At 26.8% G+C, this 72,089-nt stretch overlaps 4 protein-coding genes across 4 annotated transcripts; 2 read left to right on the top strand and 2 right to left on the bottom strand.

The window, feature by feature from the left end:
• Positions 1 to 30,954: 30,954 nt before the first annotated feature.
• Positions 30,955 to 32,208, top strand: CCM_09623 (uncharacterized protein; the record flags this gene model as incomplete). The annotated part of the gene is made up of 1 exon (XM_006674756.1): positions 30,955 to 32,208. The coding sequence occupies one exon, from the start codon at positions 30,955 to 30,957 to the stop codon at positions 32,206 to 32,208; it is 1,254 nt and encodes a 417-aa protein (XP_006674819.1).
• Positions 32,209 to 33,806: 1,598 nt separating this feature from the next.
• CCM_09622 (uncharacterized protein) lies at positions 33,807 to 34,847 on the top strand (the record flags this gene model as incomplete). The annotated part of the gene is made up of 1 exon (XM_006674755.1): positions 33,807 to 34,847. One exon carries the CDS (start codon positions 33,807 to 33,809, stop codon positions 34,845 to 34,847), a length of 1,041 nt encoding a protein of 346 aa, XP_006674818.1.
• Positions 34,848 to 35,391: 544 nt separating this feature from the next.
• On the bottom strand, positions 35,392 to 36,209 carry CCM_09621 (uncharacterized protein; the record flags this gene model as incomplete). The annotated part of the gene is made up of 4 exons (XM_006674754.1): positions 35,392 to 35,552; positions 35,604 to 35,672; positions 35,764 to 36,131; positions 36,178 to 36,209. 4 exons carry the CDS (start codon positions 36,207 to 36,209, stop codon positions 35,392 to 35,394), a joined length of 630 nt encoding a protein of 209 aa, XP_006674817.1.
• Positions 36,210 to 36,870: 661 nt separating this feature from the next.
• CCM_09620 (uncharacterized protein) lies at positions 36,871 to 38,059 on the bottom strand (the record flags this gene model as incomplete). Its single annotated transcript, XM_006674753.1, has 3 exons — positions 36,871 to 37,040; positions 37,264 to 37,723; positions 37,757 to 38,059. 3 exons carry the CDS (start codon positions 38,057 to 38,059, stop codon positions 36,871 to 36,873), a joined length of 933 nt encoding a protein of 310 aa, XP_006674816.1.
• Positions 38,060 to 72,089: the final 34,030 nt, after the last annotated feature.

The following is a 72,089-nucleotide window of genomic DNA, read 5'->3' as shown; positions in this document are numbered from 1 at the left end:
GTGCGAGACTTTTCGTACGCAGCAGTCGCTGCACTCCCCTATAGGTAATGCACCGTGTATCTAAATACAACGTACTGAGTGGCTGTCCATGCTTGGTACCGCTGCATGCTATTTTACCGCCTCTCTGGTTGCCGTCTTAATACTCCAGCACTCTTGTGCCCCGTGTAATTCTCACTACTGGAAATAGGGTAGCTTGAGGTTGGTCGGCTGCCATCAGCAAAAAGGCTCTAGCCCCGGGCGATCTACTGGTAGGTGCTAGCCCCCACCCAACCCATGTCTCTGCAAATCCGTCGTCGCTCAAGGTTAATAATCTTACTATGGATTAAAGCTGATGGCCAGCCGACGGCGGGGCTGCCATCCGACCTTCTAGAAGCAGTACCCTCCGCTACAAATCACCCGATCGCCATCCCTGTGCCTGTGCCTCGGGCCGCCCACCCGTCGAAGTTATCCCCGCGTAGCGCACTAATACTCACCCAATGCCCTGGCATACGCTGGAACAGCTATGATTGGCTGGAGAACTCTTGCTACTTTAGCATCGTGCCAATCGGGGTTAGTTCATATGGAGAGGTCTGAGGGCCGCACTCTACTTAATTTGAGCTACATTTTAAACCTTACTCATAGACACCAGGTACAGAGAAAGGCGAAACGAATGTCCCTTTTTTGGTTAACTAAGAATAATAGTTGACAGCCATTTTAGGCTGCCGCGAAGCGCTGCTAAGTACCTACTTGGTATCTAAGACTTCAAGCAGTGGAAATAGGCAGTTGAATTTATCTGTCACTTCTTACACATCTACACCAATTGTTACTCCCCTGTGAAAAAAAAAAATGCTTCTGGCTATGCAGGAGAAAGAGGCTTCCATAATGGAAAATCGTTTTCCGGAATCAGCCATTTGCTCCGATTCTGCCTTCATTTTTTAGTTTTGCTCGGAATTATTACGCTAGTACATAGGACCTGATAACTCCATCGGCGAAAAGGTGGCCTACCCACTTTCCTAATAAGTTAACTAACTAAAAAGGGACATTTATTTCGCCTTCTAGTGTATAATTAGGTCAGGGAGCAAATGTACGTACATCACTTGCCGTTTGGACCCTGTTGCAAGCTGCGGAGCTTGGTTTCTTTCGCTCAATTGCGCTGGGGCCTGCAACCGAACGATTGGCTAATTCGTTCCTGCTGCGAGTTAAGGTTGCCATCCAAACTTGCCATTCATATAACAAGGATAGTTAGAAAAAAGCCTAGTATATCTATTTTTAACTTCTATCTAATACACTATACTTTTAAATTAAGTTATAATAGTATATTATTTATTATAAGCATCTTTAGGCTAGGCAGCTAGTGGTAAGAACTAGAGCCACTAAGCTTAGGTGTTAATAGGGAGTGCTGCTAAAGCTACCTATACTAAGGTATTGTCCTCTAGTGGGCACCACTACGGTGCCGTAATTCTAATAGGAGGACACTTTCGGATTAGTGAATTCTTCGAAATACCCTTAGCCCCCCAGTCCCGAGAATACCACTATCCCTAAGAGCTCCCCCTTAGGTAGGTACTTTGCTCGATGTACCTGAAGCACCCCACTTGCCCTTTATGATCAGGAGCCTCCAGTTGCGGACAGTGGTATCGGTGATGGTAAGCCAATGCGAGCTCCCACTATTTTTCTTTATTAACAAAAGAGGGATACTCGTTCCGCCTTTCTCTGTATTTTCGCCTTCAGTAAAAAACTAGGACAGAGTACCAGACGACTCTAGCGGCCAGATCGAGACCCATTAGTTTTTCTGGGCGGCGCAGAACATAGAGGATAGTCCGCCGCCTGCTGAGCAGCGTGAGAAGAGCAAGCTCTTGGGAACCAGGGAATGGGGGGGGCAAGGGTATTTGGAAGAATCGAGCATGCCACCAAATCTGTGGGTGTTGGAGGCAGCCTTTGCCCTGGCATAGCTGTTCCCCACCAGCTGCTCCACTATCAGTGTCTGGTAATGGCTCAATTTCAGATGAACGTTTTAAGAGTAGAAAACTGACATAAAGAATCATTCTTCAAGCTGCATTGCGCAGCCTGTACAATAATGATCAGCATGTCAACTTTTTGCGTCGCTAAAAGCGTCGCTACTTGAGCCATTACGAGGGAGCAAAACGGCAGCAAGAGGCTGACTAACTAGTGCCGTTGGCGGTGCAGGATTGAGGGGGTATCTTACCTAAGGGTACCTAAGTAAGTTCAGCTAAGGGTGGCAACCCTTAGGTAAGGTAGCCCTACTAATTCTTAATATATACTATATATCTTAGTATAATAATATTCCTATTATAAGGATATTTCCCCTATATAATACTCTATTAGATTTATAAATTATTTTAAAACTAGTTATTAATTAGTTTTAAATTTATTTATAACTAATTCTTTTCTTTTTTATAATAATAATAATAAAATACTAAAATACTATTCTATAAAGACTTTATTAGATATTATACTTATTATAATAATAGTATTTACTTATTAAATATACTAGGTTATATAATATATAATAACTAAGTAATTATTTATTTAAGTAAAATTTATTACTAATTTTAATTAATTAATTCTATATTTATTTTTATTTATATTTTATAAGTTTATAATTAAATCTATAATATTATATTTAATACTATAGTTTATAAATCTATTAACTAATTATAAAGGTATTAATAATATAATAGTAAGTTAAGGTTATTAAATAGTATAATTAATTCTTTAATATAGCTTAAGATAATTAAACTTAAGTATACTAATTAATTTAAAATTAATTTAAAATTAATTTAAAACTAATTTATTTATTATATAAAATACTAGCTAATTTATAAAGGTAATAGTAAAAAAATCTTAAGTATATAGGCTAATTAGTTCTTAATTAATTCTAAACTAGTTCTAAACTAATTTATTTATTATATAGACTACTAGCTAATTTACTAAGGCTATAATAAAGTAATTAGAATAATAGGATTTTATTATAAGTAAAAGTCCTATACCTTTTACTTTAAAAAAGTCCTAAATATAAAAAAAGAATAAAATATCTTAAAGGATCTTAATTCTATTAACTTATTTAAAATAGGTTAATAGAAAATAGTTAAAACTAATTAGTAATCTATTAAATATCTAATATAAGTATTATCTTACTAAAAAATAATACTACTTATTAATATTATATAATAAGAATTATAAAATATAATAGAAATTTAAAGAACTAATTAGTTAGTTTTTTAGTTATTCTATCTTTCTTTTATCTTAATTATTTAATTATTTATTTCTTTTATATTATTTAATATCTTTTTAATAGTTTATAGTATTATTAAAAATAGTTAAGAATTTACCTAAGAATATTTAATTAATATATAAGGTTTAGTAGTTTATTTAATTAGTTTTAAACTAATTAAAAACCTATTTAAAAAGATAATACTTAAATTCTTACTATCTAAACTCTTTATTACTAATTTAAGGTAAACTTAGTAATAATATTATAGCTTATAGTATTACTACTTATAGTATTATTACTTATAGTATTATTATTTATAGTATTATTACTTATAGTATTATTACTTATAGTATTATTAATTATAATATTATTATTTATAATATTATTATTTATAGTATTATTTATAATTATTTTAAAATAGGCTAACTATAACTAGTTAAGAACTACTTCTAAATTAGTTTATAATTTATTATAAAGAAGATTTATACTAAGTATTTTAATTATACCTAAATATCCTAGAAAAGCTAGTATATTATAATAGTATAAAGCCTATATTTTATTATCTTTATTTTTAAGTAGAATATAATTAATAACTTATATAAGCTTAAGTAATAATATAAGTTACTTAAGCTTAAGAATTATTTATATAGTATTAAAATACTATATTATAATAAATACTTTAATATTATATAGTTACTAATTATTTATTAAATAGTTAAAAACTAATTCTAAATTAGTTAAAATAAGTAAAGTTAAGTAAAATAAATACCCTTTTAAAACCTTAAATAAGCTTATATAGATACTATTCTAAATATAAGATTAATTATAACTTAATTTAATACTACTTATTATTTATAGAATATTATTCTATAAGTACTTAAGGATATTTATAAAGGTAAAGTTAAAGCCTATAGTAATAATAGGATTTACTTTATACTTTACTTAGTATTATATTAAGAAGATCCCTAAAGAAATTAGTTAATAATTAATTTCTAAGTAGTTTAAGACTTATTTATATTAAAAAGTATAAAGAATTATATAATACTTATCTTAAAATAAAGTATTTAAAATTAATATTATTTAATTATATATTAAATAGCCTTTTTTAAAATATTATTTAATTCTAGCTATAAAATAGTATTAATAAAATTAGATTATATAGGTAAAGTGCTATTCTTAAGACTAATACTCTAGGTTAAGTTTAGAAAGGATATAGGCTAATTCTATAATATAATAAGTTTAGAACTAATTCTAAACTAATTCTAAACTAATTAGGAATATACCTTAATAATAAGTAGTTTCTATATTATAAATAAAACTATAAAGACCTTTATTATAAATACTTTACTATTTTATTAAAGTATAGAAATATTATTTAAATAATATAAATACTTTAAAGTATATATATTTATAAGTAAAGGTATTATTTTTATTAAAGAAGATATAAAGTAATAATATAATTATAATATAGTTAGTAAAATAGTAAATATAATAGACTAATTTAAAATTAATTCTAAATAGGTTTACTTTAATTATAAGTTTTTAAATAAAATACCTAGGTTAGTTAGTAGTTATTACTACTAACTAGTTATTTATAATTAATATCTACCTTAATAGCTATATAATAGCTTTAAAAGATATTCTCTAGTTAGTTATAATAAAAGTATATAATAATATAATAATTATCTAAATACTTTAGGTATTAAATATACTAAAGGGAGTAAAACTAATTAGTAACTAGTTTATAATTAGTTAAAAGATATTATTAATATAAATAGTATACTTATTACTTAGTATTTATCTCTTAATAATAAAGTATAATTAAGGTAATAAAATTCTATTTAGATAGAAATTATAAAGCTTAAGACTTTTTAATAATTATAAGTAGTTTTATATTATAATATAATAAAACTAAGTAGATTAATAAAGGTATTATAGCCTAATAAGTATATATTATTTAAATATACTTATTAGAAAATAATAAAACTAAAGGAAGTAATTAGTAATTAGTTCTAAATTAGTTTTAAACTTAATAAAAAGGAAATAATACCTAAAGATATTATAGTATTCTTAAAGGTTATAGCTAGATATTAGAATTATACTATAATATCTAAAGATAGTTTTAATAAAGGAATTAGTATATAAGAATATAATCTATATAATATTAAAATAATTATATCTACTTAGGCTAATTATAGGATAAAGAATATAAAAACTACTTTATATAAAAAATAAGATAGTATACTATTACTTCTTAAGTAGTTTTAAACTAATTTATAATTAGTTAAAATATAAATAATTAAAGACTATACTTACTATAATATTAATAGTAAATTATATTTAAATAAATAAAATAGTATTACTTTTACTCTTTAATAGAATCTCTATAGAGAATTATAGAAATCTTATTTTAATATAATTAATAGTTTAAGTTATAATATATATAAAAATAAGACTCTTTAGGTAATTATTAGAAATTTAAGTAAAAGAAATACTTATAAGTATTTAATTATATAAATAACTAAGAACTAATTAATAATTAATTTAGAATAGTAATATACTAAAATACCTAGATAAGAAGTTATCTATATTATAATATATATATTAAATTAAATAGATTATATTATATTTCTTAATTAAATACTATAATAATAGAATAAGTAAAACTAAAGTATTAAGGGGTAAGAAAGATATATCTAATCGATTTAGAACTAGTTCTAAATAGGTTAGGACTTTATTTACCTTATAGTATTCTAATATACCTACTTAATTATAAAGGTATTTTATTATTACTTCTCTACTAAGTCTTTAAATAACTTAGGTAATATAAAGTAATATAAATATTCTATTTAATTATATAATAAATAGACTTTACCCCCTATATACTTAAAAATATATTATATATAAGGACTAAGTAAATAGGAAAATATTAACTTAGGTAGTTATTTATAGTAAAGGTAGTATTAAACCTAGGAATTAGTTAGTAAGTAATTAAGAACTAATTACTCTTTTTATTATATATTGATAATAGGCAGCCTAGAAGCTAGAAGAATAATCTCCTATTACCTAGTATATCTAGTACTTACCTATACTATATAACTAGATAGAAGTTATATAATATAATAACTTTACCTCTTACCCTATATATACCCTATTAGTTATAATAGGTTATAAGCCTAATAATACTTATATTATAAAAGTTACTAATAAAATAAAAGAAAGTATTAATTTCTTACTAAATTTACCTACTATCTATATAAGCTAATATTTACTATAAAACTTAAGAAATTTATAACTCCTTATATATAGAAAGAGGAAAAACCCTAAACTCTAGCTAATTTAAAATATATCTAATAAGTCTATTTACTATAAAAATTCTATATAAAGAAAAAGAAATTCTACTACTATACCTTACTTAGTAATTTATATATAGACTCTATATACTTATTTTATATATATTATAATATAAATTTACTTAATATAGTTATAATCTTTAAATAAATATATTTATTAAATTACTTATTATAATCTATAGTCTTAAATATACCTATTAAATTATTTACTATAATCTATAGTCTTAACTACTATAAAAAGTATATAGTAACTATTTACTTAATAAGAAGAATTTCTTATTACTTATTTAAATACTTTTTACCTTTAAATAAATATAAAGTACTTAATTTAAAAAGAGAGATTATATACTTAACCTATTATCTTCTTTATTATCTTAAAGTTCTACTCCCTTAGTAAGTAATACTATTAATAACTTAACTCCTATATATAAGCTAAGATCTTTTTATAACCTTATTACTTATTTTATTATTTAATACTATATTTTTAATATTAAAAGAGGTACTAAATATCCTAAAGCTTAAATCTAAAAATAACTAGGTTAAATAGAAACTAAAGATAATTAATATACTAAGACTTAATAATCTTAGTAAATTACTACTAAAAAACTAAAGAAATAGCTTTATCCTAACTAAGGCTTATAATAATAAGACTATAAAGAATCTTATTTAAAAATAAATATAGAACTAGGTCTATACTATTATTTTTATTAATATAAGCTTTAAAGAATATACTTATAGCCTTATTAAGAATAAGGTTATAGTATTAAATATAATTATAGCTTTAAAGAAGTATTTTAAACTAAAAGGTATTATTATTTTCTAAACTATAACTAATTATTTCTTAATATTAACCTTTATTTAATATAGATCTATTAAGAAACTTATTATAGTACTTATTAATACTTAGGCTAAGTAGTAATCTTTTAATAAAGACTTTAAAGTCTTTAAGGCTTTAATAATATACCTTTTTATTAAGAGTCTTAATAAAGAATTTAATTCTTATACTATTAAAATAGCCTTTTATCTTATTTTAAAGTAAACTAATAATACTATTATAACTCTTATAACTATATTTATATAGGTAATTATAGTTATAACTAACCTTATTAAGTTTAAATAATAAAATAATAAAAAGTCTAAATAGTAAGCTATTTTAATTATTATAATAGCTATTAGAAGGTATTTTTTTTATAATATAATAAAACTTAATATTACTAGGTATTTCTATTCTTCTTATAAGCTTCTAGGTTACTTTAATAAGTAATATTAAAAGTTATACCTTAAACTCTATTTAGTAAATCTACCCTTTTTATTTTAATAAAATAGAAAGTATTAATACTTAATTAAAAAATATAATAATAAATATAAATATAAGAAGATTAGCTTTAAATAGTATATAAGTCTCTTTATAGACTTTAAGCTAGCCTAATTTATTTTTACTATTTTTTAAAGTCTATAATACTTTAATTAACTTAAGGTAGATAATACTTTTATAAGTATTAAACCTAGATAAGATTTTAGTCTTTTTATAATATTATATTAAAAACTAATATTACTTAACTCTAGTATATTTAGCTATATTTTAAGCTATAAGGAACTTATAAAGGATTTATCTCTTTATTTAGGCTTTAGTATTTAAAGTCTTATTAATACTATTTTAAAACCTATTATTTATAGAATAGCTATTATTACTATAAAAAGCCTTAAGACTACTTTAAAATTATATAATAGTATTCTATAGGAAGGTACCCTAATAAGCCTACTCTTTATTAGCTACCTAATAGTAAAGAATATTATAGTAATTTTTAATAAAGAAAGAGTAATTATAATAAAAGACTAAGAAGTTATTCTTACTACCTAGTAGATTATTAAAGTCTATATAGTTAACTATATTACTTTAAGTATTAATATATTAGCCTATATAATAAATAACTTAAGGTATAAGCTATAATATAATTAACTTAGATATTTAGGGGAATAGAATATTATTAAACTTATCTTTATCTTTACTAGTATAAAGCTTATTAGCTAATATAAATATTATATTAGCTATCTTATAAAGAGATAAAAAGAAAGCCTTTATATTTATCTATTTTAAAAAGGAATATATTCTTTTAAAAGCCTTTATATTAATATTATTAATACCTTACCTACCTTTTAGAAGAAGGATTAATACTAGGTTACTATTATTAATAATTATACTAGAATATATTAGCTATTCTTTATTAAAAAGAAATCTTAACTACTTAATATAATACTAAATTTCCTAAAGATATAGGAATATTTAGAATATAAATACTACTTTATTTAGTTAGATTAAGGAAGAAAGAATATTATAACCTAGTTTAAGAACTTTTATATTTCTTTAGGTATATATCTATAGTATTCTATTACTAATTAGTATTAATAGAATAGTATTATTAAGGTTAGGAATAGGATACTATAAGATAAGCTTTTTCTTATTATATATTAATTAAAAGTACTAATTAAATTCTAGCTAGTTATAGTATAAGCCTATACTATTCTCTAATAGTATATCTTTATAATAAGGAATAATAAACTAATAACTCCTTATAAACTATAGTTTAGAGATAAACCTAACCTTAGTTATTTATAAATTATAGGTAGTTATTAATAATAAGCAGCCTAGAAGCTAGAAGAACAATCTCCTATTACCTAGTATATTTAGTACTTACCTATACTATATAACTAGATAGAAGTTATATAATATAATAACTTTACCTCTTACCCTATATATACCCTATTAGTCTTAATAGGTTATAAGCCTAGTAGTATTTATATTATAAAAGCTGCTAATAAAATAAAGGAAAGTGTTAATTTCTTACTAAATTTACCTACTATCTATATAAGCTAATATTTACTATAAAACTTAAGAAATTTATAACTCCTTATATATAGGAAGAGGAAAGACCCTAAACTCTAGCTAATCTAGAGTATATCTAATAAGTCTATTTACTATAAAAAATTCTATATAAAAAAAAAAAAAGAAATTCTACTACTATACCCTACCTAGTAATTTATATATAGACTCTATATACTTATTTTATATATATTATAATATAAATTTACCTAGTATAGTTATAACCCCTAAATAGATATACTTATTAGATTACTTACTATAATCTATAGTCTTAACTATTATAAAAGGTATATAGTAACTACTTACTTAGTAAGAAGAATTTCTTATTATTTATTTAAATACTTTTTACTTTTAAATAAATATAAGGTATTTAGTTTAAAAAGAAAAACTATATACTTAGTCTATTATCCTCCTTATTATCTTAAAGTTCTACTTTCTTAATAGGTAATACTATTAGTAACTTAACTCCTATATATAAGTTAAGATCTTTTTATAGCCTTATTACCTACTTTATTATTTAGTACTATATTTTTAATACTAAAGAAGGTACTAAATATTTTAAAGCTTAAATCTAAAAATAGCTAGGTTAAATAGAAGCTAAAGATAATTAATATATTAAGACTTAGTAATCTTAATAAATTATTATTAAAAAGCTAAAGAAATAGCTTTATCCTAATTAAGGCTTATAGTAATAAGACTATAAAAGATCTTATCTAGAAATAAATATAGAACTAAGTCTATACTATTACTCTTATTAATATAAGCCTTAAAGAATATACCTATAGCCTTATTAAGGATAAGGTTATAATATTAGATATAATTATAACTTTAAAGAAGTACTTTAAACTAAAAGGTATTATTATTTTTTAAATTATAGCTAATTATCTTTTAATATTAACCTTTACTTAATATAGATCTATTAAGAAACTTATTATAATACTTATTAATACTTAGGCTAAATAGTAATCTTTTAATAAAGACTTTAAAGTCTTTAAAGCTTTAATAATATACCTTTTTATTAATAATCTTAATAAAAAGTTTAACTTCTATACTATTAAAATAACCCCTTATCTTATTCTAAAATAAACTAATAATACTATTATAGCTTTTATAATTATACTTATATAGGTAATTATAGTTATAACTAACCTTACTAAGCTTAAATAATAAAATAATAAAAAGTCTAAATAGTAAATTACTTTAGTTATTATAATAACTATTAAAAAGTATCTTCTTTATAGTATAATAAAACCTAATACTATTAAGTACTTTTATTCTTCTTATAAGCTTCTAGGTTACTTTAATAAATAATATTAAAAGTTATACCTTAAACTCTATTTAATAAACCTACCCTCTTTATTTTAATAAAATAAAAAGTACTAATACCTAACTAAAAAATATAATAATAAGTATAAGTATATAAAGGTTAACTTTAAATAGTATATAAGTCTTTTTATAAACTTTAAGCTAACCTAACTTATTTTTACTATTTTTTAAAGCTTATAATACTTTAATTAACTTAAAGTAAATAGTACTCTTATAGGTATTAAACCTAGATAAGATTTTAATCTTTTTATAATATTATATTAAAAACTAATACTATTTAACTTTAATATATCTAACTATATCTTAAGTTATAAGGAATTTATAAAAGACTTATCTCTTTACTTAGGCCTTAGTATTTAAGGTTTTATTAATACTATTTTAAAACCTACTACTTATAGAATAGCTATTATTACTATAAAGAGCCTTAAGACTACTTTAGAATTATATAATAGTATTTTATAGAAAGGTATCCTAATAAGCCTATTCTTTATTAGCTACTTAGTAGTAAAAGATATTATAATAATCTTTAATAAAGAAAAAGTAGTTATAATAAAGGATTAAAGAGTTATTCTTATTACCTAATAAACTATTAAAGTTTATATAGTTAATTATATTACTCTAAGTATTACTATATTAGTTTATATAATAAATAACCTAAAGTATAAGTTATAATATAATTAATTTAGATATTTAAAAGAATAGAATATTATTAAACTTATCTTTATTTTTATTAATATAAAGCTTATTAGCTAATATAAATATTATATTAACTATCTTATAAAGAGATAAAAAGAAAGCCTTTATATTTATTTATTCTAAAAGGGAATATATCTTCTTAAAAGCCTTTATATTAATATTATTAATACCTTACCTACCTTTTAAAAGAAGGATTAATATTAGGTTATTATTATTAATAATTATACTAGAATATACTAGCTATTCCTTATTAAAAAGAAATCTTAGCTACCTAATATAATATTAAATTTCCTAAAGATATAGAAATATTTAGAATATAAATATTACTTTATTTAGCTAGATTAGGGGGGGGAGAATATTATAACCTAGTTTAAGAACTCTTATATTTCCTTAAGTATATACCTATAATATTCTCTTACTAATTAATATTAATAAAATAGTATTACTAAGGTTAAAAATAGGATACTATAAAATAAGCTTTTTTTTATTATATATTAATTAAAAGTACTAATTAAATTCTAGCTAGTTATAATATAGGCTTATACTACTTTCTAATAGTATACTTTTATAATAAGAAATAATAAACTAATAACTCCTTATAAACTATAGTTTAGAAATAAACTTAACCTTAGTTATTTATAAATTATAAGTAGTTATAAGTAGTAAAAAACCTCTTATTATATTCTAAGAATAGTTTTTAAAACTATTCTATATATTCTAATTAAATATAAAAGCTAAACTAACTATATTATTTTAAATATTAATAAACCTAATAAACTAGTAGTTATTAATAATATTATCTTTTAAGAATAGTTTAATTAGCTATTTAAAGATTTTAAATATAACCTTTTTTAATAGAATAACCCTACCTTAGGCTATAAAAGTAAAACTATATACTACTCTTTAGGTTAATAGGTAATTAGTAGGAGATAAGAGTATATAGAAATTACTCTAATTACTTATAACTTACCTACTAGTAAAAGCTTTATAATAAAGTATTATAGTATACTTACTACCTTAACTATAAAGCCTAAGTAAATAATACCTTTTATATTCTCTATATTAGTAGTATTAGGGATTATTAATAAAGATAATAATATTTATAACCTAGCTAATAATAATAACTTTATTAACTATTTATATATATTAAGTAATAATAAATTTAAACTAATATTATTAGATATTTAATTAATATTATATCTTATCTTTATTATTAGTATTAATAAGATACTATTAAATCTCTTTAAAATACCCTTATTCTTAGCTTTAAGTAGTATTATTAAGTAAGAAGAAAGACCTATAATATAGATTAAAATTCTAATTAGATTAGTCTTAATATTTTAAAACTACTAATATATACTTTATTTTAATCTTAATAATATAATAAACCTTACTATATTTAATAACCTTATTTATAATAAAGAACCTATAATATATAAATAAACTATTCTTTACCCTAACTTATAAAAGTAGAAAGATTTAATAGTAAATAAATATAACTCTTTAATAAAGAATTATATTATAATTATAGTTAATAGGCTTAAAAATAAGACTATCCTTCTAGGTAAGTAGGTATATAAACTTAAAAAAGATACTAATAATAAGGTTATTTACTAAAAATCCTAATATATAGTAAAAGGTTTTAATTAATATAAAAGACTTAATTACTATAAAATATTTATAAATATACTAAAAAATTTAATACTATACTTATTATTAGTAATTATAACTACTCTAGACCTTAAGGTTAAGTAAATAGATATTAAGACTACTTTTCTTTATAGTCTTATAGATATTAAAGTCTATATTAAAATACCTAAAAGATATTAAAAAGAATACCCTAGAAAAGTATAGAAGCTACTAAAGTCCCTATATAAGCTAAAGTAAGCCCTATAGATCTAGTATATAACCCTTTATAAAATACTTTAAAGTCTTAGCTTTAAGCCTATATAGTTTAATTATTCCCTATTTATTTATAAAGATAGCCTAATTATTATAGTTTATATTAATAATCTTCTTATTATTAGTAAGAATAAGGTTATTATTATAAAGATTAAGAAAGCCTTATTAAATACTTATAAGATAATAAATATAGGCTTTATTAGCTATTATTTTAGTATTAATATCTATTAGGACTAATATATAAGAACCTTTATACTCTTTTAAAGTAAATATACTAAAGCCCTTTTAAAAGAAGCTAGCTTTCTTAACTATAAACCTTATAACTTATTAATAAGTCTTACTACTAAAAATATTAAGTAATAGCTAACTATTAAGAATAGCTAATATACTAAGACCTATAAAGGCTTAATTTATCTTTCTAACTACTTTAAGCCTAATATCTACTTTACTATTAGCTATTATTATAGATTTATAATTACCTTACTAGTAGAATATATTACTAACCTAAAATAGCTTTTATAATATATTAAAGGTACTATTAACTATAAACTTATTTTTATAAAACCTAATAAAAGACCTTAAGTCTATTATAATACTAATTATATTAGTTATTAATAAATATATAAATTTATTAATAGCTTTATTATTACCTTAAAAAGTAGTATTATATTTTAGTACTTAAAGCTATAGAATATTATTATATATTTAACTACTAAAGTAGAGTATATCTTTTAATATAATATAGCCTAGGAAGCTATCTAGATTTAATAGTTTTACTATATTATTATAAAAACCTTTAAGGAAAAGCCTACTTATACTAAAACTACTATCTAGGCTAATAACTCTAATACTATTACCTAAGCTTCTAGTATCTAAGAATACCCCTATATAAAGTATATAAATATTTAATAGTATTAGTTATATAATAAGAATATACTATACTAATTAAGCTTTAGTTAAATTCTAAATACTAAGAATATTATTAATATTATAACTAAGCTATTACTAAAGCTAGCCTTTTATAAGTATAGGTATTACCTAGGATTATACTAAGTACTTTCTAAGCTATAATTTTCTAGGGGTTTATTTTAAAAGTATTATATACTCTTAAAGCCTTTAGTTTTTAAGGTATTACCTACTAGAACTATTTTATAAGTATTATAGTTAATTAGCTTTATACCTTTAAGGTATTACTTTTTATAGGTATTATAATAAACTCTTTATTAATACTATTAGTACTAGCCTTTAAAGTATTACCCTTTAAAGGCTAGCTAGCTTTTTATTAATACCTTTATTAGTATTAGCCTTTAAGGTATTACCTTTTAAAAGCTAGCTAGCTCTTTATTAATACCTTTATTAATATTAGCCTTTAAGGTATTACCTTCTAAAGGCTAGCTAGCTCTTTATTAATACCTTTATTAGTATTAGCCTTTAGAGTATTACCTTCTAAAGGTATTATAGTAAGCCTTCTATAGTTATAAGTTATAAAGCTTTATAAGTCTTATAGTTACTAAGGCTCCCTTTATAGCCTACTATTATCTTATTATTTCTAAGACTATTATAGGCTAACTAGTATTAAGCCTTTAGGGTATTACCTTTTAAAGGTATTATAGTAAGCCTTTTATAGTTATAAGTTATAAGGCTTTATAGGTTTTATAGCTATTAAGGCTTTCCTTATAGCTTACTACTATTTTATTACTTTTAGGACTATTATAAGCTAACTAATACTATACCTTTAAGGTATTACCTTTTAAAGGTATTATAATAAGCCTTTTATAGTAATAAGTTATAAGGCTTTATAGGTCTTATAGCTACTAAGGCTTCTTTATAGCTATAATCTTATAAAAGCCTAAGCCTTTATAAGTTTATTACTATTCTATTACTCTTAAGACTATTATAGTTAATTAGTATACTTAGTACTAGTATAGTATTAGTATAGTATTAGTATAGTATTAGTATAATACTAGTATAGTATACTTAGTATTAGTATAGTACTTAATATACCTTAGCTAGTAGTCTTTTATATATTCTATAGCCTTTAAGATAAGGTATTTTTATTAAATATAGTTTATAATATAACTTTTATTTTCTATAAAATTTATTTATATAGGTTTTTAAATTAAATTACCTTATAAGTAAAAAGTAGAAAATATAGTAATTATAAAGCCTTTAATATAATAGTAAGACCCTTTATATAACTATAAGCTACTCTATACCTAGTATAACTATAAGTTACTTTATACTTAGTATAACTATAAGCTACCTTATATTTAGAAGAAAAAGGTAACTTATATATACTAATAAGTACTATTATACCTATTAGTAAGTAGGAGAATTAGGCTATTATTATAGTATATTATAGTAGTTATAGTAGTTACTACTTTTCCTTATAGTTATTATTTTATTCCTTATAGTTATTATTTTATTTTATTAGTTATTTTTCTTAGTTAATATAGATTAAGTAGGAGTAATAATAAGCAGCCTAGAAGCTAGAAGAATAATCTCCTATTACCTAGTATATTTAGCACTTACTTATACTATATAACTAAATAGAAGTTATATAATATAATAACTTTACCTCTTACTCTATATATACCCTATTAGTCTTAATAGTTATAAGTAGTAAAAAACCTCTTATTATATTTTAAGAATAATTCCTAAAACTATTCTATATATCCTAATTAAATATAAAGGCTAAACTAACTATATTATCTTAAATATTAATAAACCTAATAAACTAGTAGTTACTAATAATATTATCTTTTAAGAATAGCCTAACTAGCTATTTAAAGATTTTAAATATAACCTTTTTTAATAAAATAACCTTACCTTAGGCTATAAAAGTAAAACTATATACTACTCTTTAGGTTAATAGGTAATTAGTAGGAGATAAGAGTATATAGAAATTACTCTAATTACCTATAACTTACCTACTAGTAAAAGCTCTATAGTAAAGTATTATAGTATACCTACTACCTTAACTATAAGGCCTAAGTAAATAATACTTTTTATATTCTCTATATTAATAGTATTAGGGATTATTAATAAAGATAATAATATTTATAACCTAGCTAATAATAATAACTTTATTAGCTATTTATATATATTAAGTAATAATAAATTTAAACTAATATTATTAAATATTTAATTAACCTTATATCCTATCTTTATTATTAGTATTAATAAGATACTATCTAACCTCTTTAAAATACCCTTATTCCTAACTTTAAGTAATATTATTAAGTAAGAAGAAAGACTTATAATATAGATTAAAATTCTAATTAGATTAGTCTTAGTATCTTAAAACTACTAATATATACTTTACTTTAATCTTAATAATATAATAAACCTTATTATATTTAATAACCTTAGTTATAATAAAAAACCTATAATATATAAATAAGTTATTTTTTACCTTAACTTATAAAAATAGAAAGGCTTAATAGTAAATAAGTATAACTTTTTAGTAAAGAACTATATTATAATTATAGTTAATAGGCTTAAAAATAAGACTATTCTTCTAAGTAAGTAGGTATATAAACTTAAAAAAGGTATTAATAATAAGGTTATTTACTAAAAATCTTAATATATAATAAAAGGCTTTAATTAATATAAAGAACTTAATTACTATAAAATATTTATAAGTATACTAAAAATTTTAATATTATACTTACTACTAGTAATTATAGCTACCTTAAACCTTAAGGTTAAGTAAATAGATATTAAGACTACCTTTCTTTATAGTTCTATAGATACTAAAGTCTATATTAAAATACCTAAAGAATATTAAAAAGAATACCTTAAGAAAGTATAGAAGCTATTAAAGTCCCTATATAGGCTAAAGTAAGCCTTATAGATTTAGTATATAACCTTTTATAAAATACTTTAAAGTCTTAGCTTTAAGCCTATATAGCTTAATTATTCCCTATTTATTTATAAAGATAGCCTAATTATTATAGTTTATATTAATAATCTTCTTATTATTAGTAAAAATAAGGTTATTATTATAAAGATTAAGAAAGCCCTATTAAATACTTATAAGATAATAAATATAAGCCTTATTAGCTATTATCTTAGTATTAATATTTATTAGGACTAATATATAAAAACCCTTATACTCTTTTAAAGTAAATATACTAAAGCCTTTTTAAAAGAAACTAGCCTTCTTAACTATAAACCTTATAACTACTAATAAGTCCTACTACTAAAAGTATTAAATAATAGTTAATTATTAAGAATAGCTAGTATATTAAGACTTATAAAAGCCTAATTTATCTTTCTAACTACTTTAAGCCTAATATTTACTTTATTATTAGCTATTATTATAGATTTATAGCTACCTTACTAGTAAAATATATTACTAGCCTAAAATAGCTTTTATAATATATTAAAGGTACTACTAACTATAAACTTATTTTTATAAGACTTAATAAAGAACCTTAAGTTTATTATAATACTAATTATACTAGTTATTAATAAATATATAAATCTATTAATAGCTTTATTATTACCTTAGGAAATAGTATTATATCTTAGTATTTAAAACTATAGAATATTATTATATATTTAACTACTAAAGTAGAGTATATCTCTTAATATAATATAGCCTAGGAAGCTATCTAGATTTAATAGCTTTATTATATTATTATAAAAACTCTTAAAAAAAAGCCTACCTATATTAAGACTACTATCTAGGCTAATAACTTTAATACTATTACCTAAGCTTTTAATATCTAAGAATACCTTTATATAAAGTATATAGATATTTAATACTACTAATTATATAATAAGAATATATTATATTAGTTAAGTTTTAGTTAAATTCTAAGTACTAAGAATACTATTAATATTATAATTAAGCTACTATTAAAGCTAGCTTTTTATAAGTATAGGTATTACCTAGGATTATACTAAATACCTCTTAAGCTATAATTTTCTAGGGGTTTATTCTAGAAGTATTATATACTTCTAAGGCCTTTAGTCTTTAGGGTATTACTTACTAGAACTATTCTATAAGTATTATAATTAATTAGCTCTATACCTCTAGGGTATTACCCTTTATAGGTATTATAATAAGCTCTTTATTAATACTATTAATACTAGCCTTTAAGGTATTACTCTTTAAAGGCTAGCTAGCTTTTTATTAATACCTTTATTAATATTAGCCTTTAAAGTATTACCCTTTAAAGGCTAGTTAACTCTTTATTAATACCTTTATTAGTATTAGCCTTTAGGGTATTACCCTTTAAAGGCTAGTAAGCTCTTTATTTATTACTATCTTATTATTTCTAGGACTATTATAGGCTAACTAATACTAAGCCTCTAGGGTATTACCCTTTAAAGGTATTATAATAAGCCTTTTATAGTTATAAGTTATAAGGCTTTATAGGTTTTATAGCTACTAAGGCTTCCTTATAGCTATAATCTTATAAAAGCCTAAGCCTTTATAAGTCTATTACTATTTTATTACTCTTAGGATTATTATAGTTAATTAGTATACTTAGTATTAGTATAGTATTAGTATAATACTAGTATAGTACTAGTATAGTATACTTAGTACTAGTATAATACTTAGTATACTTTAGCTAGTAGTTCCTTATATATTCTATAGCCTTTAGAATAAGGTATCTTTACTAAATATAGTTTATAGTATAACTTTTATTTTCTATAAAATTTATTTATATAGGTTTTTAAGTTAAATTACCTTATAAATAAAAAGTAAAAAATATAATAATTATAAAGCCCTTAATATAATAATAAGGCCCTCTATATAACTATAAGCTACTCTATACCTAGTATAACTATAAGCTACCCTATACCTAGTATAATTATAAGCTACCTTATACCTAGAAGAAAAAGGTAAGTTATATATACTAATAAGTACTATTATACCTATTAGTAAGTAGGAGAATTAGGCTATTATTATAGTATATTATAGTAGCTATAGTAATTACTACTTTTCTTTATAGTTATTATTTTATTCTTTATAGTTATTATTTTATTCTATTAGTTATTTTTCTTAGTTAATATAGATTAAGTAGGAGTAATAATAAGTAGCCTAGAAGCTAGAAGAATAATCTCTTATTACCTAGTATATCTAGTATTTACCTATACTATATAACTAGATAGAAGTTATATAATATAATAACTTTACTTCTTACCCTATATATATCTTGTTGGTTTTAATATATAAGGCTAGGTAGCCTTTTAATAGATACTTAAAGTTATAGTAATAATAAAAAAGGCTTAAAAGCTTTATAGATAAGCTTAGAAGATTAGAATAAAAAAAGACTAGAAGAAAGTATACTAGGTAGGCTTTAAAGGTATTATTAATAGGTAAAGAAGTATATTAAAAGTATAAGCTTTAATATAGTCTTATTACTTAAAAGAGGAAAGGACCTTTTAGTAGTTAAAATAAAATAAGAAAAGGTTAAAGTCTTAGTAAAAAAGTTCTTTCTTAACCCCTTAATAGGCTTTTATAACCCCTAACTACTAGTAGATAAGGTTCTAGACTAGAATATAAGTATAGTATTAAAGAATATTACTATAAACTAAGTAAGGTTTATATTAATAAAATATATATTATAAAATACCTTAGGCCTTAATAGGATTCTTTATAGGTTCTTTAAGATATTAAGAGAATTATTATATCTTTACTTTATAATACTTTATATAATTTATATATAGATAGGATATTTTTAAAAAGGTATTAGGTAAGGATAATAATTATTATATAGAAGTTAGGTAAGATAGAATAAGAATATAGAATAATTAGAAAATAAAGACTAATTACCTTCTTAAATACTATAAGAAAGCTTTTTAAAAAGATTATAATAGACTAGGTAGCTAAAGTAATAGAATCTTATAAGCTTCTTCTAAATAGCTAGATAGGTAATTAATAATAATAGTTAATAAAGATAGTAATTACCCTAGTAATTAAACTTATCTAAATTACCTAATACTAAGATAGCTTTACTTTAATACTTTAACTTAATATTATAGGTACTTTTAATAATATAGTTTACTTAGTAGTAATAGCTACTTCTTAGTATTTAAAGTTCCTTTCTATTATCCTTTCTTTACTAAAGACCTACCTTTAGGATAGGATAATATAGATTTACTTAAATAGATCCTTATTAAATACCCTCTAGATTTAATAAGGAGTCCTATAAAGCTCCCCTTTATTATTAATTCTATTTATTCTTTTCTTATTATTTCTATACTAAGTCTTAGCTAAGGTTTAAAGGATAATAACTATAAGGTTTATTAATAATATAAACCTTTTTAATATAATAATATCTTAAGACTAGGTTATAGCCTAGCTCTAATAAATATAGACTATTTATTCTAAGTAGTTAATAATCTATACTTTAATATTCTTTATTCTAAAATTCTAGCTTTTTTACTTTTAATAAAGTTAATCTATAGTCTTAAAAAGCCTTTAGCTTAAAGACTACTAGCTTATACTATAAGTAGTAATTTAACTCTTAGGAGTCTAGTTTATACTATTACTAGTATAAATAGTATATATAGCTAAAGTTAAAGTAAAGGTCTTTTTTACTTAATAGGCCTTTAAAGCTTTTATTAAGATAACTTAAAGCCTTTAACTAAGATATATTAAAGAACTTTACCTTTATACTATCTAACTAATTATAGCTTATAACCTTATTACTTAGTATACCTTAAGAAATAAACTAATAAGCCTAATTACTACTCTTAATACCTTTTAGGTAATATACCTTTATATAGTAATAAAAGCCTTCTAGGCTATAACTACCTACTATATTAAGGTTAAACTTAATATCCTCTTTATTTACTTTTATCTTACTACTTATAAGGCTTAAACCTTAATAAAATAGAAAGAGAATAAAGTAATAGCTTAGCTTTAATATATAATAACCTAGGTTATATTATAGATCTTAATCTTAATAGTATAATACTATAAAATCTAATAATAAAGGCTACTTTTTATATACCTTTTAAAGGGATTACTAATAAATACTAACTAGATAGTAAAAAATAATAAAAAGAAACTAAGTAAATAGCTTTAAGTTATATAGAATAACTATTAAGAGGATATAAATATATACTACTAAAAGTAAGTTAAATAGCTATAAATTTACTTAATATATTACCTATTATAAATCTAATATAAAAAGAAAAAGAATATTTTATAATTCCCTTTATATTATATTAGTTTATTAATTATATAACTCTATATAAATAATATTAAGCTAATAGCCTTCTTTTATAATAAAAAAGTCTTTAAATTCTCTTTATTAATATACTAATATAAGAAAGGACTTAAAGATCCTATTTATATTATCCTTTCCTATTTATTATTATACCTAGGCTTAGATATAACCCCTCTTTAAAACTAAAGAGATATTCTCCTAACTCTTAACTACCTAAAGTATATAATAACTATTATAATATAATTCTATAGATAATAATAGCTATAATACCTTTAAGTATAAATAGATAATAAAAAATAATAAGTTAAACTAGGTTTTAATTAGGTTTTAATAATAATATAAATAAAGGTAGGTTTAGAGTATAATATTCTATTATCTAACTAGAGTTTTTTATAAATCTTTACTTATTAATATAATAATATCTATTAAAAATTAAAAAAGAATAAAATTAAAATACTTTTTATTAAACCTAAGGATAAAGGTAATTAAGATTATCTTAACTATCTTAACCTCTTTCTTAATAATATTCTTTTTAACTACCTTCTTAATAGTTTTCTTAGGCTTTTTATTTTTATTTAGAAGGGGCCTTTTCTCTTTTCTTTTATCTTTAATACCCTTTTTAGCTAAGCCCTTTTCTTTTTTATTAATAAAGGCTTTTTTAACCCTCTTCCTTAAAATTTATTATATTAAAGATAGACTTATAATAATAGTATAATTAAAAAGAGTTTAAAATAACTTAAATAGTTTTAACTTACTATTATTAATAACCTTATTATAAATAATAAGATTAAACTTATTAAAAAGTATAAAAGTATTATATTAAAACTTAAAATAATTAATTAAAGCTATAAATAAAAAGTATATTATATATATATTACTAGTAAATCTTTTAAAAATACTTATTAGTTTACTTTAAACTATAAATATACTTAAAAATAAATATACCTTATATATTAAAACTAGGCTAAAAAGTATAATAAAAATAGCTATATTATAAATATACTTTTTAATTATACTACCTATAATATAATATTAATAAATAGCTATATTATATAATTAGGTATATTTTTTATTCTTTTTATTAAAGAAATTATTAGTTATATTAAAAAGCTAAATTAAAGCCTTTAAAATAAATTAAGTAATTAGTTAAAATTAAATAATAATAATAAACTTAATAATAAATATATAAATATAAAGATAAAAGAGCTTTTTCTTTATATACTAAAGATAAAAGTTTAAATTTAAAACTATATTAATTAGCTTTTAAATAAAAAAATAAAGTAAAAAACTTACTTTTTAATTTATAATAAACTAATTATCTTTTATTTATAAAAAGTAAATAATTTATATAAAGAATTTATATAAAACTAATATTTATAAAAGTAAAGTAATATATTCTTTTTATTAGCTTTTTTTTAGATTTTTATTTATTTTTCTTTTTTTCTTTTTAAGCTTTTAAATTAAAAAAAATAAAATAAATAATATAGTCTTTATAGTCTTTATAAAACTAATAAAAGAAAGAAAAAGAACCTTAAAAGTAATAATATAATATTAAAAGTTATAAAGAAATTAAAAAGAAAATAAAAAGTTAGTAAGAAATAAGAAAAAAAGAAGTAAAAGTAAAAAATAAAATAAAGGCTAATAAAGACTTATAAAAGAAATTAAACTATTTAAAATAGACTAAGAAAACTAGATAATAAACTAATAAGCTATAATAAAGTAAATCTAATTAAAAATACTCTTTATAAAGTATTTTAAAACTATAAACCTAGACTTATATAAAAGCTTTAATATAAAAGGAAATATAATATTTTATAAGTTCTTAACTATTAAGTAAAGTATATTAGTAAGTATAAAAAGTAAAAAAAGTAAAAAAGAATATATATAAAAGTAAATAGAAGTTATAATATTAATAACTAAAAAACTAAAAGGATTAATAAAGGAATTAAAAGCTTTTTTTTAATTAAATATAGAAGTAAGAATTATTAAATAAGATATTATAAAGTAGTTATATAGAGTTAGTTAATAAAGAATAATAAGATTTAATAAAGAAAGGCTATAAGTATAAAAGAAAAAAATATAAAAAGGGAGAAAGAGGTAGAAAAGGAAAAGGAAAAAGATATATTAATAAAAATAAAGAAGATAATATTAATAATAAAGAAGAAAGAAAAGAAAAAAGAAAAGAAAAAGAAAAAATACCTTTTATTCTTTATTAACTACTAACTAGTAGCTAATAAAACTTTAAATTACTTATTTATATAAAGTCTTATTAGTTATAAATAAAATTTAAATAATAACTTATTAGTTATATATTAGTTAATAAAAAAATAATAATAACTATAAGTATTTAAATAGAGTATAGTTAAAATTACTATTTAGCCTTTATTAAAAGCTAATAGTTATAAAGAAAATATATTTATTTATTTATTAAGTCTTATTATATAATATAAGCTAATAATAATAAGAATTAAAAATAACTTTAAAAGTATTATTATAATATTCTTTATAGAATATATCTTAAACCTATATAAATAAAGTATAAGGTATTAAAGGTAAAAGAAGATAGTAGGTAGGGATAGGAGTTAAAGACTCTTAAAAAAGAAAGAAGGTAAAAGTATTATAAAAGCTAGGAGGCTATAATAGTAATTAAGCTTAACTAGCCTAGAAACTTATAAGGCTAGATATAGCTCCTTTTAATATAAATAAAAATAAAAAAAAGGGAGAGGAATTAAAAGGTTAAAAGGTTAAGAGAATAATAGGCTTAATTAGTCTAGAAATATATAAAATTAAATATAGCCCCTTTAATATAGATAAAAACCTAAAGGGAAAGAAGGTAGTTAATAGGCTTAGCTAGCTAAAGTAGTATAGGCTAGATATAGGCTAGGATATAAATAAAAACCTAGTATATAATATTAAAAGGGGTCTTACTAGACCCCTATATACTTTAAAATAAGACTATAAAGAATCCTATAAATATAGATAAGGTTTTCCCCTAGGTACTCTAGTTTTTCCTTATTTTATAATTAATAGAGGTACTAGATAGGTTATTTAGCCTAATTAGTATATAAGAATTATTATTATTATTACTTTATACTAGAATTAGCTAAAGTTTAAAAAATAAATAAACTAAGTATAATTAGGTAGTATATTATAAGGATTTTATAAAAAAAGAAAAATATTAGTAGTAAAATAAATTTAAGTATTAAACTATTAATATATAGGTTAATAATTAATATATATCTTACTATAGTATATATATTAAGATATTTCTATTAAAAACTAAAAGTATTTTATAAAAAAGTATTATATTAAAAGGATTTCTAACTTAAGCTTATATTAATAAGCTATAAGAAAATAAGGAATATAATATATATAGAAGGTATTAGTTATATAAATATAATAAGTAATATTAGTTATCTTATTAAGAGAATTAAAAGTATTACCTTTTTTATCTATATTATCTACTTATTCTTTCTTAAAAGATTAGTTATAAGTATTTATATACTTATTATTATCTTTATTATTATCTTTAATAAGATCTTCTTTAATATTTATATCTAAATCCTTAATCTTAATAATAAAAGTAATAAGGTATAGTAGTATAAGGTACTAAATAAAGTTATAATTATTAGGAAAGATTTAATATAGTTAAATAACTATAGTATTCTCTTTACTAGAAGGTATAATAAGATAATTTATTAAAGGCTTAAATACTAAAGCCTAGAAAAAGATATTTAGGCTAGAATAACTAGCTATTTAACTATAAGTTAAAGTAAAGCCTTAAATACCTTAGTAATAATATCCTCTTTAAATACTAGAATATAGTACCTAGCTTAGACTAAAGGTATATATAGAGAATATAAAGGATTTAGTAATATTATTTTATTCTTTAATATATATAGCTTTATTTTAAAACTAAAGTATCTTTTTATCTTATTTAAGTTAATAAGCTACTATCTAAACTATACTTATTTTAAGGGCTAGACTTAAGGTTAGTAATATAAATTAAAAGCTTAAGAAATCCTAAATAAAATAAACTCTTAGTATATTAGTAAAGTTATTAAGCTAAAAGAATAAAGAATTAATAAAATCTACTAGGTAAAGCTAAATAAAGACTAAATTATAATATTAGTATAAAACTATAGTTAGATACTCTATTAATTAGTATTAAACTAATTAAGGTAGTTTACTAGATCTTTAAATTAAAGTAGTATAAAACTAGGTTATAAAGGAAATACTTATAATAAAAGAGTAGCTATAGTATTAATATAACCTAGTAGTAAAGGGAATATAGGTTAATAAGCTATCTAGATAGATAAAATAATTAGTTTAACTATAGATTCTATATAAGGACTTTATAAGGTTTAATAAGGGCTTACTAAGAGGTTAGAAAGAACTAGTAAGTATTACTATTATTTAATAATAATAACTAAGAAAGTAGCCTAATTTAAAAATACTTTATTATAAGTATACTTACTATAAGGAGTTAATATAATAAACTAAGAAGTATAAGATTAAGAAAGGTACTAATAAGAGAATATATAAGGATAATATAAGGAACCTATTTTAAAGGTAAATTTAGGGATTTTATATTATTTTATTAATTATTTATTAGCTAGTAGTTACTAGCTAATAACTATAATACCTATATAAATTAACTATATTATATTTATAAAATAATTTATTATTTAGAATATATATCTATATTTATTATAATAAAGAATAATATAGAGGTTAAATATAGTACCTAGAAAAGTACTTTTTAAAAGGGAAGGTAATTATAATACTTTAATATATATAATTTAAATTAAACCTAATTTAATACTTATAATTATAAAGAACCTTAGTAATTAAGAAACTATATACTATAAGTAAGTTAATACTATAGGTATTAGATATATAATAGTTAAGGATTTATAATAAGTATAAATTATATAAAATAACTAATTAGCTATAAGATAAAAGAATATTTAGAGTTAGCCTAAAGAAAAATTAGTTATAAGAGTAGCTTAACCTATAGGTAAGTTAAGCTTAAATTAAGACCTAAGTAGATCTAGAAGAATAGGGCTATTATATAGAAGATTTAAATAGTATTTAACTAGTATTTAAAAGGATAGGTTATCCTCTTCTTAGTTATTATAAAAGAAGAAGGGATATTCTTAAAAAGGAAAAGAGAATAAGCTTTAGTCTTAATAAGCAATATAACCTACCTTTTTCCTTCCTACCTTTCTATCTAATCTAACCTAACTATTATAAATAATTCCTAATAGTAATTAATAGTATTTAATATTCTTAGTAAATAGGTTCCTAGGCTATTACCTTAATCTATATCCCTTTATATCTTCTATTATTTATTAACTATCTAAGTATATTAATTACTTATCTTTATATATATATTTAAATAGTAGAATAGTCCTTTATTATAATACCTATTTATAAGTATATACTATAATATATATATAGTTTTTAGCCTTATTTTATTAATTAAGGGCTAAGGTAGTATAGTAGTTAGTATATATTACCTTCTAGCTTTTACTTAAGGTAACTCTATAGTTACCTTACTTATATTCCCTTATAAGTTAGTTATATAGTAGAATATACTACCTAACTTTTAGAAATATTATTTAAGGTATCTTTAGCTAGATTTAAACTAGTAATTTATATACTAACCTATATAGAACTCCCTAGTATAAAACTACTATACTATAAAGGTAAATATTTAAGATTAAATTATTTCTTATTAAATAATATTTACTTTAGATTCTAAATAGAATAGTTTTTATATTTATATATTATAATCTAAGTCTTATTATAAAATAATAATAAGGAGTTCTAAATTCTATAATACGATATTTATTATTTTATTAAGTATATATAATATAATAAAGATTAAATTATATTAAATTAAAAAAACTATTAATTATTAGTATTTTATTAAATATCTTTATTATAATAACTATATTATAATTATATAAAATATATATATATATTAAGTTTATAATATACCTTATTAACTCTTTAAGTAATTATCTTAATTTATCTTAATATATAAAATAACTACTTACTTAATACTATTTTATATTATTTAGTTATAATATTATGCTAATATTTATTTCTTTAAATAATTATTTACTACTTTAGCTTATACTTATTTTACTAACTAGGATTTAGTTTAATAGCTATTACTTTTAAGGGTATTAAGTAGTTATTCTTAAATCTAAAGAGTTTACTTTTTAATATAATAATAGCTTATTATAAAGAAGTTAGGCTTAAGCCTACTCTAGACTAGGCTTAGCCTAAGGCTACTATAGGCATGCTTTTAGTATACCTCTTTTATATACTATAGTAGATAAATAGACTAGCTTTTCCTTCTTTCTTACTTTATAAAAGAGTTAATACTATTATAATCCCTATTTATAAATACCCTAAGGCTAGTTCTTAATAACTATATATAATAATAGCTAAGTTCTTTATATTCTTTTTATATTTAGTTTTTAATAATATAAATAAAATATTTAAAAAGCTTTTTTTATAAATTAATATATTTATTATTATATAGTATTTAAGTAATTATCTTTTTATTTATAATACTAGCTAATATACTAGCTAGTAGAAAATAATAATAACTATAAGTATTTAAATAAAGTATAGCTAAAATTACTATATAGTCTTTACTAAAAGCTAATAGTTATATAAGAAAATATATTTATTTATTTACTAAGTCTTATTATATAGTATAGGCTAGTAATAGTATAAATTAGGGAATAATCCTAAGAGTACTTTTATAATACTTTCTAGAAATAATCTAAACCTAAGTAGATAAGGTATAAAGATATTAAGAATAAAAAAGTATAGTAAAAAGAAATAAAAGCTAGGATTTTTAAAAAGAAGAAAAGATAAGGATATTAAGACTATAGTAATAATTATACTTAACTAGCCTAAAGATATATAAGGCTAAATATAGTACTTCTTAATATAAATAAAAATTAGAAAGGAAGGAAAGGAATTAAGAAGTTAATAAGCTTAATAAATCTAAAAATATATAGAATTAAATATAACCCTTTTAATATAGATAAAAACCTAAAAAAGAAAAGGTAATTAATAAGCTTACTTAGTTAAAAAGGTATAAGCTAAATATAAGTTAATATATAAATAAAAACCTACTATATAATATTAAGAAAGGTTTTATTAGACTTTTATATACTTTAAAATAAGACTATAAAAAATTCTATAAAAGATAATTAAGATTCTCTTTTAAAGATTTTAGTTTCTTTTTACTTTATAATTAATAAAGGTATTAAATAGATTATTTAGCCTAATTAATATATAAAAACTATTAATATTTTTATTTATAATATACTATATAAACTAGTAATAATAATATAAAAGTATAAAGATTATAATATAGTTTAGTTTAAATTAAATATTATTATTTATAATATATTAAATATCTATATATTAAGTTAAGTTTAATTAGTTAATATATAACTTATTAACTTAGGTAGGATTAGTATTATAATCTATATTAATATAGCTTTTTAGTAATAGTAATTATTAAAATATAAATTATAATAAGCCTATTTAATTATTAATAACTATAATACTCTAATATATATAATTTAAATTAAACCTAATTTAATACTTATAATTATAAAGAACCTTAGTAATTAAGGAACTATATACTACTAATAAAGTTAGTATTATAGGTATTAGATATATAGTAGCTAAGGATTTATAGTAAGTATAAATTATATAAGATAACTAATTAGCTATAAAATAAAGGGATATTTAAAGTTAGCTTAAGGAAGAATTAATTATAAAAGTAGCTTAACCTATAAGTAAGTTAAGCTTAAATTAAAAACCTAGAGAAATAAGGTTATTATATATAAGTTTTAAATAGTATTTAACTAGTATTTAAGCTTTAATTAAAAAGATAGGTTATCTTTCTTTTAATTATTATAAAAGAAGAATAGATATTTCTAAATAGGAAAAAGAGAATAAGCTTTAGTCTTAATAAGTAATATAACCTACCTTTTTCCTTCCTACCTTTCTACCTAATCTAACCTAACTATTATAATAATTTAATATTTATAGAAATTCTTTTAAGTATGACTACCTTATTATCTTATTTTATATAAATATTATAAATTCTTTTAAGGTTTTCTATATATATTCTATTACCTTTATAATATAGTAGTTTTATATTAAGAAGTGCTATATAGGTTAGTATATAGGCGCTAGTTTAAATCTAGCTAGAGGCACCTTTTCCCTTCTTTATATTTTTTCCTTTCCTTTCCCTCTTTTCTCTCCTAAAAGTTAAGTATAGTAATTTAGGCCTATAAGCAACTTATAAGGGGGGGGGGGGGGGGGGTAAGGCTAAGGTAAGGTAAAAATCGTAAGTTAAGGTAACTATAAGAGGGTAAGGCTTACTAAGAAGTATAACTAACTACTATACTACTTAGCTATTAAAAGTATTAATATTAAATATATATAAATACTATAATAAGGATATTAGTAAGGTTAAAGGAATAATAAGTATAGAAGTATTAATTTCTATATATACTAAATATAATAATATTATTAAAAAAAGAAAAGTTTTTTCTTTTTAGCTAGTTAGGTTTTTTCTACTTTTAAAATAAATTTATAAAGATACTAGAAAGGTAAAAATAGCCTAATTAATATATTTAATTTTTATATATATATATTCTATTTATATTATTTATATTATATTATAATTTATTTTAATAACTCTTTATTAAAACTTTTATTTATTACTAAATATATAAATAAATTATATATTATTATATATAAACTTAAATTTCTATATATAATATATAATAATAAATAATAATAAACCCCTTATTTAAAATAAAGAAAGGTTTTATTAAATCTTTATATATTTTAAATTAAGACTATATATAATTTTATATATATAGTTAAGGTTTTTTTCTATACTTTAGTTTTTTTTTACTTTATTATTAATAAAAGTACTAGATAGGTTCTTTAGCCTAATTAGTATATAAGAACTATTATTATTTATATTAAACCCCCTATATATAATAATATAGTATTAGTAAAAGCGGTAGTTTTTTTGTTCTTTATATGCTTGTTAGACCTTACGCGCGTAGCTTGCTAGCAGTTTATGTAATCTGTCCTACCTGTTGCCACGCCAATTCGCTACATTCATTGCTAAGGAGAAGCAGGTCGTCCTACATAACTATCATCACAGTACTTGTTTTCTTCCTATATGCCATACTAACTGTCAGCGCTTGTGGCATGGAGTTTAATGATATTTGTGTGTGGGTTGATACAGTAGCACAATATATCCCAGTGCCTTACCCAGCCCAACCTGCGCCCCTTATCCGTCCGTCGCTCGACCCTCTCGACCAAATGTCCAGTCCGCCGAAACGTCAGCGCACGAGCGATCACGACGCCCGAATCGACCCCGATGAGACACCCACACGCGCCCGATTCCAGCGACGCCCCGACGACGACGTCTTTACCGAAGCTGTCGGTCCCGCAACGCGCTCGGTGCCACCTGCGTCTTCCTCCTTTGCTCCCGTGCTTACGAATAGGCCAGTCTTCTCCGGAGACGGGACGGAGCAATATGCCACGTCGGAGACGTCGCGTACCGGGGCCTCATCGCGTCCCTCCTCCCCGTCGAAGCGGGCCCCGAAGCGGACCCTCAAGGTGCCGAGCCTGCTCGACTTGGCGATACCCGTCAGGTTCACCAATCCGCGAGTTCTGGAGGATGTCCTCCCGAGCGACGCCCAGAGTCTCTCCCAGTCTCTATCTATTGTGGCCGGCAAAGAGTCTATCCTACCTGCCGCCTTGCAACACCACGGCGACTTTAAGTCGTCCCGATATCGACCGTTCATGTGGGCGCCACCTGTCGTTGGCGCAACCCCCGATTCATATCAGACGGCTGTAAAGAATCACGAGCAGCTGCAAGACATTACGGAGGAATCGACTACTTCGCTTGCTTTATCTCGATCAGAGGCTGCCTGGAACTGTCGTGTGCACGGCCCGTTTTTGAAGTTTGCCCTTCGTCATGCAGACGGGATCGATTTCGAACCCATCACCTCTGCGCAGGTTCTTTCCTCGTTCCGCCCAAAGTTCAAGTCAAAAGACGTCGCCACATCCACTACTAGCAGCGCGAGCGCTGCGTCTAGCCATGATTCCGCACCATTGCAAAATTGGCCCACCGCCCCGGCATCATCCGTCCACAAAATGGTCGACTTTGCCCTAGTGCTTAAGCCGGATGAGAGCTTGGAAACTCTGATTTCTGACTTTCTCCGCGGCGAGCCGTACAATACCGCCTCAATTAACCAGACGAGATACGAGCCCCTCCGCACGCGGCCAGCCCCCATCTTCATCGAAACCAAGACACTATCCGGAACTGTCGAGAGCGCCCGCGTACAAATGGGCATCTGGATTGCCGCATGGCACGAGCGTATGCGCACCATTATAGCACTAGGTGGGGAGGTAAAGCCTGGGGAGGTTAAGCCGGTTATCACTGTCCCTATCATTCAGGTCCTTGACGGTCTATGGACTGTATTCTTTGTCGTGGACAGCGGCACGGAAATAGTAAGTCTTGCCCGCCAATTTGTTACCTCCTTGCTAATCCTGTTAGCGCATACTTGATAGCAAGCTTCAGATCGGTGATACCGATAGCATCTTAGGCGTCTACCAGCTACAAGCGGCCATGTCCGTACTAGCCAGCTGGGCTAACGAGACGTTTAAGCCATGGCTTATCCAGACCTTAACCAACGCTATTATAAAGAGACCTGCTAGCCGGACCAACTTATCTTACTAGACAGACTATCTATATAACTACCTTATTATTTAAGTTTTTTTCTATAAGTCTTTCTTCTTACTATAGTAAAACGTTACTTCTTACTATTAATATATAGAATAATAGCTAGGGATGCGATTTATCTATTTACAAGTCTGGACTAGCCTGCATTAGGGCCCGGACTAAGCATTATCCACAAGTTCTATACCAAGCGTTGCACTGATGCAATTTTCGTCTGTCTTATCCTCGCCGTTCGAGACATAACAACGTTTTTGCCAGTAGACGAGCGGTATGATGGTGTTATGAGGATGACTGTTGGCTTCGACACTGAGCTGCTTAGGACACTATTTGGGCACCAAATACCGCAGCCTATCGTTTCAGGTACGCTAACACAAACCACAATAAAACCTCACTAAGAATTTGCAGAACCCTTTGCGCTGGAACGCGCGATTAAAAGTCAGATTGGCGCGGTTCTGGGCAGTACTGTGGTACACGGCGTAACGACAACCAACACATGGGCAAAGGAGATACAAGATGGGCTGGCGATCGAGACATCTTGTGTCAGTGGCAACATTTATCCTGGCTCCTGCATTATTGTCACGTTGCGCATCGGCTGGAGAGAATGTCTTCAAAGCGTGCAGGTTTTATATAGTTAATAAAAAATTTCACTTGCAAATAGCCCAGCCCCCTTTCGCCAAGACGCGTATGCCCGCTGGAACTTTGATCTGTCCACTACCGTGGGTATCCCATACAGTTATGCCATTCTCATCTTGGAATCGAATGTCCTCGCATGCCTTGCAATAGAAGTCTCTATCGTAACTTATTTGTTCGAACAAATGCACCGGCTTCTTATGTTCGTCCGCGAATTGCATCGTCGTCGAGTCCTGCCAGCTATCCCTCTGCAGCGGTTAGCTAAGGCCTATTCAACGGCGTAGGCAATATCTCACCAGATCTGCTTCCGTGATGGCCATGGCGCCAACGACCGTGCAGGCTTCTGGAAGTGCGAGCGCGGTATTATAGTTCGGCGGTTCAAATCAGTAGGAGGTTCCGAATATTTGTCGCAGGAGATACAGAGTTCTGTTCGATGAAGCTAGGTCACACTCGAGGTGAAGACGCGAGGTGGGGTTCGAGCATGTGATCCTGATCGTTCGTGGCTTCGGCGCGCGCCTTCGTTCGGTTCAGTTCTAGAAGAGTGGAAGGCATATTTATCAATACGGCTTGGCATGACGTAAGAGGGAGAGCAGTCCTACTGTGGTCTTTAGGTTCATACTGCGAAAAATGCACTACAAGAGGAGGGGAAATTGGGCATCAAGGCTACGACGAGAACGATTGTTTGTCAACGCAAAAACCCACGAAAGTGCAGACCATCCAAAGGCCGTCTCGGATTTAATAGGCGGGGCTTCTGCCCAACTCGAACGTTACTTTTTGTCCGCCCGTCACCATTGCCATGCTCGCAAGCAGGACGGTCTTTTCCGTTGCTGCAACTGAACCGCGTGCTCCCACAGAATCTTCCTACATCAGAGCGGAATCGCGCAGCAAATCTCCAACGAAACGGTTCCTAAAGACAACCGACCTGCTCGACTTGGCGAGACCTGTTCGTTTCATGAAAGAGTGTGACCTTAATAAAGCTATCCCGAGCGATGCGAAGAGGCTGTTTGAGGCTCTGTCTATTGTCGCGGCTAAGGAGCAGATCCTTCCAGCAATTTTGCGGTCCCACGCGGACTTTCAGGACGCGAGAATTCGAAGCTTCATGTGGACTTCCACCGATGCTACAAACGATCACACTAGCGCAAACGACAAGAAAACCGCTCTTCGAGAGCACGCACACCTACGACGCATCGTGGATGATTCCATTGCCTCCTCCAACCTCCATCGGTCTGAGGCTGCTTGGAATTGCCTTGTACACAGCCCCTATCTACAGCACGCAACTCGCTGCATAGAGTTTCTCGATATCGAGCCCATTACTTCGGCACAAATTCTCCCCGCCTTTCGCCCTTTGTTCAACTCGAATGAGCAAGCACCACCTACTGCCAGTCTGTCCAACGCGAGCAGTGCGTCCGGACAAACTCAGCTGAGCTCCTACACATCGTCGGTCCACAAAATGGTTGATTTTGCCTTGGTTCTTCGTCCTGAGGCGAGTTTGCAACGTCTGATTGACGAGTTTCTGGCCAAGCAGAGACATGCTACCGCCACAATCAATCAAACCAGATATGAGCCGCTCCGTACCCGACCGGCTCCCATCTTTATCGAAACCAAGATCTCATCCGGCACTATGGAGGACGCCAATGTCCAACTTGGCATATGGGTTGCTGCATGGCATCAGCGAATGCGCAGCATCATCGCCCTCGGAGAGGTAACAGACAAGATTATCACAATTCCCGTCGTCCAGGTTGTTGGTGGCGTTTGGACTCTCTTGTTTGTTGTGGACGCTGGCACGGAAATAGTAAGTTTCTCGTTCGCTTATCTGAGTTTCATTATCCGGCACTAATTCTAGTAGACTGTGCTTGACGACAACTTTCGAATAGGCGATACCGACAGTATCGTAGGCGTATACCAATTGCAAGCCGCCGTGTCTGCGGTTGCTGGCTGGGTCAAAGACACATTTCAGCCATGGTTCACTACGCTTTTGACTCGTGCAAATAAATAGCGGCCAAGTTGGCTCCCAGTGAACTTCGCATTCAATTGCACCGCTCGCCGCGCTCGCCGCCCCTCGTGCCCCTCCCAGGCGCAAGATTGTGCGCCACGCGCTGAAAACACAGAAAAGAACTAGCTAGAAAGCTGGATTGATACTCGAGGGGCGTGATGTTTTGAAAATGGCCCGAAAGTCCTATTTTCTTTTCAGTGTCTGGGCCTGGTTGTATTAATACTGTCCTGGTGTATGCCAAGTAATACGATGGAGGGTTTGCAAAACGAGACTGTTGTCCATGCCACGGCCGCTCCAGAGGCAGATAGTTGTTCATCTCGATCACATCTGTTGCAAATCATTTATAGGGAGAACGGGGACAATAGTTTGATGACGAGGGCATTCAGTTCTAAATACTCATGTCCATGGGAGCGAGCGGGTTCGGCGTCCTCGGGCAATAAATGCGGGCTAACCATTCCATCAGCCGTCGACCTGTCAGCTTGTCACATGCCGTGGTGGCAACGGTAATAAACAGATGTATCGATTGAAGATAGCCGTTCACCTCCATCTCTAAGTGTCAAAGTGCCAGGAGGGCTTATCTACTGGCAGATCTCCTATAACCTTCCTCCATACTTGCGAGCTTGGCAAGCAGAGCGGGCAACATCGTATCGTCAAGACCCTTGGGCAGCTCTAGAGTATGCTTGAAACATAACTTTCCGCAGGCCTCAGCCGCACTTTGAAGTCGCTCCTCATCGTTGCCGATCTCTGAGATAAAAAAAACTGATTTCCTTTAGGTGCCTCAAGCTCGGTGCTGCAGCTTCGGCTTGCTCGTCGCGGCTGGTATAACTATGTAATGGGAAGAAACAATCCGGTAGCCCGGCCACCCTATCCTCCCGTAGCTGAGCTTGAAACTTATCGCTAAGGGTATCAATCGATTCATCAATAGTCCAGTCAGCGGAGTTAAGTAGTGGCGATAAAGCTCGGCAGAGGTCGTAGTCGCTTAAACGTGGTTGGACCCGTAAGCCCTTGTGCTTTCGCTCGCTAATAAGCATGGCCTGGGCGAGAGCAGTGTATTTTTTGTGGGCATATTTTGGCTCGAGGTCTGCTGGATTCTGGATACGCCGAGTCGGTTCGCCCTCATGGGCGATTCTGACTAGCATTAGCCTTCCTCAGGGACAGGGCTGTGGTGACTTACAGGCCACGGTTCTGAGCAATCCGGGAAGTCATGATGACAGGCCGCGATTACGGTTCTGGGGGCAGCAGATTCGGATCCAAGGGCAACCAAGTTTTATAATTCTTTAGATGAAAGTCTCCGGAGACTACCAGTTTGCTGTACTTCTTACGTCGACCTGTCCTCCCCTGGCCGGTGTCCATTTATTTTGGCCAAAGCCATAAACAACGGTCTTGCCACCACGACTGCAGCGCAGATCCCACACTGAAAAGTAACCTTGTGGTCGATCCAGCCTTGACATTGACCAGAAAACTGCAATCATAGATGCCAAGATTGTTACTCTACTGATCTGGTGGTGCGGATCTTGCCGCTTCATGTGACTCCCTAATAGGGCTGGTTCGTGTTAAATGTATACTATTGGAGTTTCAACCGAGGGACTACCTTTTGATTTTGCAAGTAAAGAGAAAATGCCTCCCACAGAGCCGTAACGGGCAGTCAGTGCATGCGGCTATAGCAAGCACATTAACCTCGAGAGCACCGGCGCTCATAGTACACTCCGTGCAAGGATCGCCGGTGCATTTCTTTGTGACATGGTGAGCCATGGGTATAATTGAGCATAAGTGAAAACAAATGTACCGTATATTCTGAAAGCGAGTTCAATGTGATACAAAGAATTATTTGTTGAGAAAATATCCCAAGTTAGATAAACCAAGATCTTTAAACTGTCTTTGACGGGGTCAAGTTATCAGGGCGCGGCTCGCACCCCTCGCTCCTCCCAGGATCGCCAGGATCCCCCTCCGCCACTCCCGTTTCACCGTCACTCCTCCTTCGGTCCACGGAGTCTGCTATACTGGAGTTCCGCCAAGGAGAAAAATAACGGGAGAAGACTGTTCCACTTTGAGGGCGTAACAGCAAAATATATTCGAGATCTCAGTCCTGCGTTTCCCACAGTGGGCGTGGGCCCAACTTAGTAAAGTGGCAACCAATTTTGCATGTATTATTGTATCTTTCATGATAGACTATTAATAAGTTATTTATGCAGCAAAAAAACTACACAGTGCAGTTAGTTTCATGGTGGCAAACTAGACTCTGCTGTGATTGGTTATTGACCCAACTTCCGGATCGCCTCCTGCTTATTATTCGACAGAGCCGCAGCCCGCTTGCGGTCTGACCTCTCCTTCATAAATCGCATTTCTGCATATACGGGTGACTGAACAGCCTCAAACAGTGAGAAGGCGCACTGCACGCTAAAGTGCCATCTGAGCGGTCCTTTCACAAATGAGTAACAGCCCATGGCAAGGCTCGCCGTGGCGATCAAAGTACGTAGAAAAAAGCGAAGGAAATAAGAGTGAGGCGGTGCGGGGTGTGATGCATGACACTTCCGGGCGATTATTTGATAGAGCAGAATCGCCGCAAATGACCCGTGAATAATGGCCGGAAAGGCCCAGACCGCCCCGGAACGCAACTGCCAGATGCCAAAGACAAGCCACAGCGCTTGGAGAAACAGAATGCAGGCACCAGCGAGCTTTCTCTTGGGAACTTGATCTGAAACCGCAAAGAGTTTGATTGTCTGCAATCGAAGGAATTATTGAATGAGACATACTTCAGAAAGAGCGAAGCATATGGCAACAGTGAATTTCCATAGTATCCCAGGAGCAGTGTCTGGTAAGCCACGGCTGTGTGCAATGCCAATCCATGATGGGCACACAATATTACCAACAAGGAAGGTAATGGCGGGTATGAGAGCTGAAAGGAATGCCCTTTGGTGGTACCACTGTGCAGCACTGACAGGGCCAACTTTGAAGTGACGCCAGCTTTGGACAAGAGTGGCAGCATAGAAGAGGATACCAAAAGTACCAAAAATTGAATTCTCGACGACATCTCCTCGCGTTGCGAAGGAATGCATGCTAAAAAGCGGTGAGTCTTGGTGGAAAAGCTACGTTCGATCGATCGCTTTTATGCATTTCAGAGCCGATATCACGGAGCGGGCATTGCCATGACGGGGTTTGTCTCTGAACCCTTTGATCACCAAACCGCATATTGTCTTTATACTCTATATAGAGAACTGATATCTGACACACTCGTTGCAGAAACCCCGAGAAGGAGGCTGACCCCCCGGCAATCGTTGACACCGCAAGGCTTGTAAAGTGGCCACTTTCTTCCTAAGGGCGGGCTTTATTTATCATTCTATCTAATCTGCAGTTCGAGATATATCCTGAAAGTGATGGCTCGGCTCAACAGATTGACTGGGCTTACCGAAGTCTGCGTTACGCTAACCCAAAAAACGAGAAAGTCGGGTGCACACCAGACTTTTCTCGTTTTTTGGGTTAGCGTAGGAACGAGTGGCGTTCTTAGCGTATTCTAACCCCGCGGACCTCCTAATCAGAGCTGAACTTCCACAAGCAGCCTCTCATTCTTACATCCGGAGACAATTCTTCCTTCATTTATTCACAATGATGATGCGGAAAGCAGAGACGAATCTTCGACACCGGGAAAGGCGCTACGGGTCGGCGAAACTGACGATTCTGGAGCTTCGGAGCCTACTACTGCCCTATAACGACAATGAATCAGCGGATGTGGTTCTCAAAAACAACGGGAATCGCCAAATCCTCGAACGATGGTACCAGTCGCTCCACGACAACTTTAGGAAGCGAAGCATAACACCGGCTATCAATAACGCTATGGCAATCAAGTCAATCGAACGTCCACAGTTGAAGGTCGACGATTCAATTTCTAGTCAATTTTGCCTATGGGATAATAATCCAGAGACCTTTTGGTGGCCAAAGCCGGACGAGTCTCCTGTCGGGTTATTGAACTCAACTGACGCATACCGCAAGTTCTTCACTATCTCCGCGATTCACGTCTATAAGAAATTTTCGACCTATAAAGTCTTATGGAGGTTCACAACGGTTGCTGTATACTTGCATTTCCGACGTTGGAAGCCTGAAATAGATTCAATTCGGAAGAGCCATGTCCAGGGCTTCTTACGTTTTCTGATATGTGATGCTTCTAACGACGCGACTACAGCTTGTCTCTTTATCATCAAAGCTGGGAAACGCCGAGTCTCGTTCTGTCATCTTCTAGCACGCTCCAATAACCAACAATGGTGCGACAACGATGTAACCAATACGGTCGCAAACGAGGATGAACTATTCAGAAGCGCATTAGGGATATTCTTTTATGATATTATACTAGATTCAATGTATGTATCTATTTGTCGGATGCGAGCGTATACTAATCATTATAGATGGGACACCGGCCACGGCCTTGTTCAGAAAGATTACGGTACCGTCGTACAGCACCTCCATTCGATCAAAATCATGACCCCTCCGAAGCAATATGACACTTTTCGCTTGGCAAATAAATTGTTGGACTATCAGAGCTCGATGTTCTGGCCCAACGAAAGTGAAAGGCAAATCTCTCTCGAACAATGTCAAACACAAACACAAATGACTGCTACGGAAGCGGCTGGAATGTTGAGTTCTCTCGCTACCTCAGAAACAACAGGCTATCACGCAATGCAGAGGCAACCTGCTTGTGAGCTGCCTCGTGCCGGCAACTTTCCTTATACGGGGTTTTTGCCAACCGCAAATCATACTCAGAATGCAGAGGCCGCCGGATTTAATGGACCGCCTTTCGCGAATACGATCACTCCCGTCGAGCACCACGCCGGCTTTACCGTTGATCCTGACTCTTCAAGCGGTCTTCAGGACAACTATCAGGGCAATTACGACGCTACTTACCTGAATATTTATCCCAACTCTCTCTCCAGTCTCACACAAAATGCGTATCTGACTACTTATGGGGCTCCTTGCCAGACTGCTCACGAGGTTGATATCCCCATCAATCCCGAGTCTTTTACCTTCTAAGGCCATCAGTCTAGGAATAGCACTACAAGGATATAGATCCTAAGCATTCTACTAGATTCGTGCCGCCACATAGCAACCATAATGAGAAGACTTTACTAGATATTAACTATCCAAAGTAGAGTTAATATACAGTTATCTTCAACTCGTATAGCGACTTCTTTTAAAATTCGTCCTTTCTCCTCAAGTGCAAGCTGAACATGATTATTTCCTTCAATTAGCGAGTATCGCTCGCCCGAAATCGGTATCAGAGCGCCAACACTAAACCTATACAGTAGGTTCCTAGAGCTGCCAGAGATACGCATAAGAAAGCCCTTTTTATCCTTTAAGAACTGTCAGATCCTATTACCTCGGGTAACTTCGATATACGTACTGTTTCAATGATAGGTTTAACGATGGGATGAACGTCTTTGTGGGAGTACTCATGCATCCCGTTGTATTCCGTCGGGCGCCATCCGTCTGGGTGTCGCTCAGTATAATTCAACAAGTCGCGCAAGCACTCTTTCTCTTCCGCATCTAGCTGGCGGATCTCAAGTGCTGAACTCATCAGGATAGGTTGACTGCGTTTTAGCCCTCCCTATATCCCTTCGGTGATAGATGCATTAAGACTGCACACGACTTGTAATGATATTTTTTTTTTGTCTCGTTTCTTCGCGGGGACACTTGGTGAGGGGCGGGATGCTGGCGGTGGAGCTGATTATGTGCTAACCAATCACGTGATTAGTCAGACCAAAGGTCGTCGTGCGACTCTTTTAGTGGTCCACGTGCCCTCATCGCCCATCTAGGAGGCACCCGCGTTAAATCTCGCGCTGCTAAAATTTGCACCCGAATGGCTAACAACTACATTATTTGCCTATGCCTGCATATCGTGCACAGTTTCATCATGTGGATCTCACTAGCACGCTAGTGCCGATACCATGTAGAAAATTCGATGCTTATCAAGCTCTTTTCCTAGCAACGCTGCAAAAACTCGTAACTGGCCACGGGTCTATAAGCCTACGCAGGAGTGGGCTATGAAGCTGAATGTCGCAAATCATCATCTGATAGACTGAGAGTTCCTTCGCACTTTAATCTGCTCGAACGCTTATATTATATTAGAAGCTTCTGCCGTGAAAATCGTTACTAGATCGCGGAAGTGCTTGGCGCCCTTCAGAAACCCTGCCTTATACATGCGTACTATGCGCATAGGTGACAGGCTCCTCGGTTGGCTGTCTAGTGCCGTGGGTGGCATCCTGGCCTGGCCCGTATGCAAAAGAAATGAGAAAAAGCCAATATTTGTTCGTGTTTTGGCGCCGTGGCTTGGGCTTTATTGATTCTTGCCAACATCGAGAGAGGGGTGCTACGTTAATTGCGCGAATTGGGATAATAACGCCAACCAGCACGTTTCCTTAATCGTGCAAGATAAACAAAAACATGCTAAAGTTCTACTAGTAGAACTTCTTTTAATGGAATATGTTGGAGATATAGGATCTTTTGATCCGCTTATGAATTTGCAACCCCTAAAGCACCTTAAGGAAGTTAGCTAATATCAGGATATCAGCAGTAAGCTAGAAGAAGGAGAGTAGAGAGATAGTAAAGATATTATAGTATAATAGCTAGTAGTTCCTAATATAACTTTATTAATTACTAAAGAAAGAAAGTCCTCTTTAATAGCTTTTTATTATACTATTACTCTTTTATAGCTATTTCTTTATATATAACTATATATAGGTTATAATAGGCTATTTTTTCTTTTTTATCTCTTCTTTATAATAGTAAAAGCTCTTTTTATTCTTTTTAAAGTATAGTTTATTTTTCTTTATTAGGGGTATAGCCTTTATAAAAGTAATTAATACTAGTTCTAAATAGGGTACTAAATAGGAGTTTATATAGGTTTATAGTATTTTTACTTAATTTATATAACTATCTTATAAATTATACCTAAGTATAAAAAGGCTTTATAACTAGAAAGTAATTTTTTATTCTTTTTATAATAGTTAGTATTTTATTATTATTATTATAACCTTTTTTTTATAAAGCCTTTTTTTTTTCTTTTTTAACCTTTATTAATTTTTATAAGTTATTCTTTTTAGTCTTTTTATAGCTTTTATATTATATTTCTATTACTATTCTTATATATTAATATTAATAATATATTCTAAAGACTAATTTTAAACTCTATATATTTTTTATAAGTCTTTACCCTTTTTTTATTAGTTTTTTATTATATTTTTATTAATATATTATATTAAAATCTAAATAATAAAAAATTTCTTTTTAAAAAAAATATATAAATCCCTTCTTAATTCTATTCTTTATAATTTCTTAGCTAACTTATAGTAAGGTCTAAGCCTATCCTTACTAGTACTTACTAGTTAATACTCTTCTTTCTTTAAAAGAAAGCCTATATTATTAAGTTTATAGCTATAATAAGTATATTATAAGTTATCTTAATTTTATAGTAAGTTTACTATTAATTTTATTATAAGTAGGTAGTTCTTTATAAAGAATATTTAAAAAGGTAGGTAGGTATAAGTCCTTTAAACTTAATAATCTCTTATAATACCCTTTATATATTACTATTTTTTTACTATATTTCTATCTTAAGTTTAATATTTTTCTTTTTAATTATAAATAATATAATAGCTTATACTACCTATTTTAAAGTTTATATAATTCCTCTTTATAGTTCTAGTAAGTTTATAGCTAATTTAATAAAGAATTATAAGTCCCTCTATACTCTTATACTTATAAAGGTATATACTACTACCTTAGCCTTATAGGGTTATTTTTACTATTAACTATTAAGTATAATAAGATAAGTAGTTTCTTATAATATTCTTATAAGTTTACTACTTATTTTTTTTTCTTATAAGCTATTATTACTACTATTTAGATAGTATATATCTAAGCCTTTAAGAAGGCTAAGAATAATAAGTAAAATACTTATAATATTACTATAAATAAACTTAAAGCTTATTAGTATAATATTACCTATACTATTATATTATAGGTATAATATACTTAGGTATATACTTACCTACTACTCCTTACCTAGAAAGTAAGTCTTTTTATAATTCCCTTATAATTTTACTACTTACTTATAGTAAGGGCTTAATAAAAAGGATTAGAAGAAGAAGGTAGCCTAGCTAGTTAGCCTTCTAGGTAAAATGCCTAAATTTAAGATAAAGTAGTAATAGTATTACTATATTTTTTTACTCTTTTTTTTTTTCTTAAAGGGTTTTTTTTTTAAAAGAAAAAGAAAAATAATACTTATTTCTATTATATTTTTACTAGGGGGGTATAGGCGCCTTACTTATTTCTATCTTTTTTTTTTCCTTTATTATTTTTTTTTATAAATCTTTTTTATTAAATTAACTTACCTATTGTTACTATAAAGCTATTACCTTTTTATTAATAAATTATTATAATATTTTCTTTTTTTCTTTTTCTTTTTACTCTACCTAGGCCTTAATATCCTTATTATAATAAGTTACTATTACTAGATTTATAAAGTTACTATATTATAGCTAGGAATTCTTATATTATAATAGCTTTACTGCTTAACCTAATAAAGTTATTACTTATAATTCTATTTATATTTAATAATATATTCTATTTTATATATTTCCTTTAATATAAACTTATTCTTTAATAGTATTATTATTATACTTTTATAGTAATTATAAGGTTTTATACTTATAATATTAAAAATATTATAGATTTTTATAAATATAGAAAGTTATAACTTAAAAGCTAGCCTACTTATACCTACCTACTACTTAATAAAGAATAGTCTAATAAATTTTACTATAAGTTTCTAGCTAGGTTATTATAATTTTAGGTTCTTTATTAATAGTATTACTTATTATCTTAGGTAGAAATTATATACTTTATACTTCTTATTTTACCCTTTTTTCTATACTTTATAGCTATATTATAATTATTCTATAGTAAATTTATAGGCTTTATAGAGTTTTATTACTTATATTTCTATATATATTAGTTATTAATAAATAGCCTAGGTTATTTAGTAATTCTAAATACTCTTTTTATAATAAAAATACTAAGGCTTTATTAATAGATTTATATATTAATATATTATATATAAGTTATATTATTAGCAATTTTTCTACCTAGTTATTCTATTCTTTATTATAAAAGGTATAAAGGTAGTATTTAAGGACCTAGTTCTACCTCTTTATTTATTTATTTATCTATAGATAATATATAATACTTAATTACTACTTATATACTAATAAGTAGTAAAGACTTTACTAAAAACCTAAAATAAAAATATTATTATAGTTTAAGATAATACCTTAAAGTATATTATAATATAATATAATTTTATATACTATAATATTAGCTAGCCTATTACTTATTAGTTATATTATAACTAGAATATAGTAGCTATACTTAGTATATTAGTTTATAATAATTAAGATTATATTATAATTTTACCTTTATCTTAGCTACTATAGTAAGCTTATAATTATATTTATAGTTATTTCTTTATATAGGCAATTTACTAATAATAGTAAAGTAAGATAGCTATACAGGTAGTATATTTATCTTTTTATATATTAATAGCTATTATATAAGGTAATATAATACTTTATAATATAGCTTATTTCTAGTTAGAAGTAGTATAATTAAATATAGTTTATTATATATTAAAGCCCTTAATATCTTACTATAAGGTTATTATAGTATAGTTATAATATTTCTATATATATTCCTTATAATATAAAAATATAATTATAGAAATATTAGAATCTATTTAATTTATATTTTTAGTCTATTATAATAATACTACCTTATTACTTTTATTCTATCTTAAGCCTTAGTAGGGATTCTTTTTCTTATACTTCTTTTAATACCTTTATTAAACTTAGAATATTATTAAGTATAGTACCTAATATTATATAATTTACTTACTATAATATTATAAGCTAGGTATTATAGACTATTATAATATCTACTTTATTCTACTTATTCTTTAGCTACTTATTAGAACTCTTTATTTATTATTAGTCTATACTTTATATTACTCTATAATATACTATATACTAATAATATTATATAAGTTAGTATATTATAACTATATATTAATAATATTATATAAGTTAGTTAATATATTTTTAAATTACTATAAAAATACTAGTAAATAGCTAATTCTACTTTATAATTCTATAATATCCTACTTATAATCTACTCTATATAGTAATATATTTATAAGATTCTCTTTACTTAGCCTATACCTAATTATAAAATTAAATAGTATAAGTTTATTAAATACTATAGCCTATTTACCTAATAGCTTTATTTTTATAGTTAAGTAGCTATAGTTTAAGTAGTTTATTAGTACTTTTACTATATATATTAGGTATATAAGGTAATATCTTTACTAGTAAAACGCTTTTATAATTATAAGTATCTCTATATTTAGTATTTAATAATTTAATTCTAGCCTAATTAGTTTTTATAATAGGTATATAATAAGGTATTAATAATCTTATTATAACTATATAAGGATTATACTAATTATAAAATCTAATATATTTACTTTAACTTTAATATAGGCTATTAGGTTAAATTATACTAGTATTAAGCCTTTCTAAAAAGCTAGTTTTAGCTACTTAAATACTATAATTTAGTTATTATCTAGTATAATACCTCTATATTTACTATTATAGCTAATATCTATAAATAGCTTTACTATCTTATTAAATACCTTAATAAATCTATAATAAAAATTAATAAAGCTAATATATACCTAAACCTTTTTTATACTATAAGGTAGTAGCTATTTTACTATAACTTTAATATAGCTATATTCTATATTAATACTATTTAAAGAGATAATAAAGCCTAGGAATAATATTACTATTATTCTAAATTTATACTTTTTAAGTTTTATATATAGCCTTATATTTAGTAGTTATTAAAGGACCTTATAAATATATTATATATACTCTATAGAATTACTATTATATATTAAGATATTATTAAGGTATATAATATAGGTATAATTTATTAAGCCTTATAATATCTTATTAATATATTTTTATAATATTATTAATATATTTATAAGGCTAAAAAGTATAATAATATACTTAAAGTAGTTATATTTATATTAGAAGGCTATTATCTATTTATTACCTTTTTAAATTTAAATTTAGTACTATATATCTTTTAGGTTAATTTTTATAAATACCTTTACCCCTTATAGTTAATTTAATATCTTATTTATAAGTAATAATACTATATAATTATAATAAGTTATAATATTAATCCCTTTATAGTTAATATATAAATATAGCTTACCCTCCTTTTTTAAGATAAATAATACTAATATTCTTATTAGACTTATAAAGTATTATATCTATTCTCTTTATATTACTTTATTTAAGAATTTATAAAGTTTCTATAGCTTTTTCTTTATAAGTATATAGATAAGTCTTTATAGTAGTATTAATCATTTATTTAACTTAATTATATATATAGGTCCCTTTATTAAAGGTAATACTATAGTTACCTTTAGTAAGAAAACTTTTATTAGATCCTAATATTCTAGGGGAATAATTATTATCTCTTTATTACTACTATTCTATAGCTTTTTCTCTATATTCCTATTTTCTTTTAAGGTTATTACCTTTATAGTATACTATATAGCTAAGTTAGCTTTTAGTATATTATTTTCTATTTTAAGTAAGGATATCTTTAAGATAAGTAGGTATTATATCTTAATAAAAGTACTATAAAATCTTTATATTCCCTTTATTATTATAAAGTCTTTTACTATTAAGTAATAGTTAATATAGTTATATTACTATAAAGTATATAAGTTTACCTTTTTTAACTAAAAGAACCTAAAAAGTATATTATTTAACTTAATATTAATAATAATAAAGTAAATTTACTACTATTTTATATAGCCTTAGTTATTTTTTAATTTTATTATCTATATAATCTACTTTTAAAATATATATACTATATTATTAAAAGCGTTTTATAGTAATTTTACTAGCTTTAGTATTTTATTCTTTATTAGCTAATAATAAATTAAATTTTCTTAAGTTTTTAAATTAATAACTACTTTTATTATAAAGTTATAGTTTTTTTACTATACTATTATTACTTATACTAGCTTATTATTTACTTTAAAGGACTTTATACTCTATTAAGCTATTTATATACTTTATAATAATACTATATTTAGCTTTATAGTAAGTTTATTACTTTATCTTTATATACTTATAGTATTTATTTAATTATTTCTATAATATATAGTAATATACCTTATAGTTTTATATTTATAGTAATCTAATTCTATATAATTAGCCTTATAATAAGGTCCCCTATATTTCTAATAAAGAATATTACCTTATTCTCTTAATAATATTACTATATTTTTATAGTTCTATACTAGTTCTAGAAACCTAACTCTTTAAGGTATATAATTAAAAATACTATTATTAAAAAAGCTATTATAAGGTATATTAATATTTCCTTTATTATTTATTATTTCCTTATAATAGTTATATCTTTATATTTATTAGGTTATTAAGAACTAGCCCTAGGGTATCTATAGGTAGGTATTATAATAGTATTAACTCTTTTATAAAGTAAGAAAGAAGGAAAAGCTAGTCTATCTATCTACTCTAGTATATAAAGGGGGTATACTAGGGGTATACCTATAGTAGCCTTAGGCTAAGCCTAGTCTAGAGTAGGCCTAAGCCTAACTCCTTTATATACCCCCCTTTCCCCTTTATTACCCTAGTTATATATATTATACTTACCTAAGCTAATATAAGCCTATTATACCTTACTTACCTAAGCTAGTATATATTAATATATATATAATACTTATACTAAGCTATTACCTAGGGCCTATACTTATTAGCCTATATATATATTATTAAAGAGTATTTTTATAATAATCCTAGTTTATTTACTTTTTATTATAACCTCTATACTTAGAAAATTCTTTTAAATAGCCTATATATTATAATTACTCCTACTTTAGGCCTAGCTACTTAAGTAGCTAGTACTTATTAGCCTTACTCTTAACCTATTTATAACTAATTATATTATATTCTAATATTTTAATACTATTAATTATTATTTAATAATAGTAAATTATTAACTTATTATTATTAGGTAAGGTATATTATATATATATTATATTATTAATATATTTAAAGTAAGGTATATTTTCTTATTTAGTTAGTTTTCCCTTTTATAAATAAATTCCTTACTTTTTTTACTAATTAGCTTTATTTTTCTATACTTTATAACTTCTTTATTACTTTATACCTTTAAAATATACTCTTTTAAACCTTAAATAACTTTATAATAACCTATAATTATAATAATAATAACCTATAATATTAGCTACTACTACTATACTATTCTTACTATTACTACCTAGTAATAATACTAGCCTAAAGGAGTATAAAAAAAGCTATTAAATAATTTATAACTATACCTTATAAAAAGACTTTAATAATAAAAAGTACTAGTTTAATAATAAGCTAGACTTTCCCTATATTATATATTTCCTATACTTATACTAAATAATAGTACTTAAATATATTATAAATACTAATAATAAGTATACTATTTATATTATAAGCTATTAGTTCTATATTTAAAAGTCTATCTTATTTATAAATAGTCCTAACCTATATTATTATATATATACTTTAGTATTATTTATTAATAATAATAAAGCTATTATAATACTAATAACTAATATTATATATACTAAAAAGTATAAATATATAGTTTTAATAATTATATAGGTATATATATAAGACTACTTTACTAATACTTTAGTTAATATATATATAAACCTAACTAGTATATTATCCCTACCTAATACCTTAGGTACTATATTAGTTATTACTTTAATTACTAATATTATAATAGTAATAGTTCTTTAAGGCTATAATACTACTAGTAGTTTTAATAGTCTTACCTATATAGTATATAGTTAGATTAATTAAAACTTTATTATACTTATAATAAGTATATATTCCTTTCTTTTTAGTTTACTACTTATATCTTAATAGGGAATAATATAGGCCTAGGTTATATACTAGAAGGCTATTAATAATACTATCTTAATAATATTATAATACCTAACTACCTTTTAAATACCTAACTATTAGGTAATTAAGTACTATAAGTTAGATTATAGCTTTTCTTTATATTACTAGTTTAATAGCTATTATTACTATTATTATAATAATTTATACTATTCTTATTTATAGTATTATTACTTTTACTTTTATTTATACTTATATTATTATTACTTTCCTTTTTATTATAACTTTTAAATACCTAATAATTACTTAATATTACCTATCTAGGTATACCTACCCCTTTCTTTATTATTACCTTATAACCTAGCTAGTAGTAATACTATCTTTACCTTTTCTAATCTAGTAGTTATTATTAAAGATATTAATAATAATAATAAAAAGCTTTAAGAATTTCTATTATAAGTATAAATATATTATATTATCTTTTTTTCTTTACTTTATTATTATATAGTTATACTTTTAAAATAATATAATATTAGTATATCTTTAGTTTTATATTTTTATATTTTTTTTTTTTATATTATACTTAGTTAATATACTATAGCCTTAATATAATATTAATATATTTATAATTTATATTTTTAATATTACTTTTTATTTTTATTAATAACCTTTAATAGCTTAAGTTATATATACTAAAAAGCCTAATAAGGACCTAATAAAGCTATAAGTATAAAGGTATACTTTCTTTAGAATAAAAGGATTATTACTCTTTATTATCTTATAAATCCCTACTATCCTTAGTATAATACCTAACTTTATTTATATAAAGTATTATACTTTAATATTATACTTATTATAGCCTTAATTATTAGTTAATAAATTATATTTATTTAGTTTTATAAAAGTAAGTTATATATAGTTTATTATTATTTTAAATATTATTTTATTATTCTTTAAACCTTATAAATATAGTATTATCTTATAATATCTTTAGTAGTTCTTAGATTAAGTTCTAATACCTTACTTATTTAATAAGTACCTTTCTTTTATAGCCTTATTCTAGTAGGTAGTATATATATAGGATTTCTTTAATAGTATATTCTTAGGTTAGCTTTAGGCTTAGCCTATTTTTAACTAATATTAGCTTAAAGGCTTAGTTATTTTATATTTAGAATAAAAAGGGATTATTTATAGTCTATTTAATAAGATTAATATAGAATATTTTATAAAGGTTTTTAAGTATATTAAAGGTTATTATTAATAGTATTAAAACTACTATTATTATATATTTTACTTAAACCTAGTTAAGTTTCTTATTTAACTATACTATTATAATATTATATAAAAAAAGTTATACTTTATTCTCTTTTTAGAAGTATTCTATAGGGTATTAAGAGTTATTTATAGTCTTTTTAACTTATTATTAAGTATATATAATTATAGCCTAGGCTAGCTCTAAGCCCTTTTTAATATATTTAAAGAATACCTTTACTTTCTTTATAAAAGACTTAAAAGGTATTAATAGCCTTATTATAAACTATATAGCTAGCTTATAATAGCTATATAGTAGGAAGTTTAGACTAAAGCTTATAATAAATAAGTCTTAATTATTAAGTATAAACTAGGCTATTAGTAATTAGGTAGGCTAGTTATACTAAGAGTATATAATTAATACTTAAAGTATTACCTATACTTTTTAGTTTACTTACTCTATCTTACTATCTATCTAAAGGTAAAAGGTTATTAATAGAAGCTATTTAGTATTAGTTAGATAATATAGTATTCTTTAGAACTTACTAACCTAGTCTAAACCTTTATTACTTATAAGCTAATTAAAGAATCTATAGAAATACTATTAATATAAAAGGAACTATATTATATAGTTCTTTATTATTATAAAGTTTATTACCTTAAACTAAATATACTTTAATAGTTAATTAATAATTACTATTAGGAAATATAGCTAGCCTTCTTTTTAAACTAATAGGTTTATTATAAAGTTAATTAAGATTTATTACTAATATTACTTTTTAATAGGAATTAGCTATAAAAGTCTTTAATATAGTTTTCTTAACTTATATACTTTAAAATACTTATAATTCTAAATATAATATACTATATTTTAGAATATTCTAAACTAATAATAATCTTATATAAGTAATAAGAATATAGTATTCTTCCCTAGGTATATTATTATAAGTAAAAAGTATACCCTCTTTATTAAGATAGTTATTAATAGTTCTTAGCTTAGAATCTATAGGTAGCCTTTAAACTAAAGCTTTTAGTAAGTAGAAATAGTATAGTTTATAACTTATTTATAGGTTTTAGCCTTCTCTAGAAAGGACTAGGCACCTTAGTATATAGCTATTAACTTAATAGAGTAGCTTAGGTTTATTACTACTCTATCTTCTTATAATACTAAAAGCTCTAGATCTATAAATAGTAATAGGTATTATTTACTTATATTTACTATTATAAATATTATAATATTAATTAGCCTTATAATCTTCTTTAAAGGCTTCTTTAGATTATTTCTATATACTTCTTATTAGCTAAAGGTATTTAGCTATTATACTAGTAGTCTAGGTTAATAGTATAGCTAGAATTAAAATTAGAAAAGGAACTTTATTTACCTAGTTTACTATTCTAATAGTAAATATAGCTTTATAAAATACTTAAGGTTCTTATAATTAATTAGGATTATAAAGAGGTTTTCTTATCTTTAAAGCTTAGGCTTTTATACTTTAAGGTAAGTAATAACTATTAAGAGCTCTTTATTATAAATTATATAATTCTATTTTATAGTTAATAGCTTAATAGAGTAATAGGCTATTAATTAAAAGATCTTATTCTTATTAACCTATAATAGGTAGCTACCTAGTTCTATATTAAAAATATCTAGCTTTATTAATATCTCCCTTATTAGGTCTTAAAGGCTTAGGTATAAGCTTAATAGGAATAATAATTTTAATATCTTAAATATAGTTACCTTCTTTTTATTCTATATAAATAATATACCTTTCTTTATTAGCTAGGTAAGTAGCTTCTATATAATTAAGAAGTTTAAAATAAAGTTATAATAAAAGTTTATAAATCTATTAAAGCTTTAAACCCTTTTTACTAAAATAAATACCTTTTAATTATAGATTATATATATTTTTTTTAAGTCTAGCTTTAGTAAAACCCCTATTTATATAATAAATCCTAGGTATTTTACTATTTTTATAAAGAAGTTATATTTTACTAAGTCTATATAAAGACTAGTATCCTTAAGGTAGCTTAAAATTACTTATACTTTTTCTTTATAGTCTTATAAAGACCTTAAGATATAAATTAAGATATTATTAAAGTAGGCTATTATATAGTTATTAAGGAAATTATTTAGTATATAGTTAATATACTATTAGAATATTATTAGTACTTTAAAAAGACTAAAAAGGTATATAAGCTACTTAAAGAGGCTAAACTAAGTCTAGAAAGTTATAAACTTTTTAGACTTTATCTTTATCTATAGTCTATAGAATACTAAATAGATATTAAGCTTTATATACTACTTTACTATTAAAAGGGCTTATAGTATCTTTTTAATAAGTAAAAGTAAGTATTTATTCTTTTTTAAGATTATATTAAGCCCTTTATAGTCTATATAGAAATACTACTTTTTATTTAACTTCTTTATTAAGAATACTAGTATTATAACTAGGAATAAACTTACTTTTATTTAGCCTTTATCTAGTAAGGATATTAGCTACTTTTATAGTTCTAATAACTAGTCTTAAAGTATATAGTAAAAGTAGCTATATAATAGCTATTCTAGTATATTATCTAGCTTAGCTTTAATCTTAATCTTATAATTAAACCCTTTTTAATGCCTCTGTGGCGTAGTGGTTCTACGCTAGGGAGTTCTGTGTGGGTTAGCATACGGATTACTAGTTTGAATCTAGCCGGAGGCACCCTAAACGATTTTTCTAAAAGTTAAGCAGCGTAGCCTAGCCCTATAAGTAACTCGTAAGGGAACATAGGCAAGGTAACCACTATAGGCTAGGGCAAAAGCTAAGGTAACACACACTAACTACTATACTATCCTTAGCCCTTAATATATAGAATAAGGCTAAAAACTATATAAATACTATAGTATATAACCTTATAGAAGGTATTAATAATAGGGGACTATTCTACTACTTAGATATATATATAAAGGTAAGTAAAATTAATATACCTAGATAGTTAATAATTAATAAAAGATATAGAAGGATATAGATTAAGGTAGTAGCCTAGGAACCTACTTACTAAGAAATACTAAATACTATTAAACCTACTAGGAATTATTATATAATAGTAGATTAGCACGTAGGAGAGGCTAGTTTTTACCTAGGTAGCCCTAGGTCTATACCTAGTATGGTAAGGTGCTAGTACGAGGGATCCGCTACTATAGTTTTTCTAGTACTTATAAGTTTATCAAGGTACTAGAAGAACTATAAGGTTTAATTAGGGTAATTCAATAAAAAAAAAACCCCTTTTTAATAGGGTAATAATATTACTATATTCTTCTTCTAGAAAAGGTCTTTAAACTCTTTATATTACTAAAGAACTATTTATTTCTTAATTAGCTCTTAATAAAGAGTAGTATTAATCTTATAAATACTTATTAATATAATCTATATTACCTTATAGTATTCCCTAAAGTTTACCTTAAACTAGTAATAAAACTAGCTTCTATTAAGTAATACTAAGCCTTTCTTATTTTTTCTATAGTCTTTTATATATATTTTTTAATATAGCTTTATCTTAGGATAAATAAAGCCTTTTTCTATATTTATTATTAGCCTATAGTAAGTAAACTAAGGTAGTCTAAGTATTATTAGCCTTAATAATATAGGTATTATATAAAGTAAGATTAGGAATACCTAGCTATTAATATTTACTTTAACTTTTACTATATTAAATACTATAAACTTTAATACCTCTTTTTTTATAGTTAACTTAATCTTTTACTTAGTTAATAATAAGATTCTTTTAAAGTATAGCCTATTTACTACCTTTTTCTATATTACTTTATAGTACTTATAGCCTAAGTTAATAAGGGTATTTATTAATATATATACTTTTAGAATAGTAAGAATAAGGAATAATTTAATATTTATTTATTTAGCTATTTCTTTCTAGACTACCTTATCTTATTTATTTATTCCTTTTTAACCTTTTATTATAACTAATATATTTAAAAAGAGACTTATCCTTAAGTATTCTTTTTTCTTAAACTATTAAACTAATCCTTTATAGAAATACTACTTATATAGACTAGTATTAAAGGTTTAGCTAGCTTAAGCCTATAGGCTATAATTATATAGCCTATTCTTTTATAATAAAGGTATTACCTTACTTCTTAGTATATATTAAGTATTACCTTTAATACCTATATAGTATATTTTCTAGACTATATATTATTTAAGGTTATATTATTAGTAATTAATATAATTCTAAAGGTATAAATACTTATTATTTAAATATCCTTTTCTTTATTTATTTATTACCTATATAGGCTTTATTATAGTTTAATTTAGTATTATTCTTTAATTCTATATAATTTAAGATTTATTATTACCTTTTAAAATATCTAGATTATATTATTATAGTTTATTTAGGAAATATTATAGTTAATTATAAATACTTTTATTATAAAGAATAATATTAAATAGAGTTTATTTAACTTAACTTTATTTAACTATAAAAGGCTATTAGTAAAGGCTAGCTTTTATTTAAAGTATATATAATAGTAATTAAAAAACTCCTTATTACCTTATAAGATTATACTAAGGTTTATTATTACTATAGACTATTAATAAGGGTTATTAAATACTATTTTAAAGTATATAAAGAATATATAAAGGTCTACTTTACCTTAAAAGTTACTTATTTTAAAGTATATAATAACTTTTATTTATAATATAATATTAAGGTTTACTTAAATATATATAAATTAAGACTTTAAAGAGTTAATAAAGTCTATATTAGTTTTAAGTTTATATATTATAGTTTACTTTTAGCCTATAAATACTTTTATATTACTATTAAACTTCTTCCCTATAGGTAAAGGCTTTTATTAAACTATAGGTATATTAATTAAAAAAGGAGTATCTTTAGGTATTATAATCTAGCCTTTAGGGGTCTAACTAGCTATATTCTAAATACTAAAAAGGTTTTATAATTATTATAACTCTTTTTTTAAGAATATATTTTATTCTATTATAACTATAAACTAAGCTAAGAGTATTTAATAAACCTTAGCTATTAATAGCTATTATTTAAATTATAATTCTATTATTATTATTTTTATCTTATTAGCTTTTCTTTTAGCTAGGTAGGAGGGGTATTAGTAAGGAAGAGAGTTAATTATTAAAGACTAGCCTTAAGGTATTTATAGGTAGGTATTATAATAGTATTAACTTTCTTATAAAGTAAAAGAGAAGGAAAAGCTAGTCTATCTATCTACTCTAGTATATAAAGGGGGTATACTAGGGGTATACTTATTATAGCCTTAGGCTAAGCCTAATCTAGAGTAGGCCTAAGCCTAATCTAGAGTAGGCCTAAGCCTAACTCCTTTATATAGGTATATTATAACTTTATAGTAAAACTATAGTATTTAAGCTTTTCTTAAGTTTTAAGTAATTTTTTAACTTTAATATCTTTTAATAGGCTTTAGTTAAACTATTAAAATATAAAGGTAATATATAGTATATTATTAAGATAATTACCTAGCTTAAGTTCTTTTACCTTTTATTAGTTAATAAATACCTTAAATAATTTATTCTTAGCTTAATAAGTATTATTTAGCTATAAAAATACCTTAAAATAATAAATATATTTATTACCTACCTTATTAATTACCTAATTATAAAACTACTTTTAGTTATAAAGATTTATATAGTTTTTATTAATAACTTATTTAAAATATATAACTTATTATTATTATATATTCTTTAAAAAGTAAAGTATTATATAAATAACTTTTTATTAAATTATATTAAAGTTATAAAGGTTACTTTAAAAGATTACTTTTAAGTTAGTTATATAGGTTTAAAATTCTATTTAGCTTTTTTTATTAAAAGTTAAGGCTTTAATTTAAAACTTACTTTAACTATTATAATAACTTTATTTAAATATAGTCTTAGTTTTTAAAAAAGCTTTTAAAAAACCTTTATATCCTTATTTACTTATAGTTAGATAATAATATAATTATATTTATATTTCCTACTTAGTTTTATTAAGGTTTTTAGTATAACTACTTAATCTAACTTTAACTTAAGGTTATTATCTTTTTAAAATAATACTATAATAGTCTTATTAAGATCTAATAGTATACTAGTAATAATAGCTATTATAACTAAAAAATAACCTTTATAGGCTTAGTATATTATAATATTATTAAATAGAATCTCTATATATAAAAAGGGGTTCTTATTATCTATAATAACTTTACTAGAAGCTAATAAGGAAGTTATAGTAGGCTATATAAAGTAGGTAATTCTTATAAATATCTTATTTTCTAATTAGGTTCTTTACTTAGTATAAATAAAATAATTAACTTATTAAGATATTAATAATAAACTAAAAGAAAGAGAGTAGAGAAATAGTAAAGATATTATAGTATAATAGCTAGTAGTTCTTAATATAACTTTATTAATTACTAGAGGAGAAAAGTCCTCTCTAGTAGCTCCTTACTATGCTATTACTCTTTTATAGCTACTTCTTTATACGTAACTATATATTGATAGCTGAGCGGCCCTCGGACCTGCCGTTTCTCACTTATCCATTGCAGCCCGCCTAGAAAGTAAATGTAAAAAGCAGGCCTTCCCCCCAAGTCGAGCTCTAAGTCATCCTAATACATTGCAGTCTCGGCCCTCTTTACTCCCCCACACATCAACATCCTGTTGCCCTTTAGGCTATTTAAGAGAAATATCATCTTATGTTACCAGCATGTCTCCTTGGTGGTGCGCAAGATGCCGTGAGGTTTGTGCCCCCTATTATTTCAGATAAACTGTGATCTTATCTAAACCCGACAAGGAATTTTTCTCAGAATTAACAGACCATGGCAAGAAGAGGTGCGAACCTGCTAAAGAGCCTCCTCCTAACGTCGACATCCCAGTCCAAGGTATATTCTGGCTTACCTACTGCTTAACAACTCTACTAACCCGCACAAGCCTTAGAGGAAAGCAAACAAGCCAGAAGCTAGCAATCTCTCAAGCCCTTATAGTAGACTGGTACTGAAGTATAATTCAATAGAGTAGAATCGAAATTTGAAACTTATTTACACCCTGACTAGAAGTTTCCTATTCCTCGGTAGCCGTCTGACAATCCATCTGCTGCAAAAGTGATGGAATCCTAGTTAGATACAATTTCCCTTGAGACTTCTTTGCTGTATAGTGGTTTGCTTCTCTCTCCCCCTCTTGGCATTTTCATCGAAATGCCATACCACAATTGTGCGTTGGTGAACATTGTCCGGCTTTCTCAGCGCTTAACGCCCCCCACTGCCCGCAGAGGCCGCACCAGCGGTGACTAGAACCTGGCCTCGGCAGATTTTCGATGTCGAACATGGTGCCGGTGCCAAGATAAGGTCCACGTGGAGTGAGATCAATCCCGGTGACTTCCCCCCAACCTTAGGGCTGCAAGAATAGCTACCAGAATGCTTTTAAATTTTTGCCGAAACATAGAACAAAAGATAATAATGGACACGAGGTGAATCGCCATAGACAAGCAAAATAAGATCAATAATATAATAGGACGCATCTTATCGATAGGGCTTAGGTCGCGGTGGAGGAGGTTTTCGAACGCCGGTTGTGTCGTATGCCCCTCGTTGGTCCGTGGTCTCAGAGGTACCACAGGCCATTGAATTGAAAAGGGAACTGTGGTTTGACTGCGAACAAGCTGCAAAGAATTTGGCCGCCTTGAGGGGCGGCACTTTGCTTAAATACCATAGCCCAGGGGTTCCTTGGCAGATGACAGGGACTAACAGGATCCTGACCAGGCCGTCTATGGTAGTCTGACTCTATCGACAAAACAGACACAGAGTGCTCTCGAGTATCGAGGTGTATAAGAGCCTGGTTATGGAGATTAGTGGACCTGCGTATTTCGTCTCGTCTTAGAGCATACCCCCCTCCCTGTCGCGAGCACGGGTAGGATAGGTACCGCGAACACGGGAAGAATGGCAATCTTCCAAGGCAGTATGTGGGTGGAATGGTTCGGTCGATATTTTGAGTCGGTAGAACAGCTGCATTTATGTCAAGGCAGACGTAGCAATAAAACACAACCCAAACTCGTATTTTGGCTCCAATCGGTACTCAGGCGATCAATTTCCATGGTCCACCGAGTGTTAATGGGAAATTGGCAGGCAATCGCATAGGGCTTCCTTCTCGAGACGGCGCTTATGAACTGCTATTTACTGTAAGAAAGAGACGGAATCCTCGCCTTTTCGGAGCCAGCGAGAGTGGCCGCAGCACCCCGTCGATGCCCTTACCAAGCGTTGTTATCCCGCTGTGCGGATTCGAGGTCGTAAGGCGCCTGCAGGATCCTGACTAGCACGATGGCTGGAAAATTGTGAAAGGGGGGGGTAAGGGGGTGGTTAAAGAGACGAGCATCACAAGAAAAAGGATATGCGAATGCGAGTGTTAGCATGGAGTCTGCAGGGTCGGGGCGAGAGTACTTCTGGGATGCTCAAGTTTGTACCGTTCCCGGAGCCAGCGGCAAACCGCCAAATCTCTGCCTGCCTTACTCCTATAGCAAGTCCCCCATACATAAGCTCTGCTCAGAAATGCTAGCCGCATCTCGTCGCAGTCAAATGTGCCCCGTCGTATTCCCGCCGGAGCGTCAGTAGGTAACAGCTTTCGAGACAGCATAGCAAAGTGATTGCCCAGCTGACACTTGGCCTGCACATTGCAATGAGCATGCTAAGCTACCACACTCCTAAACGAAGCTAACGTGCAAGGTATTGCGCTAACGGGCGAGCTGCTCCGGGGAAGGGGAGGTTTCTGAAGCCGGGGACGCTGCCCGCACGGGGCTTACAGGGATCATGTGTTATGCTAGTCCCTTTCAAGGGCGTGGCTGAGAAAGCGGCGAGATTCACAAGTCTTAGGAAGGCTCCATCTTTAGCGGGGTCCGTCCTCTTAACGCTTCTCAAGCACCCTTGGCATCCGGATAAATTTGTTCGTCAAGATAGAGACACGCCATGAGCCATCAACCTATCAAAGGGTTTGAGATACTGACTCCTAGTCGTTATGAAAGCGGGAACGCGCTATCGATACGAGAAGGCCCCCCTGTTTCGGCTGATAAACAGCCACTGCCGCCACCAAGACGGGTGAGGTCCCTACTTTTAGCGACGAAAGAACACCAAAAGTTCGTGCAGGAGTTTTTTCAATTAATTTCCGACTTATCGTTCTCTCCGTTGGCTCCGGAGGAAGGTTTCGTCGAAAAGTTTATTGGAGGATGGACGGAAAGCCTGCTCCAACAGCTTCAACAACTTTCGCACAACGGCGATGCCTCTGAGCCATCACAGCCCGAGCTACAAAGCTTCCCGTTGGCCTTTGTAGCGAAATTTGTGTCTTATGTGGTTGACACAGCCGTGTCGGCTGGTTTTGGTAGTCATAAAGAGGCTGATGAACTTTTGAAACCATTTCTGCAAACATGGGATGGGTCCGGGAAGTCTATATCAAGCCTCAACACTGTCGCGAAGCGCAGGGGATCAGCTAGAAGGCTGTTTCAGTGCACGGCAGCATGTGCCAAGTTAATTGGAGGTTCTGCGCATACCATTCCGCTATTTAGTAAGTGTTTCTTTTTAAATTTAGTATTTCCCTACTCACCGTTACTATAGATGACGGCTGGTACACAGAAAACGACATTGAGGCTATCCAACAAGTAGCATCGAACTCGATCGCAATGCAGGATCATGCCTTTAACAGACTGCTAGATCCTAGTCATTTAGCGCCTGTACTTATGTGGCCGTTGCTTTGGCCCCTGTCTGACACTTTCGAGCTATACCCGGTGGTCGGAGGTACAGAAGCTCAGCAGAGACTAAGAGAGCTTCACCAGAATGCCACGGCAGAGATTCAAGGATTGAAGCCTACGGCAGATAACCCAACGGGAAAGAGTGAGGATTATCCTGAGGGCCGAAACTTTAGCGAGTGTGCGATGTTTGTGACAGCGGTCATAATGTATCTGGTGCGTGGTTGACCACAGCCGAAAGTAGCAAATGCTAACCGTGAACAGGGATCGGAGGTACTGACAGCACAGCCTCCGCTCAACTTGTTTAGCAGCACGATTGGTACGAAAGCCGGTGACGCCCAGCTATTGAGATTCGCCGGAAAAGGGACAGGGTTTCTGCCCGTGAACGTTCAGCTTCCAGGCCTTGCCTTATCGTATTCATCCGGAGTGGTAGAAGTCGCGGTTTCCGAATCGAATCAGGTGATTCCGTGGCCGCGGAATAAAGGACTCATCTTTCGTGGCAAATTGACCAGCCGCAACGAGCACTACGCATGGTTGAGCATACAATCCTTCAAAACACCTCAGGAGCTTCGTCGTGATCTCATGGAAATGGCCAGTTCTGAGAGTAGTCGCGACACCTAGCTTTCACGCCCCGCTACGCATATTCTAACTGCTTATGATTGCATGAACTAGTTAGTCGAGCTCAATTCAATAATCCGACACATTCTTTTCCACTGCGCCTCCAGCTTCCCAAATCCATGTTTCACGCACAATATCGTGGCCTACTATGCTCCGTTCCACGTCTAGTAGTTTGTCTCTATCAACTGTGTGCCTTGCTGCATTTCTGTCCCCTGCATGGTGCTGATCTGTTTCGGCTGGTGTAAGACTGTCTACAGTGCCGTGGACTGCGGTCTTATCCGGGCCCCCTAACCATGCAAGAGTGGCTAAGCCGATGAATTTGGCGACAAGAGGTATTGGTACGCAAGGTACAAAGAGCCACCCAAGACACACAAGACAGAATTGACAGGGTACGGGAGACAGGAACCAAGGGTACACAAGACAGGGTACACAAAGTAGGAAGGTAGGGTACACAGGGTACGCAGCGTACAAAGGGGACACAAGGGCACACGCGGTACACAAGGTACGCAGGGTACATATGGTTTTACATGGCAACTGCTTTGTTGGCTTACGCCTTTCTTTTCTATCCAGGTTCAATAAAGTGTTTGCGATGCTCAGCCTATCAGTGCGCCGCTCCGCGAAAGGATCAGAGCAAGGCGGCGAATCCTTCAAAGAATTTGTCCGACAGAGTACCCAACGGATTGGCGATTTCGTTAGGCTCGGCTACTGCTCTGCTGTCAATCGCAGATGGTACGTTAGTGGGAGACATCACACAGCGTAGATAACCGCCAGAAGTCAAGTAACGAGGGCGGCGAATGACCCATAAGCCGTTTTTAAAGAGAAGGAAACGCAGGTCTTTTTGCGGCGCATCGGGAAGCACTGATCAGCCCTACAGGAGGAAACGAGGTAAACACTGGTTTCATATTGCAGTATCACCAAGTGCAGCTTATCCATAGCCACATATCCACCACAACAGCAGGTAATAGCCAGCACAAACGAATAAGCGTCACCAGCGTGATTGAGGCTGTAGTTCAACAGAGGGTAATCGCTCGCAACCACCGCTGCATACCATCTGCTCATCACGCGCAATCCACGCCGCGTCCTTGGGGCAGTCTCGAGTATGGAGTACGCCTCCATGCTTTGATGATTGCATTGGCAAGGAGGCAAGTGTGCTAGCCAGCCCCGTCCCTCTATAGCAACGCTAATAAAAGAGAAGCACACGTTAACGCGCAATCACTAAAAAAAGATGCTACAGCCTGCAGAGTGATATGGGCGCCGCCTGTTCTATCTATACCCCCATTACCATAGAGCGGATCAGACCACCCGACTATAACTCGGTGCTTCGTGAATAGGCGCTTGGTTTAGCCTATCTCGGCCTTAGTTTCATCTGCCCGTTATTTTGTTTTCTTTTTCAGTCGAATTGTGGAGTTGTTGGTTGATGGACAAGTTACGGATCGGCCCGCGCCGTAGCTTCGGCGCACAGGCGCTACTTGTATGAGACAATATGTGATGACAGACGGCCCGGAAGCCGGAAGAACGATCTCCCGTCACCCAGTATATCTGGCACATATGTACCATACAACCAGATAGAACCTACACAATACAACAACTTCACCTCTTATCCTATATGTGCCCTGTTGGTCTCAATAAAGGCTTCTAGTATCGTTTTTCTTCCCTGTGACTACTTTTCCATCATGTATTAGATAGCAAAGGGGCATATTCAAAGGCTACTACCAGCTTAGCGCAATAAAGACTAAGGGGAGTTACCTAAGACAAGATGAAAAGCAACCAAACAATTTATGCTTGCCTATTTGTTAACCCTATGCAAGCAGGCAACTTAAAGCTAGCCTCTTATTAGCTAGTGTATAGGTAGGAGACCTACTTTTAAGGGCTATAGACCTATTAATCCTAGCTATTAAAGAAGATAGTATTTATATTAAAGTTATCTAGATTATCTTAATTATTAAGAACTAAATTAATATTATTATTACTTTATTATTATTTAAATATACTTTAATTTTAATATTAATTAATAGTTATTAAAACTATAAATAGTTAAGATAAAGAAAAGATAAACTAATTATAATTTCTTCTATACTATTTAAGGTAAAAGATTATTATTTATTATAATCTATAAAGATTATTTACTTTATTATTTATTATAAGAAAACTTCTTTTAAAGAACCTAATTAAAATACTTATTATTAAATTAATAATTTATATTTAACCTAAGACTTTTTTAAAAGGATTTATTAATAGAATAAACTTAATTCTTATTATTTATTAATATTAAAAATAATAATAAATATACTTTTTATTAAATCTAAAAGCTAGAAGATAAAAATAGTAAATAACCTAAGAGAATTCTTAAAATCTTTATCTTTAATAGATAATAATAACTAAAACTATTAAAAAGCTTATTAAAGATATAAAACCCTAAGATATTTATTACTAAGCTAGTTTTAGAAAATAGTAAATAGGCTAAAGATAAAAAATAAAAGTATTATAAAGCTATTATTACTAAACTAATTCTATAGTATAATAAAAGCTATAATAAAAAAATAGATAAAGAATTAGCTATTAAAGATTAACCTAAATATAATAATAAAGAGGGATTTAAATAATATAGCTATATAGATATAGTTATATCTTAAAATATTAAGATAGAAATATTAATTCTTTAATAAAACTCTTTTTATTTTCTAAGAAGAGTTTAAAAAATAGTAGTTAGTTATATTTAGTAGGTTTAGCTAATATATTAAAAAGGAACTTTATAATTTTCTTTAAAGTAAAGGTATTTATAATAGTAGGGTTGGATTAGGTAGAAAGATAGGAAGGCAAAAGGTAGGTTATATTGCTTATTAAGACTAAAGCTTATCCCCTTTTTCTTTCTAGGAAATATCCCCCTTATTTTATAATAACTAAAAGGAGGATAACCTATCCTTTTAATTAGAGTTTAAATACTATTTAAATACTAATTAAAACTTATATAAACTAGTCCTATTCCTATAAGTCTACTTAGGGTCTTAATTTAGGCTTAACTTATTTATAAGTCTTACTAATCTTATAACTAATTCTTCTTTAAAGTAACTCTAGCCCTTCCTACCTTATAGTAGATTAGTTATCCTATATAATTTATACTTACTATAAATCCTTAGTTATTATATATTTAGTATTTATAATATACTATATATAGCTCTCTAAGTATTTAGACTCTTTACCTTTATAGATATTAAATTAGCTTTAATTTAAATTATATACTTAGAGTATTATAATTACCTTCCCTTCTAAGAAGTACTTCTTTAGGTACTATCCTCTTTAGCCTTATATTATTTTCTTATTTATTATAAATTATACTTACACCTTAGTAATAGATTTATTTTATAAATATAGTATATTTAATTTATATAGGTATTATAGTTATTAGCTAGTAACTACTAGCTAGTAAATAATTAGTAGAATAATATAAATATTCCTTAAGTTATTTTTAAAATAGGTTCTTTTCTTATTATTTTCTATATTTATTATTTATACTATCTTTATTTATATAGTCCTATTAGCTTATTATATCTTCTCTTTAAAATAAATATACTTAGAATAAGGTATTTTTAGATTATATAGTATCTTTTATAGTTATAATTAGGTAGTAATACTAGTCTTTTATTCCTTCTAAATTATTAATAAGCCTTTATTAAGTATTATAAAGCCTATAATAAGTTACTATAGCTAGGCTAACTACTCTAGCTTAGATAGTATATTAGCTAGTATTCTTATTACTATTAAGTTAAGTTAATATAGTAACTACTCTACTAAACTAGATATTCCTAATCTTACCCTAGCTAAGCTTATTACTTAATTAATTTAAAGACCTTATAAACTATATAGCTTAGAATAATACTATATATTAAAGTATATAAGTATAGCTTTATACTACTATAATAGTTTAATCTCTATTTATTTTCTTATCTTAGTAGATATTATTAACCTATCCTTCTTTTCTTTAACTTAAAAACTCTAAGACTATATTATAAGTTTATTTTATAGAAGATTTTCTAAACTCTTAGTTAATACTACCTACCCTAAGTCTAGCTTTTAAAATAAGTATAGCTTAGGTAGTAGCCTACTAACTTAAATAAAATAAGGAGGTATTTTAATTTTATAATAAGACTATATATATTATAGGATAGAGTAATAATACTAACTCTTCTACTTCTCCTATATATACTTTTAAAATAGGCTATATTTTATACTTTAGTATTTAAGGAGAATATTATACTTAGTCTATTTAAGGTTTAGTTTTAACTTATAGTTAAGGCTTTAGCTATATTACCCCTAGTATTATTTCTTAAGCTTTTACTCCTAGCTATATTCTATAACCTCCTATACTTATATTTTCTTTAACTTATCTTTTTATATTATTTAAGGTAGTAAACCTTATAGTTATAAAGTTATATTATATCTTTTTTAATAATTATAACTTTATACTTTATTTATAACTCCTTTAACTAGTTACTCTAATTATCTTTATTATTAATCTTAATAAATTAGATATAAATATTAAGGATATTATTATTAATAATAATAATAATAATATAGACTATATTAATACTTATAATTAGTCTCTTAAAGAAAAGTAGGTAGATAATATAGATAGTAAGGAAGGTATACTTAATTTACTTAATAAAATAATTAATACTATACCTAATACTTATATAACTAATACTTTCTATATATATTATATCCCCTATTCTTTAATAAAGTACTAATATAAGCTTATTTTAAGCTATTTTCCTAAATAATATTTTTTTATAAGATACTACTAGTCTATAGCTAAAATATCTTAATATATATACTATAGTATTATATATATTAGTTATTAACCTATATATTAATAGTTTAGTATTTAAATCTATTTTAATACTAATATTTTTTCTTCTTTTTAAAATCCTTATAAGATACTAGTAGACTATACCTAGTTTATTTATTTCTTAGACTTAGGCTAATACTAGTATAAAGTAGTAAATAATAATAATAAATATCTTCTATCCCTTAAGGTATATTAGGCTTTAGCCTAGTTTAGTTTTAATTTAGTATATACTTTTAATATAGTTAAAAATTAGTATAACTTAGTATATAATTTAATAGTAATAAAGAAGTTTTTATAGGTATATATTTCCTTTTATAACCTTTTTAGGCTTATAGCTAACTATTCTTTTTATTAATAGGATTCCTATATTAAGTATAATAATCTAATAAATATATATAATATAGTTATAATTTAAGTTAATAGTAAGCTTCCTTTATTAAGGTTAACCCTAACTAATAATAGTTATAACCCCTAGTTAAGTATAAAGGTTACTTTTTAAAGTTATTACTTATATATTTTATTACTCTCTTTTCCTAAGTAAGCCTAGAAGTTTAAGGAGAATATACCTAGTATTTATAATATTCCTTTATAATAAATAGAATATAATTTAAAACCTTTATCTATTTTTTATTTTTCTATTTTATTTTATAATTAGTACTATTTTATAAGAGTTCTTTATCCTTTTAATAATTATTAATATAATCTTTTTTTTAGATATCCTCTCTTTTTAGGTATATTCTTAAGATTATTTTAAATCTTATATTCTTTAATACTTACCTATATATTAGCTATATTTTCTTCTTATACCTATTTATTATATTTAGTAAGCTAGCCTTTCTATTTAATTAGGAATAATTAGGTCTTTCTTTATTTATAGCTATTTATAATATTCTCTACTTCTTATTTATTTTTAAGATCTTTAAGGTTTAATATTAATAGTAATTTAGTATTACCCTCTTTTTAAGGCTTTAATAAACTAATATAGAATATATTATATAGATATTTATATTTAATAATAGGTAGCTCTAAAGCCAGAAGAACAATCTCCTATTACCTAGTATATCTAGTACTTACCTATACTATACAACTAGATAGAAGTAATATATAATATAATAACTTTACCTCTTACCCTATATATACCCTATTAGTCTTAATAGGTTATAAGCCTAATAGTACTTATATTATAAAAGCTACTAATAAAATAAAAGAAAGTATTAATTTCTTATTAAATTTACCTACTATCTATATAAGCTAATATTTACTATAAAACTTAAGAAATTTATAACTCCTTATATATAAGAAGAGGAAAGACCTTAAACTCTAGCTAATCTAGAGTATATCTAATAAGTCTATTTACTATAAAAATTCTATATAAAGAAAAAGAAATTCTATTACTATACCCTACCTAGTAATTTATATATAGACTTTATATATTTATTTTATATATATTATAATATAAATTTACTTAATATAGTTATAGCCCTTAAATAGATATACCTATTAGATTACTTACTATAATTTATAGTCTTAAATATACCTATTAAATTACTTATTATAATCTATAGTCTTAATTATTATAAAAAGTATATAGTAATTATTTACTTAGTAAGAAGAATTCCTTATTATTTATTTAAATACTTCTTACCTTTAAATAAATATAAGGTATTTAGTTTAAAAAGAGAAACTATATACTTAGCTTATTATCCTCCTTATTATCTTAAAATTCTATTCCTTTAATAAATAGTACTATTAGTAACTTAACTCCTATATATAAGCTAAGATCTTTTTATAGCCTTATTACCTATTCTATTATTTAATACTATATCTTTAATATTAAAGAAGGTACTAAATATCTTAAAGCTTAAATCTAAAAGTAGTTAGGTTAAATAGAAGCTAAAGATAATTAATATATTAAGACTTAATAATCTTAATAGATTACTACTAAAAGGCTAAAAAAATAACTCTATCTTAACTAAAGCTTATAATAGTAAGACTATAAAGAATCTTATTTAAAAATAAATATAAAACTAGGTTTATATTATTATTTTTATTAATATAAGCCTTAAAGAATATACTTATAGCCTTATTAAAGATAAGGTTATAATATTAAATATAATTATAGCCTTTAAGAAGTATTTTAAATTAAAAGGTATTATTATTTTTTAAACTATAGTTAACTATCTTTTAATATTAACCTTTACTTAATATAGATTTATTAAGAAACTTATTATAATACTTATTAATATTTAAGCTAAGTAATAATTTCTTAATAAAGACTTTAAAGTCCTTAAGGCTTTAATAGTATATCTTTTTATTAATAATCTTAATAAAAAGTTTAACTTCTATACTACTAAAATAGCCTTTTATTTTATTCTAAAGTAGATTAATAATACTATTATAGCTTTTATAACTATACTTATATAAATAGTTATAATTATAGTTAACCTTATTAAGCTTAAATAATAAAATAATAAAAAGTCTAAGTAGTAAGCTATTTTAGTTATTATAATAACTATTAAAGGGTATCCCCCCTATAGTATAATAAAACCTAATACTACTAGGTACTTTTATTTCTTTTATAAACTTCTAGGTTACTTTAATAAGTAATATTAAAAGCTATACCTTAAACTCTATCTAGTAAACCTATCTTTTTTATTTTAATAAAATAGAAAGTACTAATACCTAATTAAAAAATATAATAATAAATATAAATATAAGAAGGTTAATTTTAAATAGTATATAAGTCCTTTTATAGACTTTAAGTTAGCCTAATTTACTTTTACTATCTTTTAAAGCCTATAATACTCTAGTTAATTTAAAGTAGATAGTATTTTTATAGGTATTAAACCTAGATAAGATTTTAGTCTTTTTATATTATTATATTAGAAACTAATACTATTTAACTTTAATATATCTAGCTATATTTTAAGTTATAAAGAACTTATAAAGAACTTACCTTTTTATTTAAGCCTTAGTATTTAAGGTCTTATTAGTACTATTTTAAAACCTACTACTTATAGAATAGCTATTATTACTATAAAGAGCCTTAAGACTACCCTAGAATTATATAATAGTATTCTATAGAAAGGTACCTTAATAAGCCTACTCTTTATTAGCTACCTAGTAGTAAAGGATACTATAGTAGTCTTTAATAAAGAAAGAGTAGTTATAATAAAGAATTAAGGGGTTATTCTTACTACTTAATAAACTATTAAAGTCTATATAATTAACTATATTATTTTAAATATTAGTATATTAGCTTATATAATAAATAACCTAAGGTATAAGCTATAGTATAATTAACTTAGATATCTAGAGGAATAGAATATTATTAAACTTATCTTTATCTTTATTAGTATAAAGCTTATTAGCTAATATAAATATTATATTAGCTATCTTATAAAGAGATAAAAAGAAAGCCCTTATATTTATTTATTCTAAAAGGGAATATATCCTTTTAAAAGCCTTTATACTAATATTATTAATACCCTACCTACCTCTTAAAAGAAGGATTAGTATTAGGTTATTATTATTAATAATTATATTAGAATATACTAGCTATTCCCTATTAAAAAGAAATCTTAACTACTTAATATAATACTAAATTTCTTAAAGATATAAAAATATCTAGAATATAAATACTACTTTATTTAACTAGATTAAAAGGGGGAGAATATTATAACCTAGTTTAAGAACTCTTATATTTCCTTAGGTATATACCTATAGTATTCTACTACTAATTAATATTAATAGAATAGTATTACTAAGGTTAAGAATAGGATATTATAAAATAAGCTTTTTCTTATTATATATTAATTAAAAGTACTAATTAAATTCTAGCTAGTTATAGTATAGGCTTATATTACTTTCTAATAGTATATTCTTATAATAAGAAATAATAAACTAATAATTCCTTATAAACTATAATTTAGAGATAAAACTAACCTTAGTTATTTATAAATTATAAATAGTTATAAGTAGTAAAAGACCTCTTATTATATTCTAAGAATAGTTCTTAAAACTATTCTATATATCCTAATTAAATATAAAGGCTAAACTAACTATATTATTTTAAATACTAATAAACCTAATAGACTAATAGTTATTAATAATATTATCTTTTAAGAATAGCCTAACTAGCTATTTAAAGATTTTAAATATAACCTTCTTTAATAGAATAACCCTACCTTAAGCTATAAAAGTAAAACTATATACTACTCTTTAGGTTAATAGGTAATTAGTAAGAGATAAAAGTATATAGAAATTACTCTAATTACCTATAACTTACCTACTAGTAGGAGCTTTATAGTAGAGTACTATAATATACCTACTACCTTAACTATAAGGCCTAAGTAAATAATACCCTCTATATTCTCTATATTAGTAATACTAGGAATTACTAATAAAGATAATAATATTTATAACCTAACTAATAATAATAACTTTATTAGCTATTTATATATACTAAGTAATAATAAATTTAAACTAATACTATTAGATATTTAATTAACCTTATATCCTATCTTTACTATTAATATTAATAAGATACTATCTAACCTCTTTAAAATACCTTTATTTTTAGCTTTAAGTAATACTATTAAGTAAAAAGAAAGACTTATAATATAGATTAAAATTCTAATTAGATTAGTCTTAGTATTTTAAAACTATTAATATATACTTTACTCTAATCTTAATAATATAATAAACCTTACTATATTTAATAACCTTATCTATAATAAAGAACCTATAATATATAAGTAAGCTATTCTTTACTTTAACTTATAAAAGTAGAAAGGCTTAATAATAAATAAATATAACTCTCTAGTAAAGAATTATATTATAATTATAGTTAATAGGCTTAAAAATAAGACTATCCTTTTAAGTAAATAGGTATATAAACTTAAAAAAGGTACTAATAATAAGGTTATTTACTAGAAATCCTAATATATAATAAAAGGTTTTAATTAATATAAAGGACTTAATTACTATAAAATATTTATAAGTATACTAAAAATTTTAATACTATACCTACTACTAGTAATTATAGCTACCTTAGACCTTAAGGTTAAGTAAATAGATATTAAGACTACCTTCCTCTATAGTCTTATAAATACTAAAGTCTATAAAATACCTAAAGAATATTAAGAAGAATACCTTAGGAAAGTATAAAAGCTACTAAAGTCCCTATATAGGCTAAAGTAAGCCTTATAGATCTAGTATATAACCTTTTATAAAACACTTTAGAGTCTTAGCTTTAAGCCTATATAGCTTAATTATTCTTTATTTATCTATAAAGATAGCTTAATTATTATAGTTTATATTAATAATCTTCTTATTATTAGTAAGAATAAGGTTACTATTATAAAGATTAAGAAAGCCTTATTAGATACTTATAAGATAATAAATATAGGCCCTATTAACTATAATCTTAGTATTAATATCTATTAAGACTAATATATAAGAACCTTTATACTCTTTTAAAGTAAATATACTAAAGCCCTTTTAAAAGAAGCTAGCCTTCTTAACTATAAACCTTATAACCTACTAATAAGTCCTACTACTAAAAGTATTAAGTAATAGCTAATTATTAAGAATAGCTAGTATACTAAGACCTATAAAGGCCTAATTTATATTTTTAACTACTCTAAGCCTAATATCTACTTTACTATTAGCTATTACTATAGATTTATAGCTACCTTACTAGTAGAATATATTATTAGCTTAAAATAGCTTTTATAATATATTAAAGGTACTATTAACTATAAACTTATTTTTATAAGACCTAATAAAGGACTTTAAGTCTATTATAATACTAATTATACTAGCTATTAATAAATATATAAATCTATTAATAGTTTTATTATTACCTTAGGAAGTAGTATTATATCCTAATACTTAAAGCTATAGAATATTATTATATACTTAACTACTAAAGTAAAGTATATTTCTTAATATAATATAGCCTAGGAAACTATCTAGATTTAGTAGCTTTACTATATTATTATAAAAACCCTTAGGAAAAAGCCTACTTATATTAAGACTATTATTTAGGCTAATAACTCTAGTACTATTACCTAAGCTTCTAATATCTAAGAATACCCTTATATAAAGTATATAGATATTTAATACTATTAGTTATATAATAAGAATATACTATACTAGTTAAGCTTTAGTTAAATTCTAAGTACTAAGAATACTATTAATATTATAACTAAGCTATTATTAAAGCTAGCCTTTTATAAGTATAAGTATTACTTAGAACTATACTAAATACCTCTTAAGCTATAATTTTCTAAAGGTCTATTTTAAAAGTATTATACTTTTAAGGCCTTTAGTCTCTAAGGTATTACCTACTAAAGCTATTCTATAAGTATTATAATTAATTAGTTCTATACCTTTAAGGTATTACCCTCTATAGGTACTATAGTAAGCTTTCTATTAGTACTATTAATACTAGCCTCTAAGGTATTATCTACTATAGGCTAGCTAGCTTTTTATTAATACCTTTATTAATACTAGCCTTTAAGGTATTACCTACTAAAGGCTAGCTAGCTTTTTATTAATACCTTTATTAGT

This window comes from Cordyceps militaris (assembly GCF_000225605.1).
Source record: "Cordyceps militaris CM01 unplaced genomic scaffold CCM_S00010, whole genome shotgun sequence".
NCBI lineage: Eukaryota > Fungi > Ascomycota > Sordariomycetes > Hypocreales > Cordycipitaceae > Cordyceps > Cordyceps militaris.
The sequence above is the reverse complement of the archived record's forward strand: the minus strand, read 5'-3'. Positions and strand labels throughout refer to the sequence as shown.